Here is a 72,089-nt window from a genome sequence, read left to right as displayed (position 1 = left end):
GGGGGCCTCCTAAACAGTTCAAGCTAATGGACTGTCTCACTTATTCAGAGTGCCTGGTCCAGTTCCATGGGGGCTCCTCAGCTATTGGTTCATAGTTCATGCATTTCCACTAGTTTATCTATTTGTCCCTGTGCTTTTTCCAATCATGGTCTCAATATCTCTTGCTCATATAATCCCTCCTCTCTCTCGCCTATTGGACTCCTGGAGCTCCACCGGGGCTTGGCTGTGGATCTCTGCATCTGCTCCCATCAGTCACTGGATAAGAGTTCTATCATGACAGTTAGGGTGTTCGGCCATCCGATCACCAGAGTAGGTCAGTCCCGGCTGTCTCTCGGCCATTGCCAGTAGTCTACAGTGGAGGTGTCTTTGTGGATTTCTGGGGACCTCTCTAGCACTCTGCTTCTTCCTATTCCCATGAGGTCTTCATTTATCATGGTATCTCTTTCCTTGTTTTCCCTTTCTGTTCTTGATCCAGCTGGGATCAAGATCTCCCACTCCCCTAGGCTCTCTTTCCCCCAACCCTTGCCCTTCATTAACCCCTCCACGTCCAGTTTGCTCATGTAGATCTCATCCATTTCTCTGTCGTTGGGTGATCCCTGTGTCTTTCTTAGGGTCCTCCTTACTAGGTAGCCTCCCTGGAGTTGTGAGTAGCAGTCTAGTCATCCTTTGCTTTATATCTAGTATCCACCTATGAGTAAGTACATACCATGTTTGTCTTTCTGAGTCTGGGTTACTTCACTCAGGATGATTTTTTTCTAGATCCATCCATTTGCCTGTAGACCTCATGATGTCATTGTTTTTCTCTGCTGAGTAGTACTCCATTGTGTATATGTACCACCTTTTATTTATCCATTCTTCACTTGAAGGGCATCTAGGTTGTTTCCAGGTTCTGGCTATTACAAACAATGCTGCTATGAACATAGCTGAGCATGTGCCCTTGTGGTATAATTGAGCATTCCTTGGGTACATGCCCAAGATTGGTATAGCTGGGTCTTGGGGAAGATTGATTCCCAATTTTCTAAGAAAGTGCCATATTGATTTCCAAAGTGGTTGTACAAAGCTTGCATTCCCACCAACAGTGGAGGAGTGTTCCCCTTGCTCTGAATTCTCTCCAACATAAGGTGTCTTCAGTGTTTTTGATCTTAGCCATTCTGACAGGCATAAGGTGGTATCTCAGAGTTGCTTTGATTTGCATTTCCCTGATGATTAGGGATGTTGAGCAATTCCTTAAATGTCTTTCAGCCATTTGAGTTTCCTCTGTTGAGAATTCTCTGTTTAGTTCTATAGCCCATTTCTTGATTGGACTGTTGGGCATTTGATGTCTAATTTATTGAGTTCTTTATATATTCTGGATATCAGCCCTCTGTCAGACATGGGGTTGGTGAAGATCTTTTTCCATTCTGTAGGCTGTCGCTTATTTTTAATTTTTTTCTCACTTAATGGTAAATGGCATCACCATGACATAACATGAACATTTCAGTGGAAATCATTGGCAGGATTGTTCACAATGGTGTTTATAGACATTTAGAGCAGAGCACTTTCGACTCTGGCTCACTTAATGCCAGTAGCAAGTTCCCTGTTGATGAAAAAAAAAAGCAAGTGGCCAGTGTCGCCCAGGCCCTGCTCTCTTAGGTTGAGAAGCATCACCTCGGCTCTTCCTGCAGCCTGGAGGCTGCGCTCAGCATGGGAAGCATGGAGAAACAGAATGTTCTTCCCAAACATTAGGAAGTGTAAAATCAACTGCATCGGATGATTTTAGCAGAAGAGTAATTGCGTTTTGTAATGTACCAAATACTCCCATTGCATTCTGTAAAACAGCCAGGGTTGCACCATGCAACAGCAGCACTGTGGTGGTATTCTAATTGTACTGAAATGTGATCTTGACTGTATGTTAATAAATAAAGTTGCCCCAGGGGTCAGAGCTATTAGAGCCATAGACAGAGCATGGTGGTGATGGTGGTGGTGGCGGCGGCGGCGGCGGCGGCGGCGGACGCCTTTAATCCCATAGATCTCTGTGTGTTCAGGGATACAGCCAGCATTGGAGACATATGCCTTTAAGACCTAGAGGGCTGTACATACAGACAGTGACAAGGCAGTCACGTGTTTGTGTTTACAACCAATGAGAAGGCAGAACAAAATACTTGAAAAGACATACACACAGCTCTCTTTCGGAAAGCTCGGACCACCGCAGGAGGAAGGGTGAGATTTTAGCTCTGAGCTCTGATCTCTTGGCTTTCTCTTTTACATTGGTTCTGTGTTTCTTATTTAATAAGATGGTTGGTTACATCTACACAGCACCTTATTAATTTCACATCTTTGGATTGGGATGAAATATTTATTTACTTTTACCTTAACTTTGATAAATGAGGTCACCAGGCAATAGCATACATGAGAGAAAGACATTGTTGCCTCATTAATGCCAATTGATGCTATCCACTTTATGGTTAACAACCAACATGCTGTTTATCAAGGACTCTGATATTATGAAAGTCACAGCCTCCAGGTGATTCTTTATAAAGGGAATGTGGGCAGGATCTGTGTCCTGGGCTGCTGTGACAAGGGACCATACACTGGTGGCTTTAAACAGTACAAATGTATTCTCCCACAGCTGCAGGGACAAGAAGTCTGAAGCCAGTGTGGGGACAGGGCCCTGCTGTGTCCGAGGCCCTGCTTCTTCCTCTCTGGCTTCTGGTGACTGCAGATTTGTTTGGCTTGTGACAGCATCCCCACAGCCTCTGCCACCACCTTCACAGGCCTTCCCCTCGTGGTGCTCTGTTTTCTTGTGCTCTTCCTTCCTTCCTTCCTTCCTTCCTTCCTCCCTCCCTCCCTCCCTCCCTCCCTCCCTCCCTCCCTCCCTCTCTCCTTCCTTCCTTCCTCCCTCCCTTCCTTCCCTCCTTCCTTCCTTCCTTTCTTTTTTCTTTTTTTTTTTTTGTCTTTTGAGACAGAATCTCACTGTAGCCTTGGAACCCACTATGTGTGGAGGTAATCTAATTGTACTGAATTATTATTTTGATTGTATGTTAATAAATAAAGTTGTCTGGGAGTCAGAGCTATTAGAGCCATAGCAAGAGTGTGGCGGTGGTGGCACACGCCTTTAATCCCATAAGATCTCTGTGTGTTCAGGGATATAGTCAGCATTGGAGACATATGCCTTTAAGACCTAGGGGGCTGTACATTCAGACAGTGACGAGGCAGTCATGTGTTTGGGTTTACAACCAATGAGAAGGCAGAACAACATACTTTAAAAAAACGAACCGAGCCGGGCGGTGGTGGCGCACGCCTTTAATCCCAGCACTCGGGAGGCAGAGCCAGGCGGATCTCTGTGAGTTCGAGGCCAGCCTGGTCTCCAAAGTGAGTTCCAGGAAAGGCGCAAAGCTACACAGAGAAACCCTGTCTCGAAAAACCAAAAAAAAAAAAAAAAAAACGAACCGACAGGAAGTAGGTCTTTTTTCGCGAAGCTGGGACAGCAGGAGGAAGGGTGAGATTTTAGCTCTGAGCTCTGACTTCTCGGCTTTCTCTTTTACATTGTTTCTGTGTTTCTTATTTAATAAGACGGTTGGTTACATCTACATCTGGCGCCCAACGTGACAAGAATCCATTAAAAACCGCTTGGCTTGACGGCAGGTCCGCTTTCCCTCAAGGGCGGCAGGCGGTGGCAGGCGGCGGAGGAAGCGGCAGGAAGCGGCCGGCGTCTTAGTCCGAGCTGCCGGCGTCCTAGTCCGAGCTGCCAGCTTCCTAGTCTGAGCTGCCGGCTTCCTAGTCCGGGTAGCAACTTCTAGCCCGGGCCTAGGTCTGTGAGCAGCTTGCCTAAAGCCGGTGCTACAAACAACTCAGACCTGCCCTGCCGAACAGGGCCCTACCTGTAAAACCAACGCACATGGTCGGAGCTTAAGGAAGCCAGACCCAAGCCTTGACTCGGCACAAGAGGGAACACGTGGCTGCATTTAAGCTTTAGCCGGCTACGCTTTCTTGTGCGTTCTCTCTTTCCTCTCTCTCTCTCTCTCTCTCTCTCTCTCTCTCTCTCTCTCTGGATTTACACCTGGGACACTAGGTGGCTGCTTTGAAAATCCCCTCAGATTTCTACTGTTCTACGCAGATTTGGTAAGTCATAATATATCAGATATTTTAAAGGAAACTATCTAAAAGAGAATTTTTTCCACATTAAAAAACAAATGGGTTTTATGTGTACATTGGAAGAAAATTGGTTTTTGTTCGAAATTTTAGGCAGTCTGGCAATGGAACAACTATATAATATTAGTATTGGTGGAATTATGCACCTTATCACTATAATAATCCACATTTTAATATTTAAAAAGATAGTCAATTTAAGTGCCAGGATAACAGCTTTAGAAGAACTTGTTAAACCTGTAAAAATTCAGACAGAAGAAATTAACAGTGAAGTTGTTTCAAGTCGGGATCATAAGGTTGCAGAAAGAAAGCCTGTTTTCACACAGTCACCCTTAATTTATCCTGTAACTGTACAGCAGATGCCTGATCAAATGGCTACACAAAATACTTGGGCTCCAATTGAAATGTTGGATTTAAAAAGGTTTAAGGAGGCAATAGTATCTTATGGCATGCATTCCCCATATGTAAAGCAAATGTTAAACACTTGGTCAACATATAATAGGATAGTACCACAGGACTGGCGGGACCTTGCACAAGGTGTTCTGGAACCCAGCCAGAGACTTCAATTTCTGACTTGGTTTAAGGAGGAGGCTAAAAACATAGAAAAACAATGGAGGGATAAAGGAGTACAAGTTTGCCAGGATCAGCTTATGGGCGAAGGCCAATATGCTTCAGCACAAGCACAATGTTTATATGATGTCCAAACCCTAATTTTATGTCGAACGGCAGCCTTGAATGCATGGGACAAAGTTGAGGAACCAGGAAAAAAATCTGAGTCATTTACAAAGGTGAAGCAAGGCCCAAAAGAGTCTTTTACAGATTTTTTACAAAGACTGGCTTCAGCAGTAAAGAGAATGGTCTCGGATTCAGAAGCTGGTAAGGCAATAATTGAATCTTTGGCCTTTGAGAATGCGAATGCAGCATGCAAAAGAATAATCAGGCCATTAAGGGCAAGATCTGCACCTATGGAAGATTGGATTAGAGAAACAATTAATGTTGAAGCTGATGAGCATGATGATACATGGGTAGGAGAAGTAATTTCAAAAGGTTTGAGGAGTGTTAGATGTTTTGGATGTGGAAAGCAAGGACATTTGAAAAGGGACTGTAGACAGGTCATTTCCAGAAACAATGTTTCTTCAAGGAACAATGGCAACAGAATGCCCCTTCCTTCTGGAGTATGCAGGTGTGGTAAGGGAAAACACTGGACCAACAAATGTAGATCAACAAAGGACAGACAGGGTAATCCTTTGCCTCAGTCTTCGGGAAACTCCCAGAGGGGCCTCAGGCAGGCCCCCAGTGCAAATCCAGTTCAAACCTTTCCTGCAGCCATAGAGGAAATGCCTGCTCTGGAGAGCGATTAAATAACCAAATGCCTATTGGAATAAATTATGCTGGTCAGGATGATGAAACAGAGAGAATAGAAAATTCAGGAGAAAACATAAAGAAAATTTTTTGGCAAACTTCTATTAATGAACAAAGACCAAAATTAACGATAAAAATAAATGGTGTTTTGTTGTCTGGTCTGGTAGACACAGGTGCGGACGTTACCATAATAGCACCAGAATTTTGGCATCCAACTTGGCCTCTTCAGGAGGTAAACGTTCAACTGTTAGGAATTGGGACATTATCTCAGGTGAAACAGAGTGCAAGATGGCTCGAATGTATAGGTCCAGAAGGACAGAGAGGAAAATTAAAACCATATGTGGCTAACATAACTATGAACCTGTGGGGTCGAGACTTGTTGCAACAATGGAATACTCAGATTAACATCCCTCCAATCTCAGAAACAAATCATAAACTAGCACATGTTACTGAGAGAAATATTAGAAGATATTGTTCTAATGAGTGGTCACCAGCCATCCATATTATACAAGAACAGGGCACAATAACTGATGATCTTCCAAAGACACCAACAGCTCTACCTTTAAAATGGTTAACAGACAAGCCTGTATGGGTCCAGCAATGGCCTTTAACAACAGAGAAACTCCAGGCTTTAGAAGAGCTGGTAGAAGAACAGTTAAATGCTCAGCATATTGAAGAATCAACCAGCCCTTGGAATTCTCCTGTATTTGTTATTAAAAAGAAATCTGGTAAATGGAGAATGGTAACAGACCTTAGGGCAATTAACAAAGTAATTCAGCCAATGGGTTCTCTACAATCTGGGATGCCTTTGCCTACTCTGTTACCAAAAGGATGGCCTCTCATAGTTATTGATTTAAAAGACTGTTTCTTTTCAATACCCTTACAAGAAAAAGACAGAGAAAGATTTGCTTTTACAGTGCCTACTTATAATAATTCTCAACCGGTTAAAAGATTTCAATGGAGGGTCCTCCCACAGGGAATGTTGAATAGCCCAACTCTGTGCCAATATTTTGTACAACAGCCATTGGAAGTGATACGTAAAAAATTTCCTAAATCTATAATTTATCATTATATGGACGATATTTTACTAGCTGACTCAAATGCAGATACTTTAGAAATAATGTTTGAAGAAGTAAAGAAAATTTTGCCTCGCTGGGGATTACAAATTGCTCCTGAAAAGATACAAAGAGGAGATTCTATTAATTATTTAGGATATAAAATAGAGCTACAAAAAATTAGACCCCAAAAGGTGCAAATTCGGAGAGATAGACTACAGACTCTTAATGACTTTCAAAGATTATTTGGAGATATTTCTCATCTACGAACTATTGTTGGGGTAAAAAATGATGAACTGACTAATTTGTTCAAAACCTTAGAAGGTGACAAGGACTTAAATAGTCCAAGAGAATTATCACCTGAAGCTGAGAAAGAATTAGCCTTGGTAGAAAAGAAAGTGCATGAAGGACACGTGAATCGTATTGATCCAAAGCTGGATTGCATTTTGGTTATTTTACCTTCTAGGCGTTCTCCTACTGGAATATTAATGCAGAGGGAAGATATTATATTGGAATGGATATTTTTACCAAATAAACCAAATAAAAAATTAAAAACTTATGTGGAAAAAATCTCTGACTTGATTTACAAAGGAAAACTGAGACTTCGTCAATTAGCAGGCATAGACCCAGCAGAAATTGTCGTACCATTAACTAAGGAGGACATTGAAAAATTATGGACAGAAAGTGAACCTTGGCAAAGAGCTTGCAGTAATTTTTTGGGAGAAATTAACAGCAAATATCCCAAAAGCAATAGAATTGATCTTATAAAGAGAGCTGATTGGATCTTGCCTCGAATTGTACGGCAAAAACCCATATCTGGAGTTCGTACATTTTATACAGATGCCAACAAAGAAGGAAAGGCAGGTTACAAATCAGAAAATTTAAGTAAAGTGGTTCAAAGTCCGTATAATTCAGTTCAAAAATCAGAATTGTATGCTATTCTGTTGGTATTAATGGATTTTTCAGAACCTCTCAACATAGTAACTGACTCTCAGTATGCTGAAAGAGTGGTGTTACATATTGAGACTGCAGAATTTATCCCTGATGCTTCAGAATTAACTTCACTATTTATTCAATTATAAGATACAATCAGGAAAAGGAATCATCCTTTATATATAACTCACATTCGATCCCATACTGGTCTGCCAGGCCCTCTAGCACAAGGCAATGATGAGATTGATAAATTATTGATAGGAAATGTGCTGGAGGCCTCAGAATTTCATAAAAAACATCACGTCAATAGTAAAGGTTTAAAAAAGGATTTTTCCATAGCCTGGCAACAAGCCAAAGAAATAGTAAAGAAATGTCCTACTTGTTCCTTCTACAATCAAACGCCATTACCAGCAGGATGTAACCCAAAGGGTACTCAGAGAAATGAAATCTGGCAGATGGACGTGTTTCACTTTGCAGAATTTGGAAAATTGAAATATGTACACCACACTATCGATACTTATTCAGGATTTCAATGGGCAACTGCTTTGAGTTCTGAAAAAGCTGATTCTGTAATCACTCATTTGCTAGAAGTTATGGCCATCATGGGTATACCTGCACAAATCAAAACTGACAATGCTCCATCATATGTCTCTGTTAAAATGAAACAGTTTTTTGCTTATTACAATATAAAGCATATTATAGGCATACCACATAATCCTACAGGTCAAGCAGTTATAGAAAGATCAAACAGAACTCTAAAGGATATGCTAAATAAACAGAAATGGGTAACAAAAACCCCCAGAAATAGACTGCATAATGCTCTTCTAACTTTGAATTTTCTGAATGTCAATGAGAAAGGAACAACAGCTGCAGAGAGACATTGGATAATAGAAAAAACTACAGAATTAAATCAGCCTATATACTTTAAGGATGTGCTGACCTCAGAATGGAAACCAGGGTATGTATTACATTGGGGACGTGGTTTTGCTTTTGTTTCTACAGGAGAAGATAAGCTGTGGGTACCATCAAAATTGATAAAGGTTCGATTTGAACAAGAGAGACCTCTTAATTAGAGGAGGTGATAGTTCATCAACCAGCATGAACATCCAATTTAAACTAACTTGTATCAATAAAACATGCCTTTTCATTTCATCAGATAATAACTTGCCAAAAAGGAACATCCCCAAAATTAGTCTTGGGGAAAGGTTTTTGTTTTTGTCTTTTAGGAGAATGAAGGTTAAGGAATCTGAAGAACACTGGACAAATGAGACAACTGAAGAAAAGGGACAAATCATCTATCCCAAGAAACAGAGTGAAACGGTGTATGGGTATATATTATCTAAAAAAATTTTATGTCTTCCTAAATGTTTGTTTCTGCTTTTCTCTAAAGATTTAACACTCTTGGTTTTCTAATAGTCCCAGTTCAATTAAAATTTAAAGCTGACTTTGGAGTTGGAGAATGGCTCTCTCCTTCTTTAAAATCAAGCATGTTGTTAAAAGGAAAATGCAAACTCCCTGTATCATGCCAGAATAAGAGCCATCTTCTGCTATGGTACAGGACAAAAGCAAAATTAATTAAGGGACTATTCTATTACTAATCTCAACTCTTTGATTCTATTCTGATTCTTTAAACTTTTCTCAAAGTATAAATTTTATATCAAAATTTACAAGATTAATATATATATATATATATACATTTTAAACTTTGTTAAGATATGAATGGTCACATAGAGTACTAACTAATTCTAGAAAAAAGGCTAGCTGCATATATATGTTTTTGTGTTCGAGTCTCTTATCAGTTTTCTGCAGGAAATCATGGCCAGGCCTAACATCAACTGAAGTCTCCAGAAAGAAGATGGGGCCCCACAACAACAACAATTCCATGTGGACAATAATAATATCATTAAGCTGACAAACATCATCCATAGATTAGCTTTGAACTATAAGATACTCAGAGCAAATTTGAGATGACTAGCTGAGATGATCCAGTCTCAAAGACTACTTGAATAAGGACTTGAGATAAACCCTAAACTTTGGCATTATACACAGACTGGATAATGAAGGATATAGTTACCTCTCCTAGAATTTGACAATTAACCTAAAATTTTTCTTTCAGGATAAAGAAAACTTCGCCCATACCCAGCAGGAAGCAATTTTAAGAATACGACGCCCACATTCCCAAAGAGGTGGTGTGGGGCGGGTGGTTTTTTGGTCTTTTTAATGGGTTTTGGGTCTGGGATAATTTTCAGTATTTAGGGGGGTTGGTTACAAGTTATTGTCAAGGGTTAGGAAAAAGGCTAAGCAAAGGAGATTAGATTTAAGGTTCTTGTTTAAAAAAAAAGAGAAAGAAAGAAAAGAAAAAGACAATTACTAGTTTTAAATACTTTACATTGGATTGAATTGTTTTATATTGTACACAAATTTGAAACTGATATTGTTAGAAAATGCTATATGTATATTTCTAATTGTATTTATTCCATCCATTTAACAATGTAATGCAAATTTCTGATCCTTGAATGTTATTATTATCAACTATTAGGATATAAAGAAATGAAAGCTAGTAGTTAGACATTATCATAGAACTTGTAGTCATATTAGATATGTTTTAAAAATTGAGCAGAGATGTTTTAGACAGGTCATCTTCAAACCCTTCAGAGATCTACAGAATATGGCATTTAAAATGTTTTAATAACTTAGAAAATTTTTCTTTTTTGAGACATGTTGGCTCCTGGCAGTACCAATCTACTTTAGAGAAAATATGGGCATTGAAGAAACTGCATATGGAGTCAACTTTCATTCTGGCAAAAATTAGCCACTGGACAACAAAGTATCCTCGAATCAACAGGACAAAATGGACAGACAGATCACGAAACAAGGGACTACTGATTCTTGCCAAAACAAGTGTGGTTATGGCTTTATCAAAAGGCATCTTCTGAGGCCAGGACAATATGGCCCCATCCCTGAAGTGGCCTTCGCATCTGGAAAAGGTACGGTGCCCTTTTCTTCGAAGGCAGCTTAACAGGCAGAGGGCCAATGGATTCTGTTGTACAATGGAACAGCAGCTGAAAGCTCATGCCTCTCAAAAGTAGACTGGCATTTAATAGAGGGATGTGGAGAAGAAGGGGATGCTGAGATGAAGCCATATATACACAGCCAAGAAGAATGGACAGCTGAATTAAAAAACTGTCAACAATTTCCAGAATTTAAAATCCTGAATCATGACAGGACGGACACTAGTGGAATTCAGGTGTTTCTGGTACGTGGACTGCTCTCACCCAATGTGAGGTTGAACTGTTGACCTTGTGTACATCCTACTTCACAAATGAGTCTGTCAGATACACTAAGCCTATAGGCTGAAGATGATGCCCCAACACTGCGGAGAAACCTCAGGTGACTGCCCAGGCAGCTGGCTGTTTCTGTCAACTCACAAAAATTTTTTGGAAGTTGCTTGCATGCACTTCCTGTTTTTATTTTTGTTAGCTAATATTATTTCCTTCTTGGGTCTCTGAGGGAGTTGAAGATTAGTTAGTTATGGTTGAAGATTAGTTAGTTATAGTTGAAAATTAATTAGGATAGAAAGTGCATTAGATACATCTTGGATTTACCAAAATAGGATAGATAATGGAATTATTTTCTCTGATTTGTCAAATACCTGTTTAGGTATTTATTACTTGTATATATTGTATATAGTTATTGTACTTTTGTATATAGTTTTTCTTTTGTTAGTTATAACCTTTTGCTTTTTTTCTTTTTATTAAAATAGAAAAGGGGAAATGTGGAGGTAATCTAATTGTACTGAATTATTATTTTGATTGTATGTTAATAAATAAAGTTGTCTGGGAGTCAGAGCTATTAGAGCCATAGCAAGAGTGTGGCGGTGGTGGCACACGCCTTTAATCCCATAAGATCTCTGTGTGTTCAGGGATATAGTCAGCATTGGAGACATATGCCTTTAAGACCTAGGGGGCTGTACATTCAGACAGTGACGAGGCAGTCATGTGTTTGGGTTTACAACCAATGAGAAGGCAGAACAACATACTTTAAAAAAACGAACTGACAGGAAGTAGGTCTTTTTTCGCGAAGCTGGGACAGCAGGAGGAAGGGTGAGATTTTAGCTCTGAGCTCTGACTTCTCGGCTTTCTCTTTTACATTGTTTCTGTGTTTCTTATTTAATAAGACCGTTGGTTACATCTACAACTATGTAGACCAGGCTGACCTTGAACTCATGGACATCAGTCTGCTTCTGCCTCCAGATGGGGTTTAAAGGTATGCATGCACCCCCACACCAGTTGTGCCTTTTCTTTTATAAAGACATCAGTTATCAGCCTAAGGCATACCCTACATCCAGAATTGTATCATCACGAGATCCTGAACTGCAGGTGCAAAGATCCCGTCTCCAAATAAGGAACACACATAGCTTTTCCAGAGAGACATAAAGCACTATCTGTTCATCCAAGACAGAGAGGGACCCAATGCAAGAGAGCGTTCTAAATCGAGCTTTGTGAATGATGAGTGCGTCGGGGTCACAGGAGCATGGGTGACCCACGTGTTCTACCACTGAGGACTGACCCGTGCAATCAGTTGTTGATGTCTGTAGTGATATCTGAGGAAGAGGAGGAGCCTTGTAAGATGTTTGAAGGTCTGGTGAGCCTGGGCACCTTCCCTTCTTCCTCCACAAGAGCATGTTAACAGCTGTTATCTCCCCGTAAGTCTCTCCCGGGGCCCCCAGCTGCTTTGCTTCATGAACAACGTGAAGGAAACAGCTGCCCCGAAGTCACACTCACAGGCATTGGTGCAGTCACACTCACAGACAGACACTGGCAGTCACACTCACAGACAGACACTGGCAGTCACACTCACAGACACTGGTGCAGTCACACTCACAGACATTGGTGCAGTCACACTCACAGACGACACTGGTGCAGTCACACTCACAGACACTGGTGCAGTCACACTCACAGACACTGGTGCAGTCACACTCACAGACACTGGTGCAGTCACACTCACAGACAGGCACTGTCAGTCACACTCACAGACACTGGTGCAGTCACACTCACAGACATTGGTGCAGTCACACTCAGAGACACTGGTACAGTCACACTCACAGACACTGGTGCAGTCACACTCACAGACATTGGTGCAGTCACACTCACAGACACTGGTGCAGTCACACTCAGACACTGGTGCAGTCACACTCACAGACACTGGTGCAGTCACACTCACAGACACTGGTGCAGTCACACTCACAGACATTGGTGCAGTCACACTCACAGACATTGGTGCAGTCACACTCACAGACATTGGGCCTTAGGATTTAGTGAATGTATTTGGCAGGGACTTTTGAAATCTGCTTGTTGGGACTGTTGGTTCACGAGCTGCATGTTAGAGAATTCGTTCATTTCCAGTACCTTAAGAGAGATTACCTCTGAGTGGGAGCTTCCTTTCCAGTACTTGGGATGCTACATGATGTGTCTAGAAGATTTACTACTGTGGAAGATGAAGACTACTTAAATCGATGGGTCTGGGGTGGTGGAGAGCATGTGCTTTTTCTTCTTGATGGATTGCTGTTACACTGTCCTTCAGACAGCTGAGGTAGGTTCTTTCCTCTAGACATCAAGTGGCTGTCTCTGACTCCCTTCTAGCCTTTGAGTTCTTACAAATGTAAGAAACTGTGAGAGAATTTTGCTCTATCATTTGAGGGACAGTGCCTCGTCCCTCCCTCCCTCCGTCCATCCCTCCTTTCCTCTTTCCCTCCTTAATTTCTTTCTTCTCTCTTTTATTTCATTCCTTGCCACACAACCCAGGCTGGCCTAAAACTCAGAATCCTCCTACTACATCCTCAATGGGATCACACCTGTGCACCACCATACCTAGCTTCTGTGTGATTTAAAAAATGAAAACATTTAAAAAGACAGCCAGTGTTTACTGCAACATTATTATTCACAATAGGCAAGGCGTGAACAGATGAGGATATGAAAACTGTAGTATTTATGTCTAATGGATGTTATTCAGACCTGGGGAGATCCTGTTGTCTGAAGCAGCATGGGTAAAGTGGAAGACATGGTTGTTGGTGTTTTCCTTGGCTCTCAGGTCCTTGGAGGCCCACCACCCAGCTCCCAGGCAAATCACACAGAGGCTGCTTCTTTCTTATTAATGCCTGGCCTTAGTTAGGCTTGTTTCTTGTCAGCTTTTCTTAACCTAAACCAGTCCACCTACCTTTCGCCTTTGGGCTTTTACCTTTCTCTGTTTCTGTATCCCTTCTTTACTTATTTTTCTGTGGTTTGTTGTGTAGCTGGGTGGCTGTCCCCTTGGGTCCCCCTCCTTCTCTCTCTCCTTCTTCTTCTCTCAGATTTTTCCTTCTAATTATTCTCTCTACCTGCCAGCCCAGCCTATCCTTTCTCCTGCCTCAAAATTGGCCATTCAGCTCTTTATTAGACCATCAGGTGTTTTAGACAGACAAGAGTTAAACAGATGCAACATAAAAGACTGCAACACATCTTTGCATCATTAAAGCAAATGTTGCAGAACATCAATAAATGTAACACACCTTAAAATAATATTCCACAAGACAAGGTGCCAAGTCAAATGCCAGGCACAGAAAGAATAGAACTGCATGGTTTCACTCATACCAAGCCTATAAGCGGAGTATTCTTGAAAGAAGCAGAGAGTAGAATGGTAGTTAGTAGAAGCAGAGAGTGGGAGAAATGGAGGAACGTTGGTCAAAGTGTGCAAGGTTGAAATGTGCAGATGAACAGTTCTAGCGATCCCGTGTACAGCATGGTGACAATACTCAATGACACTGTATCATGTACACGGAACTTGCTAAGAAAATACATCTTGATTGTTCTTGCAAAAATGGTATATTAATTAGCTTGATTTGGGCACCCATTTCACCCCAACGTCCCATCAGCTGTGTGTTGCACCATTCCATGGGCTAGGATCCTGGAGAAGTACAAAGGGAGCTGAGCACCAGTGTTCACCTCTCTGTGGATTCCAGACTCCGGATGCAATGTGCCCAGTGCCTCATGCTCTTGCTGCCACCCTTCCCCACCGTGACACTATGACCCTCAAACTGTGGCCCGAACAAATTTTCTTTAAGTTGCTTCTGTGAGGTAGTCGGTCACAACATCAAGGAAAGCCACCAATGCAGGGAGAGAGCACTTTGGTAGGACACTTATACAATGGCTTGCTTCACCATAGAAAGAAGAACAAACAACTTCAGTATTAGAAGCCACAGACTTAGGCTACCACACCAGCTTTCTCCTAGAAAAGAGTCTGTTTTGTCCACAGAAATATAGTGACAGCATATAGGGTCATGGTCCAGTAGACAGCAACTCATTGTCTGTCCAAGACTTTGAGAACATCATACTCCACAGAACTGGGATACTGTCCTCAAAAACTCCAGTACACTCTCTGATAGTGTTGGCAATATCCCATAAGCCTGGCACAAAAAGCTAGAAAGACCTTAGTAGTTTGCAGAAGAAAATATTATGCTTCAGATAGGTAAACAGCTCAACGATTTCAGTTGGCTGAACATGGAAAGGTAAAATGAAGTTTGTGGATGTTGCTTTGAATCTAAATGTACCTAAATCTAGCTTGTGGATAAGGAAGGTAATTTTCCCATAAACCAGCTTAATTTAATGTTCCTTTTTGGTAAAGCATTTTAAACTAGACAAATTGGGTTACTCATAGGAGATGACCACAAGAAGGGAGAACAGTGAACCACAGGGAGGTTGGCTACACTTTCGGGTGCTTCCCCAAGAAGCTCCTGAAGATTTTGCGGTCTCACTTTCTCTATCCTTCACATGCCTTTCTCTGTGGTCCCACAGGACAGCACAGAGCCGGGTGCATGTTAACTTGTGTCATTTGAACGCATCAATGGTAGCCTCAGAGTACCCAGAGAATGTCCATATTGCATCAAGGAAAATAAATGAGAAAGCACTTCCCCATGGTGTAACTTAACCAAGAGTGGACCCAGACTTGAATTCTCCACTTCTCTCTCCTTGTGGCTGCTGTCTTCCTTGCCCGCTGTTGTATGAGTCTGAATCTGTAGCTGCCCAAACACCGTGAGTCTGTCTATCCATGTGTCTGTGTCTGTGAGTGTGCCCCTAACAAAGGGCGTTTGCTCTGTATTATTGAAGGGCTCAGAAAGCGTCCATGGGGAAGGGACGAGGGGAACGAGGGACATTTTATAGAAGACTTTAACGGAGTTTTATAAAGGTTTAAATCCCTGACTCCACCTCCTGCCCTCCGCCCCCAACTGACCCAGATAACAAACAATACAGCAAACGTCACTGCAAACAGACCCATGAATCTGTATCCATCATGTATGGTGGCTATTTGCTTTATACAGTCGCTTTCAATCTATTGTTTCCAGCACTTATTATCGTAATATATGTATTACTTGTGGGTTGGGGCATGGAAGAGTACATAACTTAAGGCTACAGCTATGCATTTGCTTAGTCTTTAAAACTTGATGACACGGGAAATTCGAAGCAAGTAAAGGTGGTTGTGACATTGTTCTCTTGAACAAATAGGCTGGGAACACAGTAGGATGTCTTAACTCCTCACTGACTTCAAGTTGTATTACGAGTTTCTGTCAAGTCCAGGAAGAGTTCCAGTTGCTTAGAATGTAAGAGACAGTTTTATAATGTTGTATTGCCACAGTACTTGAGTGAACAAGTGAGTCTTCAGTCATAATGGCAAGAGTCAATCATTCTCAGAAAGCATGGGATATTATTTTTAAAGTTTGAGAATCTGAATGTGACTGGTCTGCCCATATTTTGTTTATTGACACAAAAACACAACTCTTCCCTCAAAAGAGGATAGGAGACAGCTTGTTCTGAAACCAAAGGGGAGTAGCTATGGCCTGGGAATACAGAGTCAGGATACCCCAGCTTTCATGTTCTACTCCTGCTACAGTATGATAAGTTTCGTAGTAACAGAACAACGAAAGCTATAAGTCAAGGCTCTTTTAAAATCAAATGCATTGGTGAAAATATTAGGTGGGTGGTTTTGGCAATGTGAGAAAACCTCTGATATGGGCTTTGGGGAAAACTGTTTACTGGGTGTGATGATTTGAAAGAAAATGGCCCCGGAAGGGAGTGGTATTATTAGGAGGAGTGGTCTCGTTAGAGGAGATGTACCGCTGTGGAGGAGGGCTTTGAGGTCTCATATATGCTCAGGCTACGCCCAATGAGACAGACCACTTCTTGCTGCCTGTGAGTCAAGGTGTAAGAACTCTCAGCTCCTTCTCCAGCACCATGTCTGTCTGCATGCTGCCATGCTTCCTGCCATGAAGATAATGGACTGAACGTCTGAACTGTAAGCCACCCAATTAGACTTTGTAAGAGTTGCCACGACCATAGTGTCTCTTCACAGCAATAGAAACCCTAATTAAGACAGAAGTTAGTACCAGGGACTAGGATATTGCTGTGATAGGCCTGACCATGTTTTTTTGTTTGAAGGAATATAGACCTTGAAACTGTGGATTAGAAAAGCAGTTGAACTCTTTAAGTGCTACTTAATGGGTCATCCTAGTAGGAGCATGGAAGACAGTAGTGCTGAGTGTGATTTGAACTGTGGGGGCCTGGATCAAGAGGTTTCAGGGAGAAGAACTTTAGTATGTTACCTAGAGATTATTCTTGTGATATTTTGGTGAAGGAAGTGGCTACTTTTTGCCATTGTCTGAAGAGTCAATGCCTGAGGCTAAAATGAAGAGGTTTGGATTAATTCCATTGGCAGAGGAAATCTCAAAACAGCCTAGTATAGACCTGTCATACGGTTGTTAGTGGTAACTCTAGTGAAGATTTATATGAAAAGGAGCAAGCTGAGGAGAATTGGAGCACCAGGAAGTGGAATGGTGCTAAGTCCTATGTTCAAAGAGATAAATAGATTAAGAAATGGAATAAAGGGAGTGGTGACCTCAGGGCAAGATACCACCCAGCTAAGTTTACGACTTATGAAAAGGAGTTAAAGAGAAGCTTAGAGCAGGGTGTGGTGGTGCAAGCCTTTAATCCCAGCACTGGGAAGACAGAGGCAGGCAGATCTCTGAGTTTGAGGTCAGTCTAGCCTACAGATCCAGTTTCAGGCAGTGAAGGAAACCATAGAAAACAGAAAGCTGGTGAAGATATAGTCGAATGAGGGGACGATGTTCCAGCCTGAGCAAGCAGCAGAACTTGGCAGCTGTGGCCACATGGTTCTGGCTTTAGAGTCAAGGGTAGAAAAAAGGGGCTGTGAAACTTGCCTCCATGACTAAGGAAAGCTGCTGAGGCCAGGCATGTATTGGGGTTGTCTCTGAATGGAGGCCTAGAGAGGCCATTGCTTAAAGCTGTGAAGTTGAAGCCTGATTGCCTTGGAGACCCCAAGATGTTGGAGATACCAGAGTCATGGGATACCTGCTGAGGAGAGCTGCTAACAAGGAGTGGAACCAGCTCAAGAGAAAGAAGTAACTTGCAGTCAATAAAGCTGAAAGAAGTTCAATATCTGAAGAGTGTTTTGACATCAGACATGGAGATGCAGAGTTTGGAGTTTGCCCAGCTAATTTCCAGTCTTGCTTTGGTCCAGTATTTCCTCACTATGCTCCTTTCCTTACAGTTTGGAGGGGTAATGTATATTCTGTGTAATTATATTTAGGAAGTATGTAATCTGCTTTTTAATTTTGATTTTGCAGGTGATTACAGTTAAGAGACTGCATGAATCTCAGAAGAGACTTTGAACTTTATATTTTTAAATAAGTTTGAGACTGTTACAGACAATGGGGACTTTTGAAGTTTGCTTGAATGCATTTTTTGCATTTTGATATGGCTACAAGCCTTTGGGGCCCAGGGAGTAGAATGTGTTGGTTTGAAAGAAAATGGCCCGGTATGGAGTGGCACTATTGGGAGGTGTGGCCTTGTGGGAGGAAGTGTGTCACTGACACTATGGGAGTGGACTTTGAGGTCTCACATATGCTCAAGCCACTTCTAGTGAGACAGACCACTTCCTGCTGCCTGTGAGTCAAGATGTAAGAACTCTCAGCTCCTTCTCCAGCACCATGTCTGCCTGCACACTGCCATGCTTCCCGCCAAGATAATAACGGACTAAAGCTCTGAACTGTAAGCCAGCCCCAATTAAATGTTTTCCTTCATAAGAGTTACTGTGGTCATGGTGTCTTTTCACAGCAATAGAAACCCCAACTAGGACACTGGGATATGGCCAGGAACCAGGACTCCAGGAGGTCCAACCCCAGGAGAAGGTCCTTCTATGTGATTTTAGGAACCAGGTGGATGCTGAGGCCCAGAAACACGCACGCACGCACGCATGCACGTGCGCGCGCGCGCACACACACACACACACACACACACACACACACACGCGCGCGCGCGCGCACTATAGCCATGGAACTTAGGTATTTGGGTATGGATTTGTGGCAGAGTTGTTGGCGCTTCTGACCTTTTTGGGCAAATGAGGTTGGAAACTTTAGATGGAACCCCCTGGGATTAGCAGTGTTTGGTCTTCAGTCTTCAGGAAAGAGCCTCCTGATGTGGCCCAGTTTGGCTTTAAACTTGTGGTCTTCCTTCCTCATCCTCCTGAGAAGTTGCTATTACAGGTGCTCGCTGTAGTATCTGACTTTCAAACGATTTTAAGATTATAGAAACTCTGAGTGGCAGGCAGAGACAGTTCCTACACAGGATCTCACCATCTCCAGCCCCACTTTCCTGTCATTGCCAGGGATCTAACTCAGGCCTTCACGTGGTGGGAAGCACTACACTACCAAGCTATACCCTTAGTGCAGTTATCTCCACCATTGACTCTTTGACATGGTACTACAGTGGATGAGCCAATGTTGATACATTGTGTGTATGGTACTAACATTTGTGTATATCCTCCAGTTGTATAGTCTGTAGGTTTTGACAACTGAGTAATATGTATCTACTGTGATATCTGGTGTAGAACTACTGTGAAAATGTCCCATGGGCACCACTTCAGTCTTTACTTCTTACTCTGAGCTCTTGGCAACCACTGATCTTTTTTCTGTCTCCATAGTTTTGACCTTTCTAGAATGTCATGGAGTTGGAATTGTTCCCTAGCACTCAGCTTTCCATGAGTTAGAACTTAAACTCAGGACCTCACGCTTGCAAGTTCCTTACCCACTGAACTATCTCTTTAGCTTAGATGTTCAAACTTTCTAATATGCTTGTGTCTCTTGTTATTAGGACCAAGACAAAAGAAATTACATTAGATCATACATTTCAGCTGGCTGAAGAGTTGTTGGTCTTCTAGAGAACCTGAGTTCAGTTCCCAACATCCTGAACCACCTGTAACTCCTGCTCCAGAGGATCCAATGCTCTCTTCTGGCCTCAATGGGCACCCCCACACATTTGGCATATATACACAGACACACAAACACACATGTGAATACACATTTTAAACAATACATTTTTAAATAATAAAATTTAGCTTTGGATTGGAAGGAATAAGGAAGTTTTGGGGCTTAAGTTCCCACATTCAACTAAGCGGGACTCTCTGCAGCCATACTCACTGCTTGGGGTTCTTTCGCTCTCTCTGACAGCATACCTTTATTCTTCTGTTATTAGATTTAGATGTTGGCTACAAAGAAGAAGAAAGCAGTGTTTCCTTTCCCTTGAGAAGATCACCCCACAACCACCAGTGCAATGTGGCACATTCTATAGAATTTAATAGGGAGAAAAGCAGAGAGGTGAGAGTTTCAGCTCTGAACTGTCAGAGCTTCACACGTCGCAGGCACCTGGAAGGTTTCTGACACATTGTCTCTTTCTTTCTTTCACACTTTAATAAAGGCCTGCCTCCAAATACACTTTTCTTTAGAGTTCAAACTTATTTAAATATTGTCTTAAAGGGTTGAATGGCATTCACCTTATATCTGAATTGTTTTCTTCCGTGTGATGAATACTTAACAAGAAGGAATGGTCTCCAATCTAAGACACAGTCTTAGTCTATTGTGTATAGGTGTGGGAAGAAGTCTGCTAGAAGCCATGTTTAAAAATGTTTTAAATTTGTCCATTGGGAGTTTCGTGTGTGTATACATGCTGTGGTATAAAGTAGAGTGGCCCCCAAAGGCTCATATATTTGAATACTTAGGTCATTAGGGAGTGGAACTATTGAAAGGATTTGGAAGGATTAGGAGGTGTGGCCTTGTTGGACGAAGTGTGCCTCTGGGGGTGGGATTTGAGGTTTTAAAAGCTCACGCCAGGCCCAGTCTCCATCTTTCTCTGCCTATGGACCAGGAGATACCTCCCAGTAACTGCTCTAGTACTTACCTTCATGCCATCATGCCCCCAGCCATGTTGATAACGGACTAACCCTCCAAAACTGCAAGCAAGCCCTAAATTAAATGCTTTTTCTTCTAAGAGTTGCCTTGGTCATGGTGTGTCTTCACAGCAATCGAACAATGACAGAGACACATGTATACATGATCCCCTCCATTTCCCTTTCACCCTCCATGTCCTACCCTGCTCCAAAGACCTCTGAACACACCCTCTGCCATCTTCATTTTTTAATTGTTATTTTTAATTATTTTATGGCCCACTAAGTCCAATTAGTGCTGCTTCTATGTAGGCAGGTGTAGGACCATCTGCTGGAGCATGGACAATGTACCAATAACCACACTCACAAAGAAAAGTGATTCTGCCTTCCTTAGCAACTCAGTAACTCTTTAGCCAGGAGTGCAGCCCCTTGTAGATGTAATTCTAAACAGTCTTATTAAATAAGAAGCGCAGAGCCAAATAAAAAGTTAAGAGCCCAAGAGGTCAGAGCACTAGCGAATAACTTTTATACCAGCCGCTGCCGTCCTTCCCCTGAGAAAAGAGACTTACTTCCTGTGTGTCTGTATTTTTATTGCCTTTGTGTTCTGCCTTCTCATTGGTTCTAAACCCAACCACATGACTTCCCCGTCACTGCCCATCTATACAGACCTCCAGGTCTCTATGGCTGGTACTTGGATTAAAGGCGTGTGTTACCAAGCTGGCTGTGTCCTTGAACACACAGACTCTGCCTGCCATGTGATCAGATTAAGGGTGTGTGCTACCACTGCCAGACTTCTGTTAAATGGCTTGCTATTAGCTACCCCCTCCAATCCCCTTGGAATTGTAACTGTGGTCTTGTCAAGGTCAGTAAGCGCCGCTGTTTTGAGTCCCTGAGTGCAATGGCCCTGTCATGTCCAGGAGACTCATTTCACTGCTCCTCCACATCCTCCAGCTCTTACATGCATTCTGCTCTCTCTTCTATGATGGTCCGTAAACCTTATGAGGGAAGAGTTGGCCGAGACGCTCCATTTAGGGCTGAGCACCACCGTCATTTGCTCTCAGCACTTTGGCCAGTCATGAGTCTCTGCATTAACTGCTGCCCACTGCAGAAAGAAGCTTCGTTGTCTGAGGCTGAGGACGGCACAAATCTATGAGCAAACATAAATATTTAAAAGGAAGTTCAAAAACTTGACTATTTAGCAAAACAGAAATACTAGGTTCTCCCTAGGGTCTACAATAGTTCACCCAGGCTTTAGACCAGGTTTCCAATTCCTCTCCTGTTGTTGTAAGGTATCCACCACAGAAGGCCACTGAGACATGGGTTTAAGCCACTGGAAAGTCTTTATTAGATGGCTGGTGTTTGGGACTCAAGTGCAGTTCCAAATCTTTCTCAGGGTGAGCTTTTAAGCCCCAACACCACATCCTGGGCTGACACACTTCAGTTAGCCAGGATCAGAACCACAGAAACCAAAAAGCCGGGTCCGTACATCCAGGGACTTTCCCAGAGCCATGGACTTGGATGGATCAGGTCTTTGTTCTTGTTTGGCCTTGGTGTATGGTTCCAAGGTCCGAGCGGTACTTCCATCATGGTGTCAGGTGTGCTAAGATCTGGCGTTGACTTTGGCTGACCTGTGCAGCCCTTGTTTGCTGTACCTGAGATCTGAAGACCTGAAAAAATGGAGCAGATTGCAGTTTAATGCTGCAGACAACGTTACTTCAGTTTCAGTGTACCTTTATAGATGAACATAACAAAGACAGCAATGATCCAAGGAAGGCTGTTTGAATTCAGAAAAACACGATCAGAAAGAACATGTAAATAAACAACCAGTAAGCACATACTAAATATTGATGGAGTGAGGTGATATATTGTGTACCCTAAAATTTTCTGAAAGATCAGACAGAAAGGAAGAAGCCACTGCCATGTCTCACATCACCAACTCCACAAATCCTCTGATTGAAATCTTCTGAGTCCTCACCTGAAAGGCTGTAGCCGAAAAAGCCTCTAGCTGAAAGGGACGCTTCTGCTGAAAAGCCTTTGGTTCCTGTTTCCTCACGCCTTATGTACCTTTCTCCACCCAGCCATTAAAGGTGTGTGTGCTTCCCAGTTACTGGGATTAAAGGTGTGTGCCACCACTGTCTGGCTCTATTTCTCTTCTAGACTGAGTCAATCTCATTTTTTCCAGTGTGGCTTTGAACTCATAGAGATCCAGATGGATCGCTGCCTCTGGAGTGCTAGGATAAAAGGTGTGAGCCACCACTGCCTGGCCTCTATGTTTAATCTGGTGGCTTGTTCTGTTCTCTGATCTTCAGGCAAATTTTATTAGAGTACAAAATATATCACCACAATGGAGTAGTCCTTTCCCAGAACTTTCTCAGGCAGACCAATTTAAACACAATGCCTGGCACGTACTATAGATTATATCTGGGAAGCATGAGAGCAAGGCAGAAGACCACATCCAGATTCAGTGTACACTGACAAGAATAAACATATCTTATAAATTAAATGTAAATGTTTGTCACAGGAGGCATGGAATCACATCCGAGAACAATCCAAGGAACAAAATGCACCTGAGGTAAAGGCCCTCTGCCTTTTTTGGTGGAGTCTCTCTCTCATAGTTCCCTCAGGCATTGTTCACCCTTCTGACTAGGTTCAAACCGTCTGGGGGCCTGTTACACTGTGTCTCAAACCTCAGATCCAATCAGGACGCGGTTGGTCACTTGGTAACAGTCACGCCTCTGTTTCACCAGTGGGAACTTGACCTGGCAAGTCAGTATTGTAGGTTGTGATGGTTAGGATCTAGTCCTGGGTAAGAAGACCAGGAGGTCTTCTCCCACGGTTGCCTGCACACCACTCTGGGACTAGCAACGCCAGCAGAGGGAGGAGGGAAGATTCCTGGTCATTTCAGGCTGATTTCTCTCTGTCCCACAGCAATGTAGTGCCGTCAGCAACAGGGTCCCACGACCCAGTTATACTGGGCAACCAAAACAATAGCAGCGGCCTGTGCTGTTTGGGAGCCTCTGGGGATATCCTTGACCAACAACTCATAGGAAAATACCGCACACCGCACTGGGTTTATTGCAGAATGGGCCGACGGGAGCTCTCTCTCCCTCCCACAGATCCGTATTTTGGAGCAGAAGTCACTCAATTGCTTTTCCAAATCACTTATTAAATTGTAGAGGTGCATGTAAGGAACCCCCAACCAAATACCCACGGACCAGGTGAAGGGTCAAACTCCGCGACAGAATGAGCACCAAAGGGCCCGGAGTAGGGGTGCACTGAGAGAGGGTCAGGGGTTGGGGTGCACTGACAGAGAGGGTCGGGGGGGTGCTTCTAGAGACGACCCAGGGGGTGCACCGGGGACTGAGGTCGAGGGGTGCACAGAGGAGTGAGGTGGGGGGGCACCGGGGACTGAAGTGGGGGGGCACCGGGACTGAGGTGGGGGCACCGGGCACTGAGGTGGGGGGCACTGGGGACTGAGGTGGGGGGGGGCACCGGGGACTGAGGTGGGGGGGCACCGGGGACTGAGGTGGGGGGGGGGCACCGGGGACTGAGGTGGGGGGGCACCGGGGACTGAGGTGGGGGGGCACCGGGGACTGAGGTGGGGGGGCACCAGGGACTGAGGTGGGGGGGCACCGGGCACTGAGGTGGGGGGGCACCGGGGACTGAGGTGGGGGGGCACCGGGGACTGAAGTGGGGGGCACCGGGGACTGAGGTGGGGGGGCACCGGGGACTGAGGTGGGGGGGCACCGGGGACTGAGGTGGGGGGGCACCGGGCACTGAGGTGGGGGGCACCGGGACTGTGGTGGGGGGGCACCGGGGACTGAGGTGAGGTGGGGGGCACCAGGGACTGAAGTGGGGGGCACCGGAGACTGAGGTGGGGGGCACCGGGGACTGAGGTGGGGGGCACCGGGGACTGAAGTGGGGGGCACCGGAGACTGAGGTCGGGAACATGAGCAGTGCCAAATTTGAAGCTAGAAGGTGCTCCATCAGTCTCAGGATAGACTATCAAAATCACACTGTAAAAATTTACTTAACAGAAGACACACAGCCCTTTCCTAACCCTTAATTCCTCTGGAAACAAAACAAAACACCTCACATCGCCAGGAAAAGAAAAGAGTTTAGACAGACAAAGCAAAACCATGTGAGGACAGATACCCAGCATTTAGGAAACAATTTGGATACAGGAGACAAAAGAATCTAATCTCAAGTCCCCATGATGCAGCAGTAGAGAATAGATTAAAAGACATCAGACAGAGGAGTCCAGCAGGGGGCTGAAAAATGGGAGGATTTTCACATTCAGGGGCCGGCCTTTGAGACAGGAGCAGGCAGCTTGCTGACAGCCAGAAGAAAGACACATATGTTTTCTCTGTGTTAATCTTAGCAACAACTCTAAGACGTTGTCTGTCCTATTCAATGGCTCGCCCAGCTTCGAGCTATCTTTTCCTGTTTTAAATGTGACGGCATGCCCTGGCATCCTAGCTGCCAAAGGTTTGCACCCTACCCGAACCATCTGTGTTCACGTCCTCTAACCCCTCCCTTTGGCCGTGTGTTCGGTCCTCAGGCGGTGCAGTGCTAAGTGCTGGCAGCAAAAGCAATGTCCACAGAGCGTCTTTTTAAACGCACTCCCGCCTCGACTGTGAAAAGAGGGTACAATGAATGGCCCTCTAGAAAGGAAGTCTCCTCCTCTGAGATTGCTTAGCTCTCTGAGACACAATGGCCTCTCTTCACAGAGTTCCTTTATTTTCTTTCTTAAACAACTTTTAAATTTGGAGAGGACAGAATTTGCCAGACTAAGCTTCTAGAAGAAAATATAACCAAAAGCACAAAAGAAATCCGTGTTCAAACATTGGCAAGTTTCACTGGGTTTCAGAACACTCTTTATAGGAATCCTTGATTTTTATAGTTTTTATTGACAACAAATAGTTTCAGTACATCTCGTGCTGTGTCCTCCTGGATTCTGGTATTCAATGCCCTGCAAACTTATCCTTTTGAAATGTCATGGAGTTGTTGATTGCAATCACACTAGATTCTTTTGTCTTACATCTGCAATGTGAGATCACCTCCACCCACCTCTCAGTGATCTTTTTAAATTCTTTCCTAAGTCCTGTCTTGCTAAAAAAAGTAACAACTCTGTTGTGTGTTTATCACACTTAGGTTTACACAGAAATCTCTCTCTCTCTCACTCACTGTGTGTGTGTGTGTGTACGTACAGCTTATCTTTTTGTCTCATTTCCCAAAGAGTCTGAGACTGTTCCCACAATACACACATTTACAAAATGACAAAATAAGAATCTCTGAATAACAGACTAGATTCTGTCTGAGTTGGCTGTGCACTGTGAGGTCTATAGATTTGGAAGGTCTATAGATTTCCTGGCCAAGGCAAAGGAAGAAACATCATCTGGAGATTCACAAGGCTGTAAGTTCAGGACAGGCTGGCACCTATGAGGTAACACAGCTTTTCTGGGTACGAGGCTGGCAGAAAATTTCCTCCAACGAGAGGTGTATTTAATGATTTCATTAATATCAGTGCCACATGATACCTCATTATAACAGACTTTAGCGTAGGCTGACACTGTGACATCAAGGGTAGTTTAATTTATGCTAAGCTGGAGTGAATGATCCCTTATTCTCAAACTCGTGAGCCTCCTGCTTCTGCTTCCTTCAGCAGATCCGACTGTCGTGTGCCACCACAACTGGCAAGACCCTTGTTCTCCATTGCAGTCAGCCTCCTGCATTGGGGTAGCAATGTCACGACCACGGATTTCCAGCAGAAACTCGTACATTCCAAAGAGGAGTTCCTTTGTGTTTGACTTGCTCTGTAGCTGAGGATGACTGTGGATTCTGCTACCTCCGCACCCCAAGCGCTGGGTGGTGTGCACCACCACGCCTGGGTTATGAGGTGCTGGGCGTTGAACCCAAGGCTTCACCTGTGCCAGGGAAGCTCTTCACCAATGGAACTACACTGCAGGCCCCACTTTGGGGTTGAAATGAGATAATGGAAGGTAGAGAAGCAAGCTTAGTTCTGTGCCTGGCATAGGTAGGGGATTAAGAACTCTGAGTTTCCATGGGGCTGGAAAGAAGGTTCAGTGGTTAGGATCACCTGCTACTCCTGCAGAGAACCTGGGGATATCAAAGTGGCCAGTCACAACTGTCTGTGACTCCAGTCGCAGGGGATCTGATGCCCTCTTCTGGCCTCCATGGGCTCCTGCATGGAAGCAGTGCATATACGTTCACAGAGGCTCACACACATACACATAAAAATAAAATCTTAAGAAGAAATATGTTTCCTTCTTTTCCTTATTTTTGGGGTATTGCAACAAATTCCTTAGAGAAGAAAAAAAGTAGCAACACAGCCCATCGAGAAGATCAGGACCTTGAATCAGGGAAACACAGTTCTCCTACCGCCTCGTTAATTGAGGTCTCACAGCCCCCATTTCCTTTTCTGTAATGTTGCGATAATAACGGGCAAGTAGATGATCTCTATGAAGAAAATGAAACCATGCACTGTGATAGGAAGGTGCCCAGGTTATGAAGTGGTAAAGCAAACGGCAAAGGACGGCTCCTCTCAGGAGTTGACACTCGAGCGAAGGGAAGAAGAAACAGCAGTACAATGGCCAGGACAGAAAGACTGGGGCTGTCTGTGTGACAGTGACACAGTGCTCCACCACAACAGAGGAGGAGAGAGGCAGGTAGGGGCAGATCCAGCAGGATCTTCTAGTCCGGTTCTTCCCGAGCTATCTAGGGTACGGAAGTTCTGAAAAACAGTTTGAAGGCCAACATGAGGCCAAAATCACATGGTCTCTGTGGAAACGACCCTCCACACTTGCACCTGACCGATCATGTACTTTATTTAGTGTGTAGCAATGCCAAGCCTTTAAATACTGGGTCCCACATTATTGTGTTCATCTTAATGCAGGCCAGGAACACATGGGCTGTGATCTGCTGACCACTCTGTGAGTAGCATGTGGGCAGATGTCTGATTTCACTCCAAGTGCTTCAGAAAGCATTGATCAGGAAGGAAGGAAGAGAGGAATCAAAGACTCAAGGACTGTGGTGTGGTCTGGTTCTAGGACTCGAGGAGTACAAATATGATAAGACAGCAAAATTTGCTTTGAAGGGGTCTAGACCTCTGAGAGGACTGGCCTAGGAGGAAGCTGGATATGGGTCTGAGGTTCACAATTCGGAGCAGGGCCAGGGAAGTGATTCTGGGTTGTCATAACAACCATCACGTAAAGCTTCAGATTAAGTGGCATGTGTTACAAAGAAAAGGAGTCTGGACAATCTGATGTGATTCCTGGTTTGTCTTACCATCCTCCAAAAGACATGAATCCTGCAAATGTGGTCCAGTTTGGAAAAAAATCTTCTTGTGGGTATAAGTGTCTCAAACTGGGAGCATCCTGAGCTAATCCCAGGTGGCTCGTTATCCCATGATGGGGAGATGCAGAAATGAAGAAGGGAAATGCCTGGTGACTGTGGCAGGCGTTGTAGTGTGGTACATTCAAGTCAGAGATGGACAGGAGTTTCAGCAGCTACCAGAAGCTGGAAGGGATAGGGTTATCACAGGACTGCAGATTGCTGGTATGTGCTATCCTGGTCAGTGCCTGGATTTCAGACCCCGGGTCCCCAGAACTGCAAGGGAACAAATGTCTCGGTGTTAGCTTCCCAGTTTGTGGAACCTGACAGCAGCGTAAGAAAGGAATCTACCTGGTCTCTTAGCTGGCACTTCGGCAAGCCTTCGTCTGGAGCTATGTTCTATTCTCACACTGTGGCCTGCAGCTCTGGCTGTGGGGTAGAATCAGGTGGCTTAGTCAGTAACATGCTTGCTGTGTAAGTGTGGCGGCCTGAGTTCAGATCCCCAGCATCCACAGAAGGAGCCAGGAATGGCAGTACGCTTGTAATCCCGGTGCTGGGGAGACAGAAAGAGGTGGATCTCCGAGGCTTTCTGGGCAGCTAGTCTACCAAATCGTTCAGTGGGGACTCTGTCTCAAAAAAGCGAGTTCCAGGAAAGGCGCAAAGCTACACAGAGAAACCCTGTCTCGAAAAACCAAAAAAAAAAAAAAAAAGAAGTGGAAAGTAATTGGGAAAAATAGTTTATGATAGTCTTTGGCCTCGACTTACACACACAAACACGTACGCGTGAATGCCTTCCAAAACATACATACTGTAAGTGCAAACACCTGCTTGCAGACATGCTTGTACACACACACACACACACACACACACACACACACACACACACACACACACACACACTTATACTGCTGATGCCCTGTGATATCATCAAGACTCTGATTCAATGTCCAGAACCCAGAGGTACACACTGCCATTGAGTTAGTACAGCTTGATATCATAGGGGTAGAACAGAAAACACAGGGGAAACTGTGTACTTTTCCTTCCTTTCTTTTATTCTTTTTTTTTTTTTGAGACAATATTTCTCTACATAGTCACAGCTGTCCTGAAACTCACTATGTAGATTAGGCTGGCCTTGAACTCACACAGATCTACCTGCCTCTGTTTCCCGAATGCTGGGATTAAAATCATGGGACATGAGCTCAGCTCCTGAGTACTTTTCTCAACCTTAAGAATTTCTCTGAAATTTAATACTAGGTACTTTATGTCCATGCATCAGGTATTCTTAGCCTCCAGCTGGGGCGATTTCAAGTCTGCAATTTGCAAAGATCTCACAGCACCAAGACAGTCCTTCCTCCACTCGAAGGAACAAGCGCTCTGACAAACGGCCACCATTGCCCGTCTGCACACTCCCATGCTACCCCCAGAAGAAGCATGTAGGACCATTGCTTCCTAGATTTAAGCTTGATTGTGCCAAACTTCAATGCAATCAAAAGATTTCCTTGCAAACCCCATTCTGGTTTGTCCCATTGCCTCCCTTACAGCAAGATGATGATAATTGTGAATCGATGGTAGCACATTCTTCTATGTAAATTAAAAAAAAAAACTCCTGTATGGATGTGCTAAACAAGAGAAGAAGAGCTTATTATCTGGAGGCAAGAGGATTCCTAATTGTACAACAAAGCAGTTCCTTGTACACGGCCTTAAATAAACGTTTCTTTATTTCAGGGGCTGCATGATCTCCTGTGGCGGTCTCTCTCCCATGTCAGTAAGAAGTCATGAGGGAGACGTGCTCAGCGATGCACAGGTCCGTAAAGGGCCTTTGACGGAATGCTCACTGCTTCTATTGACGCACTGGGAAGTCTGAGGTCACAAGCTTGGCTGGGACACATGAGCCCAATAAAGAGGCTGATTTTGCCCTCCTGACACAAAGCCAGACACTTTATCAGCTTCATTGTTCACTTAGGGTCATGTGGTAACAAAGAGGATTTCTCTAGTTATAATCCCCCTAATGACGGCTTCTCCCAGCCTTCCCCAAAACCCCACCAGGCCTTGTGGCATGGCAAGCCAGAGAGAATAAAGGCAGAACGGTGCTTGGCTTTTGAACTGAGTTCAAGGCAATTAAAGTCAAGGGCTAAGGAGAGAAGGAGGGGGCTTAGGAAGGCAGCATAATAAGCAGTATGGCTGGAGCACTCTAAATTAACTCAATTAGACAGAGCCTGATTTAACGGGGAGAGCTGGCGAGAAGTGCTCCCCTCATTAAATTTGATGCTAGAGGAGCTTCTGCTGAAATTAAATTTGTGTTAGTTGTCTGAGTCACATAAAACAGCATGTGCATGGGCATGTACGCATGTGCACACGTGCAGGTTCTGTGATTCAGGTGGGAATTTTGAGAGGGGATTGGAAAGGGTTAGAACTGAAAAAACAAAACAAAAATAAAAGAAAAGGAGGTTTGAGTGAGCGAATGCTCCAGAACCCAGCAGTGGAAGACAAGGGGAAAAGCTGGCCAGGAAACAGGTGGGAAGTGTAGCCAGGTCTCCCAGTTAAGAAGACATGGGTCTTGTGCGGTGGGGGCTTCTGTTGGGTTGCCTGGGCTGTGGAATTCTGCTCCGAGTTCGGGCTCAGTTCCCTCGGGTCTGCATGACCTTGGATGGTGTACTGAACAAAGAGTGCTGCCCGCCTCTGGGCCCCGAGCCGGCCAACATCTGTGGGTCTCAAGAGGGCCGCGGCCAGTGCACAGAGGTGCAGACGGACACCAGGCCCTGGAGTGGCCCGTATGTCCTTCGAAACCAGGATGACCGTGAGCAGTGGCCAAGAAAATTCTTCAACCGGACATGCAAGTGCACAGGTGAGGCCCCGGGGCAGTGCCGCTTCTCTCTCTGAATTTGAACTTGGTGGAGAATCCTTGCCGGGAAAGCAGTTCCTCCTGAGGGAGAGACGACTGGTGACAAACTGTTAGGCTAGCTGTTTCCGTGGCCGGTCTATTCGGCAAGGCTGATGCACCGCCTACATCTTTCACACCCCGTACGTGTGCTTATGAAAACTAAATCAACATTATGTGGGCCAAGCCTGAGTTTCTGAACACATGCCAACATACCTTTGGCTTGTTTGTTGGGAGGGGAGGCTACAGAGATGGAGAGCCTGCTTTGAAACTAGAACAAGTCCTTTCAAGATGGTCCGGGGCCTCTCCTGCAATGGGTTCACACTTGCTGAGGCGTTGGGTGCGGCTTGGCATCCGGAGGCAGCAGAGGAGGCAGGTGCTGCGGAGTCCTGGCCTCAGCACTTCTCATGATTTGAAGAGACCACTAACAGGGTCCATCTGCCTTGTTCAAGCCAGGACTGGACTGTAATTTTGGCAAAGTTGGGGAGATGGGGCAAAGCAGCTTCTTCAGTGAGGTGTTATGAGGGAGCAGTGGCTTCCTTCTACCTGAATTCCACCCGGGCAGCTCTCGGACCTGTTCACGGTCCTTTCCTTTACAACCCTGTCTCTCCCAATACTTGTTTCTTTGAAATCTCAATTTTCTCTGCCTTTCGTAAATCTTCCTCTGCCTCACCTCTTCTGGTTTCCAGAAACCAGGCACAACTGTGATGAACTCAATGTCTGACAGGGCGTCTGAAAAAAACAAAATCCTGCAAGCCGCGGCTCCACCGAGGCCTGAGGCCATCGTCCCTCAGTGGCCCGCTGCACACAGGCTCCCCCTCTGGCATATTTCCGCTTCCTCACGGGCTGCTAACACATAGGAGGGTACGGACAGGCCAGCTTTTTGTTTTGTTATGATGTACTTACTATTATGTTAGAAGAGAGATCGAACCTAGGACCTTGCATATGCCAGGAGAGTGCTCTAACACTGAACTACATCCACAGTCCTTCTAATTATTTTAAATTATGTGAGTCAAAGGCATTTTCAGGTCCTAGTTTGCCTTACATACCAATTGTGACAAGTTATGATAGCATATTGAATATGTATTATCCATTTTTTTGAGCCATTAAAGAATTTGATTCAATAGACATCGCTTCATAGGTTTTCAGTCCCACGAGGGGTGCATTGGATTCCACACTTGTGGTATTGGAAACCACACTAACGTGGGTAACCTTTGCCCCGACCTCCAGAGCCATCTATGGCAATCATTCCCTGTCAATAGATGACAAAACTCTGTGTCTTTCAAACCCTGAGCATCTCTGTTTCAGAGGGGCAGAATGCTTTAGCAGGTCAGGTAGAACAGGTCGCTCATCTTACCCCATTTGTATAGTTTTCTCTTGGATAGTGAAGCACGTTTGCTTTCAGAAAGTGGACATGGAAACCACAGGACACAGCAGAATAGAAAGCACACTTGCTGTTTTGTTTTGTTTTTTTTTGAGGAAGTATTTTGAATATTCATCAAGAAGGGGTAGCAGCTTGGGTGAGAGTGACATACTTTCAGAATGAAAGAAGAACTACTGTTCCAAGAGGCAATGGGTCAAGAGTAGGGCCTGACCTCGAGTTTCAGATTCAGTAAAGACTTCACATTTCCAGAGGCCAATTCCTGGCAGCAGGGCTTCCTCAAGGTGCTCAGCCTCCATCTCCCCCCACTGATCATCAGGACTACCCTTGAGGGCCCGTCCTCTGCCTGTGATTTACCTCCTTTCTAGGCTTCATTTGCCTCCAACTCCCAACCACCATTGCTCATTCTGTACTGCGTGCGCATGGGCTAAGGTTGCTTTAGATCTGCACCTCCTAAAATTTAGTTTGATAGATTGTTCCTTTCATCTAGCTTTAAGAAGTATAATTGCCGGGGGCTGAAGAGATGGCTCAGCGGTTAAGAGCACTGGGTGTTCTACCAGAGGTTCTGAGTTCAATTCCCAGCAACCTCATGGTGGCTCACAGCCACCTATAATTAGTCCATGGGATCTTCAGGTGTGCAGATGTACTCTCGGACGAAACACCCAAATACATACACAAATAAAGATAAAAAAGTGCAGTTGCCATACAGAGTTCCGCACACAATCAATATGTACAGTTTAATAAGCTGTATGCTGTTCTGTTCCTCTTACAGTAATCAAGGTAAGGAACGTGCCCACCACCTCCAAGAAGCTTCCTCGTCCTTCTTGTCTTTGGGGTTTTGTAACAAGAGCTTCAGCCTGGTAGCACGTTCTTACGTGTACAAAACCTTATCATTAACCGTACTCTAGAGTGGATACCCAAAACGTAGTCACATGTGTCACTGTAACGGTTCTCATCACATGAGCCTCTACGTTCCTCCTCCGCCCTCGTCCCTGGTGACCACCACGCTTCTGTCCTTTCTGGTTAGCTGACCGCTTTATAGACTCCTCACTTAGGAGGAGCCGGGCATTATTGTACAATGGGGGATTTGTTTCACTGAGCACAGTGTCTTCAGGTCCATGCACAGGTTGTAAGAGGTAGATGGTGGTCCCAACACCTCTTCCTCTTCCTTTTCCAACTTACTAAAAAAAAAAATTTTTTTTTTTTTTTGAAATTCTGTAAATTGACGCCAGGGCTTACACACAGTAAGCAGACAGTCTGCCGCTGAGCTGCATCGTCAGCCCCTTTGGCTCCGTTTTTGTCGGTTGGATGGTCTGTTTCCCTGAGTCTTGAGACACAAGACCAAGTCTTAGAGACTTGCAACAGAAAGCTGCTTTGTGTATGTACTTGTCATTCTGTGACATGTCAGGTGTTTCAAACACAGACATGTGATCTTCTATGTTTCCTCCTGAAAGAGTGAGTGATTTGCCTTCTTTGGGTAGTGTTTTCATATGTTTCAGATCCAGGTTTATACCTGACTTTGAGCATCCCAAAGGCCCTTGGCTCTGGGAGCCTTCAAAACCACTTGCAAATGGAGCACCTGGGACTCTCCTGGCCATCCTGAAGTTTCTAAGGCAGAGATGGAAATTAGCATCTGGCCAGCAGAGTGCTAGTGACTTTGCATTTGCTGATTCACTGAGAAAATAAGTGACTCCAAGCTTGCTACTGTAGACTGGTAAGGGAACCTTTTAGCCTCATAAGGGAAAACTAAAAAACTAAAATAAAATAAATTCTGTGCCCCAATTCTTTATAGTGCATTTTTCTATTCTTTATTGTGATAAATTGGAAAAAAAATTGCTGAATGCAATCGCAAGGAACTCAATGTAAAAATCAGGAGACTTCGGCACTGCCCGTCACGTTCTGGGGCTCACCTGACAGTTAGCATTGATGGGCGATGCCAGTTGCAGCTGGATCTTTGGGCTTTTGAAATCCTGGGGCACCAAATAGTTTTTGAACAGTTGGCTGAGAACTTCTTGTTTGTACAAGTGACTAAACGCCTCATTTTCCAATCTCTGAAATGGGGATAATGATGAACCCACACTTGTAAAATCTTTTTGAGCCCTGCAGATGAAAGAGTCTGTATGAGTATAAAGTATTGTTATTAAAATAATAGAATCTCTAATTAAAAGGAATAGGCTATTTAGACTTCCTTGTAAACTCACTAATCGGTCGTCGTTAAGCTTAGTTAGTCTAATAGCATTTTGAGTTTGAGCCGTGCAGTGCATGTAGGGACGTGTGGTGTGTGGATGTTTTCTCTCTACTCATCTTAGTTTTAAGTCAGGAGAAGGTTTTGAGTCTTTTAATGTAATTTTTGCTCAAGAACACACTCAATGTGAGATAGATTGGAATCATCCTCCTTTTCCCTGTTCCCCAACAGCAACAACAACAAAAACGATAATTTTTTTCTTAATGTGTCCCATTTGTATTTCTTACTGCTGATGCATGAATAAAAGGAGTGACTTGTATTAAGTTGGTGCAAGATACAACCAGAAAATCTGAAGAAATACGCACCATGTGTGCCAGGCTGGCATATTCTATTTTTCTAAGTTTTAGTGTTTTGATAAATTCTATAGGCCAGGTCTGTAAGCCAAAAAATGGAAGGGACCTGGTGTACATATAGAAAAGGAATTTTTTAATTGAGTAAACTTCTGAATTATACACGACAAGTAGCAATGCTTTCTGGTGAGTGGTTGACTGTGTGTGCGTGAGCGTGCATGTGTGTGGTGTGTGTGTGGTGTGTGTGGTGTGTGTGTGTGTGTGTGTGTGTGCTCCTGCTTCCCTTACAGTTCTGTGCTCACCTTGGCTGTGTAGCAGTGTTGTGTGTTCTCCTAAGTCAGGAACATTGTTTTGTCTTCTGTCAGATCGCAACACTCAGTTTTCCGTTTTGAAAACTGAAAACTCATGGTGCACACCTCCCCCATTTCCTCTACTCTGCAGTGTAGCCTTATTTGTATCTGTATTCCCCAGTGCCTAAAAAATGCCCTTTTCCAATCTTCAGTGTTCCCTCCACCACTCAGGTGGCGTTTATTAGCACCGTGTTATCCCGTTTTGGGTAGAAAGAGGGCGATGGACACAATGTTCAAGGGTTAGCAGTAGGGATAAGTGAAGACAAGTCATTGCTCTGATATTTGGAAAGTGGGATTCCCTAAGACTGTCAACCTAATGCTTAGAATGGAGCCTGTTGGGCCCCAGACACCATTCTCTGTGGTCTATAACAATACGCTTATTTTCCACAAGAACTCCGTGGAGCAGAACTCTTATTTTGATATGGCAAGCTCAGAGTGGTTCAGCTCAAAGGCCAGTTGTTTAAAAATATAAAAACAAGGGACAGAGGAAGGCATACTGAAACTTGTTTTAAGACTATTTTTAAAAGTAGAATATCTTTTATTTATTATTTAGCAACATCATACAAGTGAAAAATACATGTTCCTCTTATGTACCCCAACTTCCAGAAACCCCAACTCTCCATTTTTGCTCTCCCCAGGAAAGACTATGTTTTAGAACAATTTTAAGTTCAGATAAAAATTAAGCCAAAAGTATAGAGATTTCTGATGTATTCCATGCCATATGTGACCCACCTTCACGTCATGATCCCTTGTTTAGCATCGATGGTAATTAGGTTGTAGATGTTCAGTAAATTATTTGTTGCACAAATAAATGAGGAAGACAGTTGTTGATGACAGTATTTCCACCAACCAGGAGAATCATAAAGAAGCAACATTGTGTAGAAATCACAGCACAAGCTATGAATAACTCAAGTTCAGACCTCAAGAGTCAAAAGTATTTTTATGTCTTATAATGTAAGAGTGTATTAAAGTCCCTGCTATAAAATTTAAGTGTCTTTTTTCTTACTATTTAAAATATTTTTAGGACCAATTTTAGTCCACAGAAATAACTGAATGGGAGGAATTGGGGGGAAGGCCCAGCTGCTGAAGCGTGTGCCATGCTGCCGGGAGGACCTGAGGTGGGATCCCCAGCAACCACGCAGAAAGCCGGGCTCAATGTGGACTTAACAAAAGCTTTAGATACCTAATTTTTTTTAACTTTTTAATGATTTAATTTTAATATTTGTAGGAAAGTATTAGTGAGAACTTTGTTGACCTTCTGTTTTGACTTTATTGATTTATTTTATGAAAGAGACTGTTTTATTTAAGATAACATAATGCCAACTCTCAACTTTGAAGTGTTAAAACTTTCAAGTTTTGATCCTAGTGCTTATCATTTGGGTCTCTGTCTGAAAGTCTTCCATTAAGGTTCAGTAAGCATGATGAGCCAGGCAGTGTTTTCAGACATCCTGACTAACTGCCTTCCATTTCCCTCAGAGATCCCAAAAAAACTTTATTATTTAAAAAAATATTCATTTATTTTTTACTTAATGTCTATGAGTGCTTGCTTGCATGTCAATGTGTGCACCAGGTATGTGCATGCCTGGTGCCCGGAAGATTGTGGAGGCAGAGGAGGACATCAGATCCCTTGGAGCAGGAGTGACTGACAGCTGTGAACTCCCATGTGCATGCTTGGAACTAAACCTGGTCCTCTGAACCATCTCTCCAGCTTCCATGTGCACTCGCAATCCCAGTGCTGGGGAGGTGGAGGCAGAGGAGCTCTGGAGCTTGTTGGCCAGACAGACAGACAGTCTAGATGAACTGGTGAGCCCTGGGTTCAGTGAGAGAGTGTTTCAAAAATGGAGTGGAGAGTAACAGGGGACACTTGATGTCGACCTCTGCACATATGCACACAAGTACACAAACCCACATAAACATGTATGGGCATAACAACACACACACACACACTGAGAGCAAAAATATCCTTTGCCTTTGTGCATTCCTCTCTGTCGACCACTGTTGGCATCCCTGTGGACCACTGTTGGCATCCCTGTGGACCACTGTTGGCATCCCCGTGGACCACTGTTGGCATCCCTGTGGACCACTGTTGGCATCCCGCCCACACTGGTCTTGGGTTTTCCCATTGAAGTCGCCCCATAGATGACTGTGCACTTTCTGAGCAGGCTTTAAAAAACAGCTGCAAGTTTGACTGAGAGCTCAACTGAGTAGTAAGTATTCTTCAGACATAAAATTTTATTCTATCACTTCTCAATAAAAGAAGCTATCCCTGTAAAAACTACCCAGTGGGTGATACATGTTTTCTTTCTGTCTCTTTTTGTCCTGATGATGCTGGGCTCATAGAAACCAAGAGCTCCACCACTGAACCAGGCCTCCTTGATGCTTGAAAATAAATAATTAAATAAAGGGAGTCCAAGTGGCTGATGAACACAGCTCAGGTCCTTCTGTCTTGCTGGGAGTGCCGCTTAGTGGCAGAGCACATGCCTAGCATGTGCTAAGTAAGCTCTGGCTTCCACACCTCTTCAACCAGTTCTGCCAGAACACGGTATAGAGAAGATCTATCGTGGCGTTAAAAGAGGGATAGGTAGCTCACACAGGGAAGGATTTAGGAAGGTTAGGAAAAGAGTTTCAGGCACAAGAAAGAACAGGTAATAGTTGTGGGGGTGTGAGATGGAGGCAGAGGCTGAGCAGGGAGCTGGTCATCAGCATTACATACTTGGAATCACTTTAATGTTCTGGAGATAAGCACCTTTATCTTCTTGTGGGAATAATAGCTAACTTTCCCTCTCAGATGTATCAGCACCTAAGGAATGAGGAGCTGATTATGTCCAAAGTAAACCGACAGGTATGAGACGGAAAGGCAGATAAAGAACCTAGGCTTAGCCGCCAGTCCTCAGGGATGTCTTAGGGCTTGCTCACTGGTTCTTGTCCCTCGGGTATGGGAAAGCACAGGTGTTCTGTTGCAGACAGCAGATTCTAAAGGATTGCACCTCTTGACACCACGATCTTTAATTCACTTTTATGATCTGCCAGGCACCATTGATTTTTGTCTTAGTGCTTTCTCCTTTGTGAAATAAACCAGCATTTTAAAAGTTAGATGCCATTCAAATGCTGGACATCAGCTTGTTTGTTATTATTATTATTTTCAAGACAGGGTTTCTAAGTATATCCCTGGCTGTCTTATTCTGGAACTCACTAGTAGACCAGGCTGGCCTCGAACTCACAGAGATTCTCCTGCTTCTGCCTCCTGCATTATTAAATCAATGGATCCGTCTGTGCTGGTCTAGCGGTGTGGGCTGCATAGACAGCAGAGCTTAGCGAGACCCTGGCAGATCGGGGTGCGGAGAGGGTGTTAGAAGAGAGAGGTCCAGGACACAAGAGGCAGGGGAGTGCCTTCGCTGGGGTTACTGCAACGAGTCATTGCAAACTGTCTGAGAGAAGGGACAGCAGTTGTTTCCTACTAGTTCTGGAGGTGGAAGCCCGAGAACAAGGTGTGAGCGGGGCTGGCGTCCTCTGAGATTTCTTCCGTTGGCTTCCTTGATCTCCCTGGGTCTGCATGCGGTCCGCCCTCAGTGCGCACACTGACAGCAGACATACTGGCTAGCGGCTGCTCCAGTACTCTCATTTTGCCTTATTTGCCGTCTTGAAAACGTGATTTCCAAAACTAGACACATGCTGAGGTCCTGGGGACGAGATCCTCCGCCTCATTTTCTCCTTTCTCCTCCTCCTCTTTTGCTTTAAAGATAAGAAAGATTGGCATGTAGTAACAGAGGCCGCAAGCCCAAGATCAAGGCAGCAGCCCGGGCCGGGTTCTTGGAGGCTCTGCCCTGTCCTGCGCTTTCTCTCCGTGGTGGCATGGTCTTCCCTCATGCCTCAGGGCCCTTCTTCTTGGCCCGTTGTACCATCGATTCTCTTCCCTTCTACCTGGAATTGAACTGAAAAGTTTCTTCCAAAGTATATAACCTCACCCCCACTCCCCATCTTCCCCTTTCTACAAATCAGGAAACTTTGCTGGCTATAATTGCGGAGATTGCAAGTTTGGCTGGACCGGCCCGAGCTGTGACCAGAAGAAGCCACCTGTCCTACGGCGGAATATCCATTCCCTGACTCCCCAGGAGAGGGAGCAGTTCCTGACCGCCCTAGACCTGGCGAAGAAGAGTGTCCATCCAGACTACGTCATCACCACACAGCACTGGCTGGGACTGCTCGGACCCAACGGAACCCAGCCCCAGATCGCCAACTGCAGCGTGTACGACTTTTTTGTCTGGCTCCATTATTATTCTGTTCGAGACACATTATTAGGTGGGTTTTCCCCATTGACTTAACAACCGTTATTAGAGGCTGGCGACTGGCTTGGGTATGGGGTGGAAGTCATTTGATACAAGTTAATTAACGGGGAAGCAACCTCCAGCGAGGTTCCTTTTCGGACTGGCAGAAATACCAAACACCGCCTGTACTTCAAATGGGGCCGTTTCTTCCTTGTTCTGCAGACACTTCAAACCTCTCCTAGCTTATATTCCTGGTTCAAAGCCTAATCCTAGCTCTCTGAAACTTAATCCTCAAAGGCATGAGCTGGTAAAGTGGAGGCAAATTCCTTTTGATTCCAGGAAAAAAAAAAAATCAACTTTGGCTTGAAAGCTGGCTCTGGCCTTTTCTTCAAATTAGGGAATTAACTGAACATATGCCAGGCTCACGGCACTGCCCTGTTCAGAGCTGCAGTGTCTGCGCTAGAATCGCGGGGGCTCCTTCAACCCATACATCTTCAGACTATCAGTGGGAAGCTCCCCTGAGGTTGCTTAGAGGGTAGGACAGGCGGCTTCTGCCTACGCGACCACAGTTCTCCCTTCCACTTTGATGTGGGTTTCGGGGCACCTTCTTGCTGGCCATAAGCGTCCAGCATAGGCATGATTATACACAAAGCTAAGCAAGAAGAACTCTATGTTGCTATGGCTTGGCGTAAACTTTTCCTTGACGACGCAATTCCACAATGCTGGGAGGCTCCTCGGGTTCCACAAAGTTGTCCTTTGACACGCACACTTACGCTGTAGCGCACGTGTTCCCCCGCTTCCACAACAATAACAAAAAATGCTGCTTGTGAATTGAGGACTCCCCCAGAACCAGAGACTTGGGGACTGGGTAGAATATGGCACAGGAGGTGGATGGTCAGGCGCTTCATTAATCAAACAGCGACAGACCACCCCCTGTTTCCGATGGTTTGGGGAGAAGCCATTGGTTTGTCCCTGGGGAGTGGGAGTCCATTCCAGATTCTTCTCATAACTTCTCATAACAGTCTGCACACTTGGCTGTCTCTGCAACTGTCCCTACTTCTAGGTCTCCTCCCTCCCTGGGGTCAGGGTGGACAAAATCAACGAGCATGCTTGGGCTGGTGCCCAAGTTCTCACCTGGTGTCTCGCTCTTCCACGCCCATCACCAGTTCCCACCCTTTGATGTCCTTCTCATAATTTTGTGTAGAAAACCTGAAACTTTTCTTTAGTCAAAAGACGTTTTTAAAAAAGGCTCTGTGGCCGAGAGCAGTGGTAGGTAGGGGCTCTGCTGTCAGTGCGAGTGGTGTTAAAAGCTGCCTCGCAGGAAAGCATCCATCTTCCTTTATCGATAGATGAGGGGCTCCTCCGGCTATAAGCTTTATCGCTTTCCTGTCCTTACTCTGAGGAATTTTTGCTTTATGAGAGGGTAGCCTCTCAGGAGGAAAGGGAAGCTGTAGTTTCTGGTCTTATCTAGGAACTAAATTTATATTCATATCTGTTCAGCTCTCTGAAGTTATTACAGGTGCTTTGAAAGAACTAAAGAGCTGAAGCTTCTGCATGCCATCAAAAGCTGCTATGAAAGGCAGGAGAAGGATGGGGCAGCCACCAAGAAAGGCGTGAAATTGCCCAAAGCGCTTCGCTAAAATTCGCGGTTCCAGTGGCCAGCTAAATTGGTTCCAGCATATTTTTTTTTCTCTTCTGGTCTCAGTGACCACGCTTGTCAGCTGGTGGTTCTAAGTGATTGATGGGTGAGGCAGAATTCGTGAAAGTTCTTCTTGGTTGTTTAAAGGCTGCATTAGCACGAAGTGTGGTTGAAGTTGCTACATTATTAAGTAATCTCTCTGTTATAAATTTATGCAATTATAAAGAACAAGTCAGAAAATATCTTAAAAATGCATTTAATTTAGGTCTTAATGATTGACACTTTGAGACAGCATTTTATTTTAATGTATTATTGTGAAAGAATTAAAGTATGTAACAGGACACTGACTCTTGAAAATGACTTGAGTTTCTGGGTTCTCTGCTAAAACTCAAACTTTTGAGAAATGAAAGCAACTATTTTGTGAAAGTGCTAATTGCTTATGAAACTCTATTCTTATCATTATTCTTATTGTTGCTTTTTAATAGACAAATGTTTTAAAACTAAGACACCGTAGACTTCTTGGACAGAGACATGCAGCTGATAAGGTTTAACATCTTAAATATTCTACTCTCTGATCTCCGTTTCCCAACTGTCTTAGGTCCAGGACGCCCCTATAAGGCCATAGATTTCTCACACCAAGGACCTGCGTTTGTCACTTGGCACAGATACCACTTGTTGTGGCTGGAAAGAGATCTCCAGGTTGGTCAAAACCATGCACTCAGTATCTAAAAAGTGTTTGCATTTAAGGAATACATGATGTTTGAAATACTTATTTCAGTGATAACTAGTCAAGAAAAATTAATACACTCGGCATTTCAGATAGCTTTCCTTTCTGTGTGTGTTGAGTCAACTACGCTCTCTTGACCAACTACCCAAGTGCGAGGATGCTGTGAACTTTGCCCCCTGTTGTACTTTAGATCTTTAGACTTTTTCATCTCCAGTTCTCCCTACGTTCTACGCATTTGATATTGTTCCTTTTTCAGATGTCACATGTGCATGAGATTATGCATTATTTTTCTTTTTAGATGTGGTTCATTTCACTTAGCATCATGTCCTCTAGGTTCACCTGCTTTGTTGCAAATGCTAGGATTTCTTTCTGTACCAAATCAGAACAACTCCATTGTGCAGTTACTTACCCATATGCACAAATGCATACGTGAGATTTACATATTCATGAGGACATACATGAAAATATTTTTATATATTGACTTTTAAAAAATGTATCTGATTGGTATTCCTTTTTGTTATAAAATTGGCCAAGAAGCATGCCAGTCTTTGCCTGACACGCCTTTGGGTAGCATCTGACACGTCCATAAAGTGATGGGACCCACCTTTGCTTTTAGAGACTCATTGGCAACGAGTCCTTTGCTCTGCCATACTGGAACTTTGCAACTGGGAAGGCTGAATGTGACGTATGCACAGATGAGCTCCTGGGAGCAGCAAGACAAGATGATCCAACCCTGATTAGTCAGAATTCGAGATTCTCCACCTGGGAGATTGTGTGTGACAGGTAATGCAATGGAGCTCTCGAGACGGTTTTTCCTTAGTTCTGGGAGATAGACACTACATTTCTTTATCTCTCTCTCTCTCTGTGGTACATAGAGTTATGTTTACATGATCCTGAAAGCAGTTTTTCCACAGGAGGCAGGAATTTAAACACTCAAAGCTCTCAAATTAAAAAGTGAAAGTATGGAAATCATGTTAGTAGGTTGAGTGTGCTTGGGCGTCATTTTGAGACCAGGAGCGTGAGTATACAATCAGGAGCAGTTCTGCATCCAGCCAGTGTGTGCTGAGCATCAAGCATGTTCTTGGTGATGCCACAGTGCTGGGAACACAAGGGTGAATGATCCAGCCATTCTGTATTTACAGAGATCGACTTGTGGTCAGTGAATTACCCAGCAGTCTGAGGACTTCTGTAATAGGTGTGTGTGTGTGTGTGTGTGTGTGTGTGTGTGTGGTGTGAAGACGAGAACAGAGTCAGGACAAGTCCACAAGGGTATGGAGCTGATGGTTCTGAGACAGAAGGTGGGTAAGGCCAGGAAGCTGTGAGTAGATGGTAGGTTCTAGGTGAGGGGGCACCACACACGATTCTAGAGAAGCTTCTGGAAGTAAGCTGGTGTGCCTGGGTCACAGGTCCCTGAGGAGTTGTATGGGACAGAAGCACAGTCCTTGGGATGTGGAAGGCTCAAAAATATATCTTAATCATTGAAAGCCACATGAGCAAATAGGTGGCCCAGAGTTCTGGAAGAATTCTTTCTTCGAAGTGTGCTTTCAGGTGCAGTTCACCAGCCCGGCTGACCTGTGGGGACCTGTTCCCAGACACTGCAGACGGTGCCAAACCTATGCGCTCTGGTTCTTCTTACTTACGATCCAATTTAATTTATGAATTAGGTACAGTAAGAGATAAACAATAGTATCTAAGGATAAAATAGTGCAATTTTAATAGTGTTCTGAGGTAAGATCGATGTGAACACGGACTCTCTTTTTCTTTCAAAATACTGTAGTTTCTCAGCACATTGTAGGAATATTTTAGACCAGTGTTAACAGCAGGTAACTAACCATGAAATACAAAAAGTGGATAAGGGATAACAACTATGCCTCAGAAAAAGATTCTCCAGGAGGCTACTCCTCCTTCCTTCCTTTATTTATTTTCTCCCAAATTCCCACATTTTGATTGCATTCCTGGGCCTCCCACCCTCCATTATCCAATTGCCTCAGGGCTGCCTCGCTGGCTAGCACTGCTCCTGGACATGCGGCCATCTTGAGGGTCCAGCCCTGCCCCAGGAATCCATCCTCTGTGTTCTGCACCTCCTGAAGCTCTCAGGCCAGGCCTTCGCTAGTAGGACATTCTAGATACCTTTGCACAGTTTCACTCCATTCCTAGAACACCATTTCTCACCATGCTTTTGTCTGTTCATAAGTGATGTGAAAAGAAATCTCTGCGATCACATAAGTCTAGAGAATACTGAGTTCAAAATGTGTGTGTGTGTGTGTGTGTGTGTGTGTGTGTGTGTGTGTGTGTGTGTGTGTGTTAAACTACTTGGAACATCTTCTAGGCTCCATAGATGAACATAGCATTATTCGTCTAGGGGAACCTAAACATGTCTGAATCTGGAACTCGTTTCACAGACTGTCTCACTGGAACACACATGGGAAATGATGCCTGGGAGGCTTTTTGTTAGCTGGTGTCTGGGTCCCGGCGTCCTCCATCTCTGCATGTGTGGTTAGTCTATCACCACTTGCCAACGATTCTCCCTCACTGTTTGAAATCCACGCAGCACTGCCTTTAAAATCTGCCTCTGTCCATGAACTGATACTCTGATGGTGAGACTTCAGGATACCAGAAGCATGTGTTGTGAATCCTCTCTCTCAGCCTCACATTTCCCACCTAACTATTAATATCCAACCGTGTTCACACAGTTCCCAATGTGGCATTTATTTTTTCACTTTAAAAAATGTTTATTTCATAACCTACAGAGGAGACATACGGGTTAAGGTACTTGATGAAATACTATGAAAACTGGAGTTCCAATCCCAGCAGCTGGGCATCTCAGGCAGGTCTGCAAACCCAGATTCAAGGAGGTGGGACTTAAGAGGCCCCATGGTGCTTGCTGGCTTCTCACCAAAGAATCATAACCCCCAGATTTGTGTACCCTACACACACGTGTGCATACACTCACATAAATAAGTATATGAACTAAAAATATTATTACACATTTTATTTATAAAATTTGTAAAAATTTTATAAAAATTTATAAAAATTGTAAATTTATTATTTTATTATTACAACAATTTTAACTGCATAAATTATGGGATATAGTATTGATAACTTTATATGTGTGTGTGGGCATGTGTGCGTGCATCTGTGTGTATACATGTATGTATTCAATGTAGGACAATCAAATCGAGGTGCTTGAGACTTGATCACTTTAAATATTAAAAAGTGTTTCAATACTGCATTTTATCTGTATCATTTTATCTGTTTTTCTGGCTTCTTGTTTGTCTCCAGTTGGCCTACATGCTTTTCCCAGCTCTGCACATACATCCTCCCACACTGGCTTGGTTCAGTGTGACAGAGGCTACTGCCCCACCTCTTTAAGTTTTCCAGACTCAATTACAGTTACAGTTGCCCTCATCTTGCCTGTAGAGCCTGTCACAGTGTTTTGAATAGAATGGTAATTATTATCACATTTACCCCCGTATTCATGTTTTGGGCACTCACATTTTTGGAATGTCTCTATCCATGATTACTCTGAAGGGTAATATTTTTACACCTATTTTTGACCATGTAAAGTGACTAATGATCATGACTCTCACTGATCTGCTTGGAACAAATTCATGATACCATCCACAAAGTTAAGGCACATTGTTTTGAATCCGACAAATCTTAGCTTGGATGACTACAACCGCCGAGTCACTCTGTGTAATGGAACCTACGAAGGTTTGCTAAGAAGAAACCAAGCAGGAAGAAATAATGAGACGTTGCCTACCTTAAAGAATGTGCAAGATTGCTTGTCTCTCCAGGAGTTTGACAATCCACCTTTCTTCCAGAACTCTACTTTCAGCTTCAGGTGGGCACTGACCTCTTCTACCTTAGAGCAGCGCTTCTCAACTTTCCTGACGCTGTGACCCTTTAATAAAGTTCCTCATGTTGTGGTAACCTCCCCCACCATAAAGTTATATTTGTTGCTACTTCATAACTGTAATTTTGCTACTGCTATGAATTGAAATGTGAATATTTTTGAAGACAGAGCTTTGCCAACAGGGTCGCGACCCATAGGTTGAGAACCACTGCATTGGACTAACATCCTTGTAGTTGTATGGGGCCAAAAGGAATCCAAGTATTGGCAGACACCTACAAATCTAAACATTGGAGAAAGGCATAAAAACATAGGCTAAGGAGGGGTTGATGGTGGAAATACACTCTTACCAATACTGTAGTCTCATTAGCTTCTAAATGCCATCCTAACTTCTGATTTCTGTATACATCTAGGATTTGCCTTGGGAACCAAGGCACCTCATTAACTATCATACTTTAACAGTGTTTGTACTATTTATTATTAGCATTAGAAGCTTATCAGCCACAGATCCTGATACTGGGCCTGACTCTCAGGGGAGTTTTTCAGACTCACCTCAAAGTGTTGCACAGATAATAACCTAACACTTGGACTTAAAGATCAACTATCAGTTTTATCTCACCCCAAAAGAATTAGGAATGTGTGCAAATAAGGTGCTAACAAAGAAGCATGAGGCAGCCAAGCAAGGGAATGTGGCCTTCTCCAAAACCGGATTTCTTTCTCCACAATCCACCACACCCCACATAAATTTCCTAACTTATGTGGGGCTAGGGGCAGGATAGACTAAAATGAATTTCAGGAATTTTGCTGAATATTGCAGGGCTTTGGAGCTGGTTCTAGAAGTGGACATGGCCCTGCAACTGGTGTCAAAAGTAGGCAAAGGGCCGGCCATGGTGGTGCACACCTCTAATCCCAGCACTTAGGAGGCAGAGACAGGCAGATTTCGATGAGTTTGAGGCCAACTTGGTCTACATAGTGACTTTCAGGCCAGCCAAGACTACACGAGACCCTGCCTCAAATAAACAAGAAAAATAGGTCAAGGGTAACATTTAAGAGTGTTTTTAAAAAGAAGCATTCATTTATTTTTCCTTATGACAAAAATGCCATTAAGCCAGACTGCATTCTCTCTAGATTTGAGCTGAGAATGTTTCCCTAAAATGTGATTCTTGGATCATAATCACTAGCATCTTTAGGAGTTGGTAAGGAACATACATTGTTAGGACCCCACCTATCCTTACTGGGTAGGAAACTCTAAGAAAAGGTCATGAAATGTTTCTTCAGTGGTTCCAAGATAATCTTACTTTCGAATATCACTGTGCCAGGATGTAGACACGTAGAACTTACTGAAAATATAGATGGAAAAGAGAGAAGAATAAGGGAAATGCTGGGGTATGTTTAGAAGGATAAGTGTCTTCCAGCCAAGCCAACAGTCTTTTTCACTGAGAAATATGAATATAAGATTCTATGTTGATTCAAAATTCATTTATTGAATATAGCCCATGTGTTGAGCAGGATAAAAAAAACCTGTCAATAAAAATATAAAGGAAACACAGTCCCTGTCTTTCAAGAATATAAAAAAGAAGAATAAAGACAAATTGCTATAATGTGCACAAAGAGAGCAATGTAACCCAGCAGGTGCCGGGGCAGCATCCATTGCGTTCCTTCCCCTTCTGGAAGATCATTAAAAAAGTTGAAGTGAAAGAACTCTCAGCAGAGCCTCTCCTATCCTTATCCAAAGTTAGAAGATGGTTGGATAATGCAGAGACCTTTGCCAATCTTTACTGAAGTCACCGACTCTCTGCTTTCTCTCAGGAATGCTCTGGAAGGTTTTGATAAAGCAGATGGCACACTGGACTCTCAAGTCATGAGCCTTCATAATTTGGTTCACTCCTTCCTGAACGGAACGAATGCTTTGCCACACTCAGCTGCCAACGATCCTGTTTTTGTGGTATGTTCAGAGACTCAGGTCATATGAAACTGTTTCTACGTAACCTATCAGATTCTTTGGGTTTTCAGTGCAGTGAAGGTTTGATATTTCATTCTTTGTCAACAATATGATCTCTGTACATATACACTGATTTTAACCCATGTGGAAAGCATGGCTAGGTAGCATATGAAGTCCCTACTCAGAACCAATCCTTTAGGGATGGTTGGATTTAGATAAACTCAACCAGGAGTTTACAGTCCAGAAGGCAGTTTACAAGTTAGCAGAGTTCTGTCAATAATCTCACAAAATATATACCATATATTGGCACAGCTATCAAGTATTTTTCACTGGCAGATGAGTGGTGCTGAAGAATGTTAACTGCACACAAACCACCTGTGGGAAACAAAGGCTTGGTTAGCCAGAAAGGTGGCGGACAAGGAATGCTGGCTGGGTGAGAACCACAAATGCTTTCTTTTCAACCATGGTGGTGATATGAAACTCAAATTGGTGTCACTTACTTTGGGTGGCTTCATCTTCTATGAGAAGAGAGAGCCATTAGAGAGAGTTGGCACTGTCCTCTCGGGGTCCTAATGGCTCTCTAACACCCCAAGTGCAGTGAACTTCTTTGAGAAACCTCATTTCAGTCTCACTTGAAAACAAAGGAATTGTGACAATACTTGGCAATGGGGTTATCAATTTTAAAATTCCAAGCTACCCTAGTTCTTAAAGATAAGTTTCCCAAGGAGTTCTCCTGAGACAACTCAAAGGGGGACTGTGCCAGCTGGGGCCACAGTGTTCAGCTGCCCATTGCAATGCGTTTCACCTGGAGGTGGTTCTCTGGGAACATAGCTATAAAGCAGACCCCTTTTCTGTGGTTTAGTTACCTATGGTCAACCATGAGCTGGAGAAAGAGGAAAGATGAACAAGGTACAATAAGATATTTTGAGAGATAGTCAGTCCATAGTCATATCAATTTTATTACAGTAAGTTGTTACTGTTCTACTGTTTTATTAGTTTGTTAATCTCTTACTATTCCTGGGTGATATGTTAAACTTCATCAATGGTCTGCATGTAGAGGAAATATACAGCGTATATGAGGTTTGTTACCACCTAAGGTCCAGGCATCCACTGAGGGCGTGGAACATATGGCGTCTGTCTCCTCCCACAGACGAACACACTGGGTTATTACAACACCTTACAGGGAGGAAATAGAGGATGGCTGAAAAGTCTTGGTCAATGGGCATTAGAAAAGACTGTTAAGCCTTGGGTCTGTGCCAGATGATTTGTGGAATGAAGCATGGGAGTTTCACTCTGGGTCAATCCTGTCAGGAAGAAAGGCTGATTCTATCACGGGGTACTCAAAGCACTTATCCATAGGGAAGACAGACTAGACACTGTTTATTGGTAAATCAGCAGCAGTCATTTGTAACAGACAGCAAAGAGGACACTGGGTATTTTGTCTGTGCTCAGACATGCCTATAGGGTTATATTGGCTTGGTCCTGATCCATCACAGTCACAGAGGGCTCTGTCTGATGCTGATGTTCCACGGAACAGCTTATGTCTGGCAGAGCACAACCAGGTCTAGCTTACAGTACCAGGCCAGCTCCTGGGTGTTGAGGTTGCTTTTTCTTTCTCAAGCACAGCTCATTAAAGTTGGCTGTGAAGATCTACAGAATAGCAACACTGGTTTTCAACTGCTGACCTCCAGCAAGGTGTCTACTTTGGAGGACCTCAACTCACATTACATATTGGCTGGCCCTTTTCAGAGCTGTGTGTCTTAGGTAGATGATTGAGGATCCATCACAAAAGGAAATGTCTCCTTTTGTGCTTTAAGTTTTTGGTAGTATCTTGGATTTACATTATTCCAGAATTTTTCATTCATTTGTTGAATTTTGTAATGTATCTTAGCTTGCTCAGATTTTTATAGTAACACACTACTGACTTGTTAGTTTAAACAGCAGCCAACTGTTCTGAGCAGGGGGTCAGCAGTCTAAGATCAAGATGCTGACACACTTAGCATCAGATGTGGGCTTCTGTGTAAGGTTTTCTTATCTCTGTGGCCAATACACCTGATGAGAAGCAGCAGGAAGAGAGAAGGTGTTTATGTTGGCTTACAGTGTAAGGGGTTACTGCTGATCAAGGTGGAAAAGCATGGCCGGAAGGATGAGAGTTTACCAATCACACTGCATCAACAGACAGGAAGCAGAGCAAACAGGAAGTGGGACCTGCCTATAAAATCTCAAAATCTTCCCACAGTGAGCCACTTCCTACAGCAAGGTTCTACCCTCTAACGGCTCTATCATGTCTTCCTAAACAGTGCCACTAGGTGTAAACTAGGCATTCAAACACAGAAATCGATAGGGGACATTTCACACTGAAGCCATGACAGCTCTCCTCCTGGGCCTCTGGGCTGTGTCCTTGAGTAGTGGAAAGGCAGGGGAAGTGGAAGGTCTCTTATGCTATTTCTTAGAAGGTCACTAATCCTATCACATCAGGGCCATACCCTTAAGACTTCAACAAACCTAAGTTACCTCCATTTAGGTCACATCTCTAAATGTAGGCACATCAATGAGGGTGATCTTCAACACATAAACTTGAGTGAACTTGTCAGTTCATAGCTTCATCAGTTTATAGAAGTTTGTCTTCACAGACTGCTGGGAGGCTCCATAACACAGGAAGGACACTGGATTCTAAGTGAGGCTGACTTGATTTAGCCCCAACTTGTTCAATCTGGAGAGTATCGATGACCAACACAGGGCCTCCCATCACATGTCTTGATCTTGTAGTGGGAAAAACACAGGACTTATTAATTATTAAAGTAACTTTACCTCAGGATAATGTGATGATGCTCTAGACTCCAGAGATAATTTGAGTACTATCATTAAGAATAAGAATGATTTTTGTGGTAGTCTATGAGAGACGATTAGAGAATTATGTGTTGGGTTTGAACTTCCAAACCTTAATTGAAGCTCCTTCTCTTGTTCTAGTCTAGTAGAGACAGTCATGCACTAAGGCAACTGATACACAGAGTCCCAGGGATTTCAAAGGGGATTCACTGTCCTTTACTGAACCTGTCACGCAAAAGTGAAGATGTCAGTGAAAGCTCAGTTTCCGGTGATGTTCAGCTTGCCCAGGGGTGTGAAGGATGCAGTCTCCCAGGAATATATAGATCACTGGGCATCCGGGATGGATTCAAGAGTGGCCAAGATGAGTTTAAGGAAATCCTGAGATCAAAGGTGATGGGTTGATTATTCCTTCTAGAAGCTGCTTCTCCTCTCACATCTGTGCAGCAATAGTAACTGATGGCGTTTTCAGGAGCATGGATTGTTGGTACCTGTCTCTGACCAGATGGGGACCCATCTGTGACAATTCTGCAGCCATGTGTGCCATCTGCACCAAGCCAGCTGTGGTGGTTTGAAAGAAAATGGCCCCCAAAGGACACTGTTAGGAGGTGTGTCTTTGTTGGAGTAGGTATGGCCTTGTTGGAGGAAGTGGGTCACTGTAGAAGTGGGCTTTGAGGTCTCATATATGCTCTAGATACTGCCTAGTGTCTCAGTTCATGTTCTGTTGCTACAAGATGTAGAGCTCTCAGCTACCTCTCCAGCACCATGCCTGCCTGCACGCTGTCATGTCCCATCATGATACTAGTGAACTAAATCTCTGAAACTGTAAGCTACCAATTCAGTTAAATGCTTTCCTTCATAAGAGTTGCTGTGGTCATGGTGTCTCTTCACAGCAACAGAGACCCTGGCGAAGACACTGGCATTTCTTGCAGTCTGTTACTCCATGTTTCAGATCGTTTCCTTGACTACCACTTCAGCCATCGGCTCATGCCCAGATTCCTGGTGTCTACCTGCCATCTCTGTTCTTCACTGATACTATATGTCTCTAGAACAGGCTTTGGTAAAGTGTGCACCTGCTACCATACATTTGAACACACTATTCCCTATACATAAGGAAAATGTTACAACTTCTTTTGTCAGTATTTCAAATTATTTTCAGTAGAATCATGCAGTTCTCTAATGGATTGAGGATAAGATCACAAACCTTTCTCTGCTCCTAAAGGAAATAGTAGCAAAATGCTAGTAAATCAGCTTTCTGTGGTACTGCTGTGTCTGTGAGGAAGCCCACGCACCTCATGAAAGCCTACAGGCACAGGCCACATCTTTCTACAAATGGCCAGACAGCAGAATTCTGGGGTTTCTGTACCCGATAAACTCTGCTGCAGTTACTCAATGACTCAACTTCCCTCTCTCCTCTCTACCTCCTCTATGGCTCTCTCTCTATCTCTGCCTCCCTCCCTTGCTTTTATTTAGTTATTTGGGAAGCAAACCCAGGTTCTAGTGTATGCTCAGCATTTGCTGTATCCAGAGCCTTCTCAACGAAGCGTGAAAGCAGCCATAGATGATGTGCAAACTGCTGAGTGTGCCGCCCCGATAAAATGTCACTGGGGAACAGGCAGTAAGACCACGATTGTCTTATTTCACTCGGCACTATGAGCTCGTAGCTTCTTACCTTGCTGGCCCTTAAACTAAGGGAATTGCATTGCATTCCTCATTTGCAGTCAGGTTATAGGGTACTCTCCCCACACCCTGATCTTTCCTCTACCTTTCTTATTTTCCGTTTTGCTGTGGATCTCACTATATCACCCATAATGGCCTTGAACTCATAATCCTTCTGTCTTAGCTTGTGGAACACCTCTTTAGTCATATTGTCATATTCTTTTCCTGTCTTAGCTGAGAACCCACATGGTAACTTTATTCATGAAAAACACTGCAAGTTGCATTGTTCAAGGATACTAGATACTAAATTGTCTTGGTCTTCATTACTTTTAATATCTTCCATATTGAAAATCTGGGGGAGGGGTGATAATGTATTATTGTATACACATGAAAAATAAAACAAAACAGACAGCCAGGACCTTCCTTTGACGGTGGAGGGAACAGCGTTTTGTCACTGGTTTCAGAACACGTGCTTACTTAAGGCTGTTTACAAAGAGGTTTACGTGGAAGCCAATTCAGCTTTAAATGACTTTGCATATTGAGATTTAGGTTAAACTATTTTAGTTGACAGAGTTATAGCTTCAGGAATTACAGATTCATGAGTCAATTTATGGAACTATGCTGCATACTGTTTTTATTAAAACTATTTTCATGAAATCTCTACTAGCAAGAGAATGACAAAGTTGTGTAGGGTTATAATAAGATGGAAGAGAAGGCAGAGCATTCACATGGAGGAAAAACTCTGAAGCAATGTCTGAAATTCTAATAATTCTTACGAGTTGCAACAAATCCACACATTTATCATAGAAAATGAGGTTAGGCCACCAGAAAGCTAAGCACTGCTCTTTTCTGTATCAGATTTAGACAGAGTTCAGAAAATATGAAAAACGGGGAAGCCATACACTGTAAAGTTAGACAGTTGACTGCTGAGAAAGGATCCATGCTAGAGACTCAGGATGCTCTTCCTGGATCTCTAACTAGGGACATGTAGATGGTGTCTGTGCCTGGCTTATTCTACCTCACACCATGTGTTCCAGATCGCCTACGTTGTCACAGAAGACCACAAATCATCCTGAAGAATTGAACAGAAGCTGGGCGTGGTGCTACATGCCTGTAATCTCAACTCTCAGGAGATGGAGGCAGGAGGATCAGGAACTTTAGGCCATCATTTTAGAGCTAACCTGGCCTACATGAGACCCTATGTTAAAAAAAGTAACTTAACAGTCTTCCATTGTATATCGACACCACTTTCTAATCTAATTTAGTGTCGCATTTCAAGACATAGTTTATGTGGTTTGGGATGGAATCCAGGTTTACATGCAGACGTGAACCCTACCAACTGTGCTGTGCCTGTACTACCTTTGAAGGTCAAGTCCTCTTAGGCAGTTTTGTTACACACTGACTACCAGGAAGAGAGTACTAGCCACACAGGAGGCGGGTCCCTCATGACTTATTCACTCAAAGTTCCCACAACCTTCTTACGCCTTTACACTGGGAATTAAAAGTCAACATGAGTTTTGATGGGGACAAAGCACGATGAAGTCACAGCAGGCATTTAATAGTTTCCAGTCTTTTGCTTTACAAATGGTATCATGATAAACCACATAGAACAGGGAAGGTGAGCAGACAGGACAGGATCCCTGGGATGAAGGGCAGATAAAGCATTGACATTTGATAATGCCATCGGAAGGCAGCCCCTCCTACCTCCTGTGTGGCAGAGTCACCGTCACCGCTGGTCCCTCCGTTGGTCGTTATGTTCCTTGTCCTTGAGCTGTTTTCCTTTCCTTCTTTGCTAATTTGGTGGGCTCAGCCCTCCAAACCTTGATTTCCCCCATTTTATTTTCTGTTATTAAGAAGCTGTTTTATGATGAAGTATTTATCCTCCTATTCTAGAGGTGTGAACACAAACATAATATTTAACCTCACAATGCTCTCCATGCTAAACTACACTCCTCGTTTGCAGTTCAGAGAACACAAGACTCAGAGATGCTGAGGAGCATGCCCAGCAACTACAAAGTGCCTGAGCAGAGTTTCCCACTCACAGATTTCCCCTGTTAGTCTCCCAACCATTTTACCTCTGTCAGTTGAGACGATTCTTAACTTGGTTCCATCACAATTGCTTTCATTAGAGCTGAGCTAATTTAGTGCTGTTAGGTCATGCTAAGCAGAGTGAATGCTAATTGGTGAAGGGCATGTCTGAATAATTTTTCATGGCTTTTGAAAAGATGGGGCCATTAGTTTTACTGTATTTATGTTTCATAAATGTGGTGTCGACTTATTTAATATGCAGCTTTAATGTAGCAGACATTCAGTCACTGCCTCCTAAGGAGCATCATGTCTGAGTGAGTTCTGGAAGAACTGAAGGACCAGGGAGGATGGCTGACCACCACTGGCGAAGGTCTCCGTGGGTTCAGTCTGTGAGTGTTACTTTGGCAGATGCTAAGGCCTTTTCAACACTAGGCTTTGTAAGTTTATACACACACTGTTGAGAACTAAGTTGCTACCAAGAACTGAATTAAATGCGCTTCCTTATCGATCAGATAAAGTAGGACTCCAGTGGCAAACCATAATTTATGTGAAAAATCTAGGATGCTCTAGCATCAACTTCAGTTCCCATCTCCTAGGACTTTGATGATTCTGCAACAAAAATGGCCTGGGGGCAGCTCTGGGCAGACTCTGTCCTACCACCACACTTCTCTCTCTCCAGCCTTCACCTAGGATGCATGCTCAGCTGGCCACCCCTTTGACAGATGATACATTAATAGCAGAACCAGTTGCACTTAATCTTGGTGTTGGCTCAAAAATTTCAAAATTATGAACATTTTTTCCCCTCAAGGAATTAACAACTGAATTTCCAGTGTTCACGGTAGTTTCCTTTATACACATGCTATTTTACCTTGTATGTCGTGCATATCATATACAATAATTCATAGGTGTATTGTTATGCCCAGATTGTGACCCCCCAAAGAGACCACCGAAGACCTTGGATGTCCAGCAAGGTTTATTCTGCAGATACAAGTCTAGACAGGGACTCATTCCTACACCCAATACAGTGAGGCAGGGAGGAGTACCTCTTTCTTGGGGAAGTTAGTTTTTATAGGCAAAACCCATAAAATTTCTTAGAGGGGAGGGGGTTAGTACGGGTCCATTCTTGATTGGTCCAGTGTAGCTAGAGTTTTCCTGCCTTGCCCACAGTCAGGACAAATCTCTGTCACCCGCCAGTCCCACAGCCGCTCAGACCCAACCAAGCAAACACAGAGACTTATATTGCTTACAAACTGTATGGCCGTGGCAGGCCTCCTGTTAACTGTTCCTATATCTTAAAGTAACGTATTTCTACAAATCTATACCTTGCCACGTGGCTCGTGGCTTACTAGCATCTTCACATGCTGCTTGTCCTGGCGGTGGCTGGCGGCGTCTCCTTCTGCCTTCCTGTTCTTTTATTTCTCCTCTGTTAGTCCCGCCTATACTTCCTGCCTAGCCACGACCAATCAGGTTTTATTTATTGACCAATCAGAGCAACTTGACATACAGACCATCCCCCAGTACAGCCAAGTGCAGACCATTTCAGACACCTGCACTCAGGCCCATGGTCCTAATCATCCTCTATGCAAACCTGCTGGGTAACGCCACAAGGAACCCAAGAAGGGCTCGCACAGGACATACATTAACATCCCACAGCAGTCCAGTTTTTCCCGGGCCTGGACTTTATCTTATTCTAGCTTGTCTGTTTGCCTTGTCAGGAGTTTTACAACTTCTCTCCGGGGTCAGGTCATGTTATCTCTGGAGAGGGGCATCTCGTGGTTAATTGGTTACCATCAGACATCCTGACTCTGTTCTTTTGTTCCTGGGGCTGGCGCCATCATTTCTGGGGACTTGAAACTGGCCTGGGTCTATCTATATTGAGGTATCTTTGTCTAAGGCCCCCTTTTTGAGACAATAGAGTGAGGGTCTTGTTGTGCCTAGATCGCGTCCCCAAAGCCGCCACTGGAGACTTTAGGTACAGAATGCAAAAGTAAGGTGTTTTCTAAGTTTACAAGCCTCTAGGGAGGCTCTTCTAAATCTCTCACTCACAGCAGGGAGGTTGGAAGGAGCACTCCCCTTTCTTTTTGAGGCTAGTTCTTAAAGGCACAGACCATATAATTTATTTTAACCTGCCTCCCTTTTTAGTCTTTTGGTTGAATATCCTGACTGTGTTTACCAAAGTCCCTGTAGCAGATACAGCCACCTGGGAGAAAGGGGTCTAAGTTCTTATCTACACTTAGGAATCCTGGTTTAAGCTTCTCTTTGTCTGTAGGGGATAGAGTGGGGGGTTTTACTGAGGTATCACAGCATATGCATACATAGATTTTACATATAGATCTATTATGTACATTTCATTTAATGATGATTTCTTTTACTTTTTATGTAAACGTGTGAGTGCTTGCATGTATGTGTGTGTACCTTGTGCGTGTGGTGTTCTTGGAGGTCAAGAGATGGTGTCAGAGCCCATGGAGCTGGAGTTATAGGCTCTTGGGACTGCTATGTGGGTGCTGGGTAGTGAACCAAGGTCCTCTGTATGAGCAACACATGCTCTTAACCACTGAACCATCCTTCCAGTCTCATCACTAGACAAATCTAAGCAAGAGAAAGCTTTTTCTGATGAAACTTCTTCAAAAGGACAGAGAAACTCTCTCTCTCTCTCTCTGTGTATTCACGCATGTGGAGGCCACAGGTTGACACTGGATGTCTTCCTCAGTCAGTTTATGCTTTAGAGAATCACTTGTCTAGTTCATGTGTCCGCAAGCACATGTCCTGTAGTGTGTGACAGTCAGTGACAGCTCGCTGCAGTCAGATCTCTCCTTCTGCAATGCGGGTCACTGGGCTTGAACGTACCCACTGAGCCATCCTGCCCACCCTTTTAATGCTCTAATGTTCTTTCTACTGCAACTGTACATTAGTCCATTTAGGATGCTGTAACAAAAATACCAGAGACCAGGCTCAACCAACCAACACGTATTTCTCATGTCTCCAGAAGCTAGGAAGTTCAAGATTGAAGCATCAGAGAGTGGTGAGGACCTGCTTCCTGGTTCCTAGGAGGCTGCTTGTTGTTGTGTCTTCATGTGCTAAAAGTGAGAAAGTGTTCCCTGGGGTCTCTTTTATAAGGGAACTAATCCTGTTCATAAGTACTCTTATGGCCTGCCATCTTGTAAAGACCTACAGCTTCCAACTGTCACAGCCAGTTACAGGGATTCAGCACATGAGCTGGGGAGGACATATGCATCAGTCTGTACAAAGCTGTTTCTTGTCCCTCACTGAAATGTGTTCCCTGTGGCACAGCTCAGACACACCAGAAGAAGACTAGGTGCTATCTAACTATTTCATGCATATTCTATAATGCTTATTTAAGAAAATATGCAAATTTAAGAAAAATTGCTGCAAATCCTTGGTAGAACAAGGCAAGAATTAAAAAAAAAAAAACTCCATGAAATAACAAGTTTGATTAAATATGGTTTTTGTTTTTGAGACAGGGCCTTACTATGTCATGTAGCTCTGACTGGCCTGGAACTCACTATGTAGAACAGGCTGGCTGAGAACTCACAGAGATTTACCTGCCTCTCCCTCCCCAGGGCAGGGATTAAAGGCCTGCACCACTACACCTTATCTTAAGAGGTTTGAAAAGGAAGCATCCTTAGGAATTCCTTCACTGAATCAGGTTGAATAAACTTATTGTTTATTTATGCCTTTCACCTTAAATTTTAATTAGAGCACAGCACCTGTGTGTCCTTGTCCCCCTGGGACACATTTGTCTTGTGACTTTTCAACAATCAGTCTGAATGCACCCCTGAGTTCAGAGTCCAGACCCTATAACAGTAACACATTTCTATCACAAGAGCCTCTCTGGTTACAAAGGATATCTTCCAGGGGAGAGGGGCTTAGCAAAGCCACAGCATGATAAAGTATGCATCCTTCTGCAGCTGGGCTCAGCTGTCCATGGCTTTTTTCCTCCAGGTGCACTAAGTCTTCTCATTTCTCTACCATGGCAAGAATCTGAATTTACAGCCATCTGAGTTCAAGCCCTTCGGTATCCATCCTTGCATGCATTCTTGTGTGGTATTTTCTTGCTGGTGGGAATGCGTGTTGATGGATTGCTTTCTCCTGCAAGCGTTACATTAAAAAGGCTTTGAGCCATGTGCTCACATTTCCTCCAATGGTGCCTCTGAGATGAGACTTAGTGTTCTGCCTTCTTGTACCTATCCTTATTTTGCTTGAACAAAGCAGAATGGAGCTGTGCAAAATCTTGACACATTATTTCTTAAATGTTGAATTTTTAATACCAAAATACAGTTATGTCCCTAGGTAGTGGATAAAGGTCCATAGTAATGTACATTTACTTGACTTTTGCACCTCATATTTGACCCCGAAATAACATTTGGCTATTACAGCAATAATACCCAAGTTAATTTTCAACTTGTGTCTAACAAAGATACAATTAATGTCCCAAGAACAACACAAGGTTTCTTGGTGAGGAACAATGTCCACAGCTTTAGCAAAAACTTTTGTTGTATAGGCTACACTTTGTCTCTTTGTAGCCTTGGATAAGTTATTACCCGCAGTATATTTATTATGTTCTTTGCATCTTTTCAGAACACACTGTTCCCTCTTTTACTGCATTCTGTAAATTGGGCACTCTGTATGTAGTTCCCACCAGAGCTTTTATTGTATGTTTTATGGCCCTTATGAGGCCTATTGTCTTTCATTATTTTCCTCCTTTCTTTTATCTCTGCCGATTATAAATTGCTTTAGAGTTTTGTCTGCCTTTTTAATTATATGCTTTGCACTGGGAGGGTTCTATGATATTTCTACAGGCCATTAGCCTCTTGCAGCACTGACGGTGCATCCTCCTGTGTCTTGAGGGTCTCTTGTCTCTTTCCTAATCACAGTGGTATCTCTGGCTTGGACTCAGAGGTCATAAAAGTTCACAATTGGCTGAGGAACTCCTAAGTCAAATTCTATACTTCCTTCTCTTCGTCAAACTTGAGAATACACCTTAAGCTAATTTCTTATTGTGGTTGGTCCCGAGAGTTAGATGAGTGATGGAAACAGTGTGATTTATTGTACAGAAAAACAAACAGGTGGTTTAGGACCTCTGGCGTTATCTTTAAAGGGATGAGGATGAGATGTAGAGATGGCTCAGCAGTGAGGGTGTGCACTGCCCTTTCTGAAGACCGGAGCTATCAACTGTGGCAGGCGGTCCACAATGGCCTTTCAGCTGCAGGCCCCAGTGTCTCTGCGGGCATCCTAGCATATGTCCTCACACCTCCTGGGCATCCTAGCATACATGCTCACACCTCCTGGGCATCCTAGCATTCGTGCTCACACCTCCTGGGCATCCTAGCATACGTGCTCACACCTCCTGGCCCTCAGGGACAGGTGTATACACTGAATTTAAAAGAAAATCAATATTTTATTGTAAAATGAACTCTGGCTTCAGAGTTGGGCTTCCTGGGTCCAAACTCTGACTCTGCCATATGCCGTCCATGTGCTTTTGGACAAATCTCTTCATGCTTCTGTATCTTCTGTTCTGGTTTAGACTGTGCCTCCTCTCACTGAATACTGAAATCCTAACCCCTAAGCACTCACTAAAGGACTTTGTTTAGACGTGATTAGCGCAGATACGGTCATCTTAGAGGACTGAGGCTCTTCATCCAAATATGCAAGGGGCCTTGTCTGCTCCCCACTGCTATAACAGAATTCCATAGTCTGCGTGAATCGTAAGCAATGGCATTTTATTTTGTTTATGGTTCTGAAGGCTGGAAAGTCTGAGAGCATGGCACAGGCCTCTGGCTTGGGTCTTTGTGCTGGATCAGGGCATGGTGGCAGTGGCGAAAAGGAAGCATGCCAGTGTGTTTCACACAAAGGAGGGAGAACAGGCAGAAAGCGGTCTTTTCATGAGGAAATGGCTCTGTAGTGACCACGCCCACAATCCCAGCACTAACCCATCTATGTGGTCAGAGCCCACAGGACTATTACCCTCAGTGGCAACAGAATTTCAGCATGGCTTACAGAGAGACCTTGAACAGTAGTGACTGATGTCTGTACAAACAGAAGGGGTCTAGACATGACCAGGCCACACCACAGGGTGATGAAGGCAGAGACCCACAACTGAGCAGTGACCAGGATCACTGGAAGGAGCTAATGCTACCAGTGTCTTACTTTGGAGCTCTGTCTTCCAGAACGGGGAGTTTGTGGTGTTTAAGGCACCAGTCTGTGGTCCTTCCTTACGGTAGACTGAGCACCTAATGAAGCAGCCTCCATTAAATCAGGCTGTCTTGAGGTTTCAATATGTTATTGTACGTCAAGTTCTTAGGGCAGTGTTTGACAGAGAACAAGCACTCACAGTATTAATTAGTGTATTTGTTAAGTGCTAATTATGTACCATATGCCTTCCTAAATGCTCATCTTTTTATTAGCTAGATCTACAAAGTTATGATGCGGGGGAATAGTAGCCTGCATATACTCATAAAATATGAATTCCTTCATTCTTCTCTCATAAGTCACTGTTTCAGGTTAAACTAGCAACAGTGCCGATGCTTAGTTGAAGTGGCCATCACCATTTGCCAACGTTTCCCACACAACAGAAGCTATTAGAGTTCCCGTGTTGCCGTCCCCATCTCCCCACTGTCACATGTGGTGTGGGGTGTCCCACTGGTGTCCACTGCTGATGTTTTCAGTGCTTTCCGTGGTCATCACTCATGAGCCATATCTTCCTCAGCTTAAACCTTATTGACCCCTCCCCCTCAGTACCAACATTAGGGTTCAAAAAGCAGCTTTCCTTCTGCATGTTGGAGTACGTCTAAGTCTGTCCTGGGTTGTTTAGATCTCCCCCCTTTCCTCTGGTTGTGTATTGCTGTGTTAGGGATGACCCAGCACTTAGGCTTGAAGCTTCCATGACCATTTAATTTCTCAGGATTCCTTACAAGTTTGGATGGAGACTCTGGAATGGCTTTACTGAGCCAGTTTGTGTCATGATCTCAACGTGTTGGTCTGATGGCGGTAGATACTGGAGCAGCTGTGGTCTAGCTAGCCTTTGTTCCCTTTGGCTTCTCTGGGTGGTGCCCCTGTGTGACTGAGCTGGGCTTCTTCACAAAACAACTGCCTCTCCAGAGAGGTAGAGCATGTGTATGGTGACTCTGAGTCAGCCATCGCCGGGACGTAGGAGGAAAAGCAGATGCTATCCTTGGTCACCCTGAACTTGCAGTCTAGGGATGAGAGACCAAGTCTCACTGCTAGATGTGAAGTCTCAGCTGAACTCTTGATTTTACACCCTGTTAAAAAAATCAGGGCTGTACATGTGGGAATTGCACTGGCAATGATTTGAAATGTTGCAATGTTTGAAAAGGATTTTACAGCTTCTTTGAGAAAATAAAAATGAGCATTCTGTGTATTCAAGCATTTTTAGACTCTACTGCTTTATTTTATTGCTGTGCAATGCTAAGAATTCAAGGGAAAGGTTTATAAAATGAGTAGGTGAAGGGTGAGCAAAATCTGAAAATCCACTTGTGATGTTTTTATTTATTTTTTATTGCTCATTTATTTTACAATAATGGTAAATGTTACTACCTCTTCTTTTCTGCTAAACTAAAACATCTGAATACGGAGTAGAGCAGGTGTTTATCATATTTACCTTTCTCCTGAAAGTAATAATTAGCACAATATGCTGAAGAGCTCAGATGTTTCCAAACCAGTGTGAAATCTGCACATGAACTCTCATTTCTTCACTTGATCAAAAGATTTACAGTCTCCTTTGAGGGGATGTGTCCACATGTCATTGCGAAGTCCATCTGAAAACGTCAGCACATGTGTCAGCAGGGCTAGGCTGGGTACAGACACTCCCGTGTTGAGATCTGCATTCCATCGTGGAGAGGGCTCGGGTAGGGTCAGCTGGTCAGCACCACGTTCAACTGTCTTGCAGGTCCTCCACTCCTTCACAGACGCCATCTTTGATGAGTGGCTGAAAAGAAACAACCCTCCCACAGATGCCTGGCCTCAGGAGCTGGCACCCATTGGTCACAATCGGATGTATAACATGGTTCCCTTCTTCCCACCAGTGACTAATGAGGAACTCTTCTTAACCGCAGACCAACTTGGCTACAATTATGCCATTGATCTGGCAGGTAAGGAATAGAGCTTCTAAGTGGGTGACTCACTCAACTTCTAAGGGAGCTTTCTTTCTTTCTCTCTTTCTTTTTTAATGTCAAGCAAGACTGTTAATTGAAGCATTCAGGCTGAGTTAAGTTTATTGGCTATTTTTGAGAATACTTTGCATTTAATAAGATAAGTCATTAAGCTACCAATTGAACATCAGAAAGGGACTAGCTACAGATCATTGGGAAAGCTGTAAGTTGTTAAGAGACCCTGTTCTGCAGAGATGCTGCCTTACTCTCTTTTGCCTGATTTGACAGTTTTATCTGAACTAATCAGACTCATAAAACTGCCCTGTGGCTGTTGAAATGTGTAACTGATAGTCAAAGTGACTTTCACACACCTGTGGACAGGGAGGGACCAGGGCTCTTGTCTATAGGCAGAGTTGCGATTATTGAGACAAACTTGAGATTGTTGCAAGATTCAAAGACCAGAAAATAGGAAAAACGCGGCGGTTGTGGAAAGCAACAGAATACTGCATTTAAAAAGATATTAGTGCAAAGCTTTCCAAGATTCACTACCATGATTTTGAAGGTCAACTGTTGTTTATTTGATTCCTAGAGTGAAATTACTTTGTAACTGCATCAGCTACTTTGAATCAGCTTTGACTGTACCAATGCTGTGGGGACAGGTCTACCCGGGACTGAGCCTCCTCATAACATACTGGAATTCATGGAGGCTATGGCATGTTTTTACATCCACGCTTTCCCAGTCTTGCTTTTAAACTGTAGATACTTGAAAAACTGGATTTAACTGATTGAAAGTAGGGAAGGGTGTCTTTCTAGAACAGAGAGAAGACTCAAAGAAGCCAATGGCCTGGGAGCTTAGCTGCCACTTTAAACCAAGAGTGAGGAATCATGGAGATGTGACAGGACAAAGGTCACAGATCTTGGCCTCTGAGAAGTGGCAAACTGTAGGAAGGAAATCCTGGGGAAGTAACGGAAGAGAAGGCATTTTTTGTACGTTTGTGCATGCTTTCACAGCTGACAATTTCTCCTGGGGGAATCTCTGGCAGTTCTTGTTTCTTTTGAATTTTTTCATTTAGTCAGTTAAGGAAATCTAGGAAGTGACATCTGCTGACTGTCAAATGCTTCTGTCTCAAAATGACCCTGTATCCATGGGCATGTTGTGGGGGAGAGATATTCCGACCCTCTTCTAACAACCAAAGACAGAAAGCAGTGAGGGACTTGGGAAAGGTTTTGTGTACGAGAGGAGTGTAAAACTGGACTTGAGAAGACTGGTAGATGCCAAGTAGCAGGTGTTTTAGACTGAAGATGGAGAAGGATGGACAGGACAGGGCACAGGTGGCTTAATCGAAGGCTGGAAGAGGAAAACTTGGTTTTGCTCAGATGCTTTCTCAGAATGCGGCATGTTGGCAGGCTGAGTGCTGTCAACTAAAGATGATCCTAGATGTGTCTGATGCCTCCTACGCCCTCCCTGCCATCTTTTTGCCCTTTCTCTCCAGAGTGCAGGGAGGAGCTTTCTCTGAAGTCTCCCTTCACCTAAAAGCCAGATGCTCTAGGGGACCAACAGAACAGACTAGGTTTGATGGACAAGGCCAGGGAGCCTCTCCCCAGAATACCATTAATTTCTCCTGAAAAACCACACAGTCCTTCCCTACAATCACTCCCCACTTCCAACCAGATGGTCCTTAGAATTTGACACTTTGTGGAACTCCCGTGCACTTATACATTCATGAGTTTGGATGTCTTTTCTCCTGTTAACATGCCTGTTGTTGGTCTGTTTCCTTTATGAGTTGAAATAATCTTAACTTCAGAGAGTGGAATGGAAGTCCTTCTGCTTCCACACCTTGCTGTATTGGAAGGGCCTAGGCAGAGAGTCATTGGGTATTATAGAAGAAAAAGAATCACCATATGTTATAACATCTCAGTTTTCTAAAACAAAAGGTGTTTTATAGACAATGGTGATGACAGTCATATACAAATGTGAAGGTACTTTAATACCACCAACCTACATCTGTGATGCTAAAAATCTATATTATATATATATATGCTACCACAATTTAAAAATAATTTTAAAGAGCAAACAGGATTTGGCCAGTAAGAGGCAGTCATTTTTGGTGTCTCATTAAAGAAACAGCAGTATGAAAATTTGTGGTTTGTTGTTTGTTGTTTGTTTTTGGGACAAGATCTCCTCATGTGGTTCTGGCTGTCCTGGAAATTTCTAGAATACTTTGTAGACTAGGCTGCCTTCAAACTTACAGAGATCTGCCTGCCTCTGTCTCCAAGTGCTAGGATTAAAGGTGTGTGCCAACATGCTTGGCAAAACTTCCTGGTTTAAGAAGCTGTAGCCAGCTCATACACAATCACCCATTCAAGATCAAGGCAGTCTACAGTTTACCATTCAGGCAGGTAGCCTCATGATCCCCTACCCATGACTGAGGCACTGTCCACAGTTGATAGCTTCTCGGGGAGAAAGAGGAGAGTCAGTTTTCTTTAAGAGTGTGAACATGGATAGATCCAGTTTACTCCAGTAGATGACCCCATGCCCAAAAGAATGAACAGCACAAATTGAACTCATTGGGTTATTAAAAAAAAAAAAAAGGACATGAAGATGAAGTTGGAGGTGGGAACAGAGAAGATGGATCTGAAAAGAGTTAGGAGAGAAGATGGAAGGTAAATACCAAAACACAGTGCATGAAATTCTAGAATAATTAATAAAAATATCATATTATGAAATGGAAAAGAAGTATAACTAGTAACAAGTGCTGCTGGATCCTACCAGGAAAGGACAATGAAATTCCTTTTGGAGGGATTCAGTCAAGATGGGCCATGGCGCTTGGTGGGACTGGAGAAGGATGAGAAATGTAATCTGTCCTTCAGATGAGGGTCGGGCATGGAAAGAGAAGATGGCTTGGAGGGGATGAACTTCTACAGCGGCTGATAAGTTGTAAAGAAACAGCACATAGCCATAAATAGATCTTAAAATTGCACTAACTTTGTGGGAGAGAGCTTCAGTGTGTGAGTAGAAGAATAGATCTACCATGTGAGAGGCTCAGATTTTATTGACAATGATTTAAGTGGCTACAGAGAGCTCTGCTTCTGCTGGTGAGTGTCCCTGTCAGGGAAGCCCATCTGACCGCTTACATGGGTTTATCGTCCACTACAAGGGTAGACAATAACAGGATTTCCTACCGAGGTTGTTCATTTAACAGTTCCCCAAAGACCATCTTAGCTCTTACGTCTTCAATGAGTTTCTAAGTTACAAAAGCAGTTCTGTATTTCCTTAGAGGTGTTGTTCTGCCCACAGACATTTACTCGAACAGATTTACAAAATATTACAAGCCTTATTTAAACAATGGGATAACGTTCCCAGCTTCCTTCAAAAACAGTTGCAGATATGATGAACAGCAAGGAGAGAGAAGATAAAATTCTACCAAGGGTAGTTTGGCTTTGCAAAGAAATGTCCATTATGAAAAGCAAACATTCTTTTCTTCACTAGGAATGTTTGGTTGATGGAACTGTAATCAGAGAATCTTCTTGTCTGTTTTCATTTCAGTGGAAAATGCTCCAATTTGGACCACGACCCTCTCAGTGGTCACAGGAACACTGGGAGCTTTCATCGGTCTCTTGGGGCTGCTGGCTTTCCTTCAGTATAGAAGGCTCCGCAAAGGATATGCACCCTTAATGGAGACACATCTAAGCAGCAAGAGATACACGGAGGAGGCCTAGGGTGCTCTTGTCTTGTCCCAGGGAAGAGGCTGGCCAAGCCATAGTCCTGACCCAGGCAGTAACTAAATACAGCCTCATTGATCTGGCTTTAGGTGAAAGTCTCCAGCATGTGCTCTTCGGTAGTGATGATGACCCCCACATGTGTTCTTCGGTAGTGATGATGACCCCCACATGTGCTCTTCAGTAGTGATGATGACCCCACATGTGTTCTTCAGTAGTGATGATGACCCCCCACCCCCCACAGAGATGCTTGGGTGTAGTTGCTGCTTTGCTTATTGTACACAGGAGAAGATGCTTGGGCCTATCACCATCACCAAAGTGTGATGGGGCGAGTTATCTGCGACCTTGATTAAAAGTCTTTATATTCATTAAGCCTCTTCCTGTTCTGAACGCACCACCACCACCACCACCACCACCATCACCACCACCATCACCATCACTACCACCACCACCACCACCACCACCACCACCACCACCACCACCACTACCACCACCACCAGTAACAGCACAAACTCTGAGTGGATTCCTTTACACTTGTGGATAAGTGTATTTTGAAATCAAGATGAGACCAGTCAAAATATCTTTGCAAATAATAGTGTTTGTGTGGGGGGTGTTTGTTGGCATCTCACTATTATATTGAAACACATGAAGTAAGCTAACTTCATAAAGAAAAGATTTTTTATCACTGTTTTATAGGTATTAGGGACAAGGTGCTGAATTTGGTGATTTTGTTGTTGAAAAAATCCTAAGGTGGTGTAGAGCATCTCATGGATCACATGGCAAGAAATAAGGAAAATGTATGTGTCCTATCCGGCTGGTCTCTGTTCCCGTTTTTATAGAACCCACTAGCATTCAGTCAGGGGCCTCATTCTGATGGCCTCATTGAATCCTAGTTACATTCCCACTTCTAAAACAATAGTTTAAGTTTTGCCTTCTTAATTCTTCATAATGGGGGTTAGATTTTAATCCATGAAGTTGGAGTGGAGACTGGGAGGAGCACACTCAGACTACGTCCAGCCTCTGCGAGAGGAAGGGAGTGAGTGGAGCATACTCACAATGCATCCAGCCTGGGGAGGTGTGGAGCACATTCAGACCATGTCCTGTTAATCTCACTAGTCGAGAATAAGACCACTACTACAGTTAAAGTCAAATTTGAAGCAAGTTTAATTAAATACTGGCCAGGTGGATGGACTCTGGCTAGGTTGATCTCTGGTTCCCCAGAAAAATGGCCCCAAATCAAGTTCTGCGGTGGCTTAAGTATTTTCCATCAGATCCATTCAGGGGCAGGCATACATCCTGATGTAGTTGCTGCCTGTGGACCTCCCACCCACATGGGATCAAGCACATCTGGTGTAGATGGGTCAGACAAACTTGTTTAGGGCAGTGAAAACATGTGGCTTGTTATCTCCATAAACAATAACCTCCAGCATTTGAGGAACTATCTGTCCTTGGGCAAGGGGCTTGCAGATCAGAGACATTTTTGTTTCAGGGATCTCTGTGGCATAGTAAATAAATCTTAAAATGTAACTTTGGCTCTCACAGTCCAACTTGATGGTGGTGGGACTCTCTCTCTCTCTCTCTCTCTCTCTCTCTCTCTCTCTCTCTCTCTCTCTCTCACACACACACACACACACACACACACACACACACACACACACACACACACACACAGATCATGTTCAGCCTGGAGATGGGTAGAACTACACCAGACCATGCCCAAGCCACAGCTGGCTGTTATCACTCACTCACTACCCAAGATCCCTTTAGTTAAAAACTGGCCTAGGTCCCCTCATCTTCATCTGTCTTGGGCTTTGTTTTACCCACATTTTTTTTTCTCCAGCCCTGACGATTAAGAAAATTCTTTATTTTTCCAAATAGGATAAAGAATGAATAAATGAAGCTTCAAGTAAGTCCTTTTTTAATGAGTTGAACCTTACAAAATTTAGTTTAAAATTGTCATTCTTGATGGTGGGCCTTCTACAAGATTCAATAGCTGTATAATTATTGACTCCATAGGATACACAGTAGATGAGGAATAATTCTGGTTTCCTCATTCATTAGCATACAATGCACACCTGACGATGAATATGGAATCATGCTTTTGCAGGGAAGGCTGACTGGAGGAGATCAGGAGACACCGGTCACGAGACAATTCGTTAAGAGCCCATGACCTTGAGGTTTCATTTCCCTGATGCTGAGTCCACTCCTTTACTAGGTACTCACATATGAAAAATCATTCCTTACAATGATTTCATTGAATTGTCTGTAAGAATTGGCTGTAGATTTATTAATGCAGTGTTGTACAGGAAACCACCCAAGAACACTAGACAATTAAGCCCTATCATTCTTTTACGGACTGATAAGAAGAACCTGCCAGAAGCTGCCAAGCCAGTTAGGTTGGAGCATGGAAGACAGAAGCAAGAGAGACTCTGCCTCAAAAACAAGGTGGGAGGAGAGAACTGACTCACGAAATTTATCCTCTAGCCTACACACAAATGAATAAGAATAAATAAATAAATTATAAACAGAGTTCAAGCCAGGTGTCATGGAGCTCATGCCTATAATTCCCATACCTCGAAGGAAAAACAAAACAAAATTTAAGGTAAAATTCATCGATTTAATATTTGACATATGTGCACCAGATGTGAGGCGGCAGCCCAAGTGGCCCCTCTGTGGGCTTGCCTTGCCCTCTCTCTGCTGGAGTGGTCTTTGGACCACTTTGGAGTGGTCTTTGGGTGAGGACTGTGAGGTAAGCAGGTATATATACACTTTACCAAGAGAAGTACCATGTCCTTGGAGTGACAGTACAGAGGGACAGTGTCCAGCTGGGATGGAATTTGGTCCAGATCCCAGGGAAGACTCAGCAGAGTCACCCCAGATGATTCCAGCATCCCTTGTGGAGTGAAGGTCACAGCCACATGCATACATCTGAATCCTGCCATTCATGCTGTTCATGGAACCCAAACAATGCTCATTCGTGCGGTCAGGGTTGTTGGCTATACACTTTCAGATCCTACTATTGAAATGAAAGAAAAATACTAAAGTGAAGATAAAATTGTGCATGGTTGATACACTCTGGAAAAGTTATGTATAAATCAATTATATAATAAAAGTACCATGGGAAATCAGGTTTTTAAAGGTGAACATTTATAAATAATTCCATAAGGCAAATAACCATCACTATCTTACTTTTCAGGCATATCAGAATTTTCATATACCATATTATCATAAGGTTTTATTAAAGCAAGTTGTATCATAGATAGAGATAAATAGAAATCATTTGTACTTAGCTTCTTTTATCTAGAGCACGTAGGTCTTTTTATAAATATTATGGTTTATGTTTTCCTAAAATAAATAATTTTCTAATTTTGTACTTCATATAAAAGGGATACAATTTCCTAACCTCATAATAAATCAATTAGGAATGCTTTTTAACAACTCTAAAGGTAGAATAAATTTACACAGTGAAGAGTTGGTATTTATTTATATTGAATATTATGCAAATAAACTCAGAAATGTCACTGAGCATTTCAGGGCTATTCTTCTCAATGACAGGGACACATTCAACCTTAAGGAAAAGGAACAAATCACTTTATATGCTTACATACTCAGTATGAGGAAAGGAGTGTGTATCCAAATCACCATTTCCGTAGAGTGCTTTCATGAAGCTGGCATTCCAAAGTGAAGTTAGATCCAGTAGCAAACACCTTTTGTGAACTCAGTTCTCTTCCAGATCCAAAATTCTCTGACCTTGATTTATCTTGCTTAGGATTTAATAGTTAAGTACAATACTTTAAATGGATACTCTTATATGTATCTTCTTATATTGACAAGCAAGTTGAAAGCTTTTGAAGGAGGAAAATAAAAATAAATGTTCTCCAGTTCGTTGTTTTGCTTTGAATGGTGTTTACTCATTTCTAAGTTTTGTACGTTCATTTCCGTCTTTTGGGTGCCCAATGCAAGCACATTGAAATATGTACATATATACCATACATAATGGTTACTTCTAAAAATCTGCTCTTAAGTGGACAGTTGACTTCTTGCGTGAGTTTGTAAGACTCTGGATCTCTGGTGTACAGGTGGAAAGGGAGGGTCCAGCCTTCCCCATGTGAAGTATTTCTTGCCATGTCTTCACAGTTCAATCCTGGGGTGGTGGTGTGGCTCCTTCTATCACTGCATTCTGCAGGCAAATCTTCAAGGTTGTGGATGCCAATAATCCTCCAAGCCTCCAAGAAGAGTTCCAGAATGAAGTGAGACTTAGTGAGGTGGTAGGTATGCAGTCCTCATTTGGAGGTCAGGTTGGAGGTCAGGTGGTACACCCTTTAGTACCACTCTATTGCCTTTATAGCTAAGTATCTCGCCTTACTCAGAAAGTGCAGGCTGTTAATTGAGATCTGTGCATAAAGAGCCACTGCCTCATGGGGGATGACTACCGTCCTCAACACAATGGGAAAAACCCAAGTTTAAAGTCTTCCAGTTTCTATAGACCTTTGCTCATCCTAAGACTCCTGTAAATATTTTCTGAGTGAATGAATGAATGCATCAACCTCACAGTGGAACTTTTCATTCAGGGCCTCTGGGGTATGTTTTAATACATATTAGATCAAACATGATACTCCTGCCATGAAGTGTCACAACTCACCCTTCAGATTGTGAAAGATGCCCGCTTGCATGAGGTGGAATTTGAGTCCATGCATTCTGACACGAGAAGATGCTTTGGCCTTATTTGGTTTCTAGATGAGTTTTCCTAATCTCAGCACTTCTTGATTCCTCTGCTGACAGAGACTAGGTAGAAAATTAAGATTTCTACTTATCTCTCCTCCAAGACTTCACACACATCGCTGCAGAGCCTTCCAATGTTTACTGTCTGAAGCCTCGATAAGAGGATAAGTTAGTCACTCAGGCACACCAGTGCTGTGTTCACACTGTGAATCTGAGCAGTGCCACCCCTAAAGATAACTAGAGTCCCTGGCTAACTGTGGCAGAATACTTCCATGACCCTGAGGCCTCAGGGTACCACAGATCCATGGATGCTCAAATCCCTTATATAAAAAGGTCTAGAATTGACATAGAATGATCACACATCTTTAGGCGTGTCTTGTCATCTTGTGTGTAAATGTTGGTAAATAATTGTTGCACAGTATTCTTTAGGTAATGACGACAATGAGGAAATAGCGTACATATATTCACCACGGGACTCCCCCCAACTCCCCATAAAATTTCCATCCTTCATTGGTTGAATTTACTGGGGAGTAACCCACTATAGGGCAGGAAATACTTTGACTTTGACTGTAATGGCAGGTAGAACAGAAAATAACTCCTGTGAACTTAACTATGCTTCAGCAGGTCATTAAATGAAATCTTGAAAATAACACTCAGGAAAATTGTGAGCCAGAGTGGATGGTGAGGTTTCCTAAAACAAAACAAAAAGGTAAAAATTTCCCAATCCGGATGGGTATATTCTGTGTTAGTATGAGGACTTCAGTTACTGGGGAGAAGCCAGTAGTCATTTGTGGTTTCTTTGCCAAAGCCATGGAAGTCTGTAACATAACAGAGGATGTAACGTATAAACCATGTCATGTAGGAAGAAGGCTTGAGCTTGGCTTTCTTTATTAGACTGACATCAACCTCGCTGCCAAACTCGCCTACCCCGTGACTCATTGACTTTGCTTGCCTTTGGCTGTTTCTGAATTAGCAGTTACTGCAATGACCATCCATCATTAGCCGATGGAATTATGTTTACAATAAAGCAAAACCTGCCCTCTTGTGTTAGATTTGAAAATTGCACAACATTGCTTCAATGTTCCTACAATTCTGGTCCTTTTCTGTTACTTGTTTAACCCTGGGAGTGGGTGTGTGTGAAATACTGGAAGACTCTATATGAATTCAGAAACTGGAATGGATGAAGTACACAGTTTTACAAAGGAAAAGGCTTCCTGGGCCGCTCTCATTTTGTTTAAAGATTTATTTATTTTGATGTGTATGGGTGTTTTGTCTGCATGTCTGCCTGTGAACCACATGCATTCCTAGTGCCTGCAAAGGTGGCTTCTAGTCCCTCAA

At 43.5% G+C, this 72,089-nt stretch overlaps 1 protein-coding gene across 1 annotated transcript; it reads left to right on the top strand.

Annotated features, from left to right (window-relative positions):
* Positions 1-30,326: 30,326 nt before the first annotated feature.
* On the top strand, positions 30,327-66,394 carry Dct (dopachrome tautomerase). The gene is made up of 8 exons (XM_006994685.4): positions 30,327-30,942; positions 39,241-39,540; positions 41,744-41,844; positions 42,489-42,655; positions 45,537-45,716; positions 47,535-47,670; positions 62,108-62,309; positions 65,857-66,394. Exons 1-8 carry the CDS (start codon positions 30,648-30,650, stop codon positions 66,027-66,029), a joined length of 1,554 nt encoding a protein of 517 aa, XP_006994747.1. The 5' UTR covers positions 30,327-30,647; the 3' UTR covers positions 66,030-66,394.
* The last annotated feature ends 5,695 nt before the right edge of the window (positions 66,395-72,089 follow it).

Source organism: Peromyscus maniculatus, chromosome 9 (assembly GCF_049852395.1).
Source record: "Peromyscus maniculatus bairdii isolate BWxNUB_F1_BW_parent chromosome 9, HU_Pman_BW_mat_3.1, whole genome shotgun sequence".
Lineage (NCBI taxonomy): Eukaryota > Metazoa > Chordata > Mammalia > Rodentia > Cricetidae > Peromyscus > Peromyscus maniculatus.
This window is presented reverse-complemented; position numbering and strand designations above follow the sequence as displayed.

Excerpts from the sequence above, each read along its gene's own strand:
- Dct (XM_006994685.4), top strand. The coding sequence starts at position 30,648 with ATGGGTCTTGTGCGGTGGGGGCTTCTGTTGGGTTGCCTGGGCTGTGGA. Across the intron at positions 30,943-39,240 it reads CCGGACATGCAAGTGCACAG|GAAACTTTGCTGGCTATAAT; the intron begins GTGAGGCCCCGG and ends TCTACAAATCAG. Across the intron at positions 45,717-47,534 it reads AACTCTACTTTCAGCTTCAG|GAATGCTCTGGAAGGTTTTG; the intron begins GTGGGCACTGAC and ends GCTTTCTCTCAG.